Consider the following 62,980-nt stretch of genomic DNA (forward strand, 5'->3'; position numbering starts at 1 on the left):
TGGATCAAAGTGACCCTGCAGTGCTTGGATCCCTGCTTTCCTTTTGCTAAGGATTAGCAAGTGGAAGGGAAAGCAGGGATCAAAGCCCTGCAGGAACAATTTGATCCCTGCTTTCCCCTCCACTTGTTTTTCTCTCTCCTCAGCTTACTTCCATGTATAAGACAACCCTCAATTTTTAGTCTAAATATTTTAGAGAAAAGTATAGTCTTATACACGAAAAAACCCCAGTAAGTCACAACTAAAGTAGGCCAATTTGAATCATTAGAATTTACAGAGGAATTGATTCACTGAATTCCCACTGATTCATTGGGCCTACTCTAGTGTCACTTACTACGTTGAGCAACAGAATTTTAACTAACATCATCTTTTTTCTCAGTCAAAGGCTGGGAATGGGATGCAGTATTGTAGAATAGGCATGGAACACAGCGCAGTAGTAACCAGACAGTAGCAATATAGTTATCTGTAACAAATCATTTGTTGGTGATAGGGGCATAACTAAGTTACATTTCAAAGAATGGGAACCAAGTTACTCCACAGTTGTAATGGATGACAGAGTTACAGTTACAGTACTTTTTAAAATTACTTTCCGGATGCAGTTTTCATGGAATTATTTCACATTTTATCTGTTCTATTATCAATCCTAAGATGCTTTTGTTTGGCTACTGTGTAAAACAGCAAAATTGAATGAAAATGTCTGATTTTCACATTTTCAATAGCAAATCATCTTGCTTTGTTTTGTGATTGGTTATTAAAAGCAGCTAGCTACTCCCCTTTTTACATGGTAATGAGTGAATAACTTCAAACATTATAACAGATGAAGATAATGGGAACAAAAATCACTCCCTAAATGAATTCCAGCTCTCCCAATACAGAGTACTGTATGTGGTCTGCTGCCCAGTTACAGTCTCTACAACCACACAAATTATAGTTTAGGGCCAAACTATGTACTACAGATGGCTCACGATTTGCAGACAAGGTCCATTAGCACTCTGTGGATACAATTCAGAAAGATGTTCTTCACTGAATAATCCGATTTGCAAACCCAGCCTGTGCTTATCTCGCAAAGAACAATCACAAAACAATCTAATTTTCAGACTTTGGTTGGGGTGGGGGAAGACATGTTAAAAGTCCCTGCTGTGACAATCAGACATTTTCAGAACTCAAGGAGTGCCGCCTTCTAACCTATGATGTGGCATCTTGAAGCCACCTTTCCTTCAACTGGATGCCAGTAACACAGACACCTTGGCCAATAATCCCACAGTGTGGAGATTTCCTCTATACAATGGACCCTCAACTTACAGACGGCTTGACCTTCAGACTTTTCGAGTTACAGACTTCTCCGGCCGCAAAATTTAGGTTCGACTTGCAGCTGGAGAATCGACCTACAGACCAGAAAAAAACCAAAATGGAACAAAAATGGCTGGTTACGCCATTCATTGGTTTTCAATGCATTGTAGGTCAATGGAGACTCGACCTACAGACTTTTCAACCTGCAGCCACTGTTCCAATACGGATTAATTCCATAAGTCGAGGATCCACTGTACTCGCATTTTTCTTTTCCCGCTTCTCCATTTCTTGCCCATTTGTTCTTTGATTTATCTTTATTGCTTGTGGGAGCTTATCTCTTGCCAGAAGACACTAGAAAACCACACGTACCATAAGCCAATATCATAAACACGCCAACTGTAGCCAAGGGAGCAAAGAGCACCAACAGTTTCATTTTGCAATATAGCCAAATAAGGTCAAAGATGTGCCTTTGGCTACCTTCCAGCAAGAACAGGTTTCAGGCTTAGCAGAAGTGTAAGTAGGGAAAAGACAAACCACTAAACCTGTGATATTTGCATTTAAATCAAGACCCCAGTTGCCACAGGGGCGAGGGGAGTGTTGAATATATCTCCCATTCAACACCCCCCTCGTCCCTGGCTGAAGGATTCTGGGACTGATGGTTCCCCAAAGACAAATTTTTCCAAGGCTGGTAGGAAGACAACACTTTGGGATTGGGCAAATATCTGGAGTTAGCATGGAATCCAGTCAGCACCAATCCAAAGGCAGGAGTGGAGAACAAGCCAAGAAATCAGGACGAAGGACAATCGGGATGGGAGGGCAAAGTAGAACAGAGAACAAGACCAAATTTCGAAGCTATGCCAGCACTCCGGCACACTTCGTAGCTTCTGCAGGTAAGCCTTAACACAAGAAGCGCTCTTAAGTTCTTCCTGTTCAGCCATCAGCTCCAGTGGAGGAAGTCTGAAACATTCTTGTGGGAGGATCTTCAGGGGTACATTTCATCCCATGGGCATTGATGCACAGTTCCAGGTAGCCTGACATCACCTCCGCCCCCAGAAACCACATGGTGGAAAGGACACCTGGGGAAGCAGTAATTCTCAATTGGCAGTATGCACACCACTGGCAGGATGTAGATGGGACAGAAATGTTTTCACAGTTATTATTAAGACTTTAAAAGGTAAAGGTTCCCCTTGACAATTTTTGTCCAGTCGTGTTCGACTCTAGGGGGCGGTGCTCATCCCTGTTTCCAAGCCATAAAGCCAGCATTTTTGTCCGAAGACAATCTTCCGTGGTCACATGGCCAGTGCGACTTAGACACGGAACGCTGTTACCTTCCCACCGAAGTGGTCCCTATTTATCTACTTGCATTTGCATGCTTTCGAACCGCTAGGTTGGCGGGAGCTGGGACAAGCGCCGGGCGCTCACTCCATCGCGTGGATTCGATCTTACGACTGCTTGGTCTTCTGACCCTGCAGCATATAAAGGCTTCTGCAGTTTAGCCCGCAGTGCAACTACGTCCCCTTGTGCCACCACGTCCCCTTGCAGGTCCTTCTCATACGGGCTTGACCTGTCACATATTATCTATCTGCAGCTGGACTCCTTTTGGTGTTCACAGAAGATCTGCATAGCATGCCATGGCTAATTGCTGAGGTGCTCAGACACATCTCAGTAGCACAATTGGTATGCCTTGCATGACAAGGCATACCAGAGAGATGCATCCCAGCCCCTTAGCAATTAATATGGCAATTTAAGTAGGCCTTATGCAAACATCAGAAGGATTCTGGTCTCTGTCTTTTTGGTGTAGACTCCTATGGCTTGCTATCCCAGAAGAGCTCAGAACAATTAATCTTTTTGGCTGCAAATCCCAAGTATATCTGTTGCCCGTGCTGTATCAAGGAGGTGTGGCCCTAGCATGGAAGATCTCCCTGCTTTATATCTACGCCCCCAGCCCTGATCAACATGTTGATTGTCCTCAATCAAGTTCTTGTCTGGCAGTCAGTGATGTACTGGATCCTGAGTTTAAAGAGCTGAAGTGTCAGGACTTTTTTTTTATTAGGGAGAACAATTATGTCATCTTTCAAACCCTTCTGAGTTCTCAATCACTTTGAACCTAGCCACCATTTCCATAGTAGACAAAAGGATATGTACACTCTTTCACTCTCTCTCTCTCTCTCTCACACACACACACACACATCCGTGATCTCCCGTCGCTTGTCCGAGCTCCTGCCAACCTAGCAGTTCAAAAGTATGCAAAATGCGAGTAGATAAATAGGTACCACCTCGGTGGGAAGGTAACGGTGTTCCGCGTCTAGTCGCGATGGCCATGTGACCACAGAAACTGTCTTCAGACCAACTCTGGCTCTACAGATGAGCACTGCGCCCTAGAGTTGGACATGACTGGACTACATGTCAAGGGGAACCTTTACCTTTATAGATTTAGAAAGACCTGCTTGTGGTAGAGAGGAATATTGCTGGAGCTGATTTGTAGATCAACACGTCCTACATTCAATCAATGGAACCTATAGAGGAGTAGACTTGGGAAATCTCCACTGATCAAATGTGCCTACTCTGGTAGAATTTACTATGCTAAGTAACAGGATTTTGGTCACTGTCTGATGAGTTATCTCACTTAGACTACAGACAATGTTTCTTCCAACAGATGGACACCCCAGACATAGAAGAATAAATGAGCCATACTGACCACACTCTTCTAGCATATTGCTGGCTTTCAAATTTGCATAGCTTAACAGGGGTTAAATCTCACCACTTTACTACATTTAGAGTATTTCCAGGGAACTCAGCAGTAACTGGCTTGAAAGGGAATACTGACAAAACCTTTTCCCAGTAAAAATCGAATACAGGTGAATTAGTTTGTGACCGTTGTTGACCAAGGCATCAGAGTGGACTAACTTAGGTGTCATTTTAACTGTCTTCTGCAGTCAGCCCAACTATTTCCTAAATCAGTTGTTTGATACCTCTACACTATTTTATGTTCCCTCTAGGTTAAGTCAAAATGGCCGATGAAGAAATTGCTGCTCTGGTTGTGGACAATGGTTCCGGCATGTGCAAAGCTGGGTTTGCAGGAGACGATGCCCCCCGTGCAGTGTTCCCCTCCATCGTGGGGCGGCCCAGGCACCAGGGAGTCATGGTAGGGATGGGTCAGAAGGACAGCTACGTGGGAGATGAAGCTCAGAGCAAGAGAGGTATCCTCACCCTGAAGTATCCCATTGAACATGGCATTGTCAACAACTGGGATGACATGGAGAAGATCTGGCACCACACCTTCTATAATGAGTTGAGGGTGGCCCCTGAAGAGCACCCAGTCTTGCTCACCGAAGCTCCTCTGAACCCCAAATCCAACCGGGAGAAGATGACGCAGATCATGTTTGAGACCTTCAACACGCCAGCTATGTACGTGGCCATCCAGGCAGTGCTGTCCCTCTACGCCTCTGGCCGTACCACAGGGATCGTCTTGGACTCTGGAGATGGAGTCACTCACATGGTGCCCATTTATGAAGGTTATGCCTTGCCCCATGCCATCCTGCGCCTAGATTTGGCTGGCCGTGACCTGACTGATTACCTCATGAAGGTCCTGACTGAGAGAGGCTACAGCTTCCACACCACGGCTGAGAGGGAGATTGTGAGGGACATCAAGGAGAAGCTATGCTATGTTGCTTTGGATTTTGACCAAGAGATGGCCACGGCTGCATCCTCCTCCTCCCTGGAGAAGAGCTATGAGTTACCTGATGGGCAGGTGATCACCATTGGCAATGAACGCTTCAGGTGCCCAGAAGCCCTCTTCCAACCCTCCTTTCTGGGCATGGAACAGCCAGGGATCCATGAGGCCACTTACCATTCCATCATGAAGTGTGACGTGGACATCCGCAAGGACCTCTATGCCAACACAGTCCTATCAGGAGGGACCACCATGTACCCAGGCATTGCTGACAGAATGCAAAAGGAGATCACAGCCTTGGCCCCCACCACGATGAAAATCAAGATCATTGCTCCCCCGGAGCGCAAGTATTCTGTGTGGATTGGGGGCTCCATCCTGGCCTCTCTTTCCACCTTCCAGCAGATGTGGATCAGCAAGCAAGAGTACGATGAATCTGGTCCATCCATCGTCCACCGTAAATGCTTTTAATGATCTATAACCAACGTCTTTTGCTCATATTGATTTTAGTTCTGCCCTGGTGTAATATCCTCAACATTGATTCTATTATTTCTATAATCTGAGACATTAAGCAAAAGTTTTCCCAAGGATTTTTCAATGGTCATTCTGGAGATCAGGAATCAAGTGGATCTTCTGCACTATTGGTTCCTGATCATTTTTAATAAGCTTAATGTTGAATAGAAAATGTTTCCTTTGTAACCTGGGGAGGGGATTTCTATAGTTCTTTACAGATAATTTCTGGATGAATAAAGTGAATAAATGTGCTTATCATAAAGTAAGAGTTTGTAATATGTTTCTTGTAGTGCACCTTCTTTTTGCATTGTTTTCATGAAAGAAAGAGAAAATAACAGATTTATAATGGCACAGGATGAAACAACAAGCAACAGGAAATAAAAAGAGAACTGCCAGAATCAATAATAAGGGGGAAAAGAGAAGCCACAATAAATTGTTCCAGAGTTTTGAACGTCTGGCTAAATTCTTCTAGCAGCACAGCAGAAGTGCAGGGATTCACAAAGCAGAATAGCTTCAAGTTCCCCAAAGTACACATCCCATTTTCTCATCAACTGGCACTTGCAATCTCAATAATTCACTCTGAGACATTAGTAAGAGAAAGAATAAAAAGTTTCACTACTTACTATAGAACCAATCAAACAGTAAGTAGACAAGCATGATGTCTTTTAGCAACAGATTTCAACAGACTCGCTGCTTCCAACAGACAACAAAGAGGGGGAAAGAACACTGAGCAGAGATTTGATTTGAATTCAGAGTCTGGGAAGGAACCAATGGTTAGTGCTGGATAGACTGACAGTCACCTCAACCTAGAAAGGTCCCTCCCAGCCAATCCTGATAAAAGCAGCATGTGAGGTTGCAAAAACTCCAACACCCCTTCTCAAGCTTGCATGCAGTTTTGAAATGAAATATATTTATATTGATAAATATGTAAATATTTGTATTTATTTATATTATGTTACATTACATTGCAAGACATAGACTCTCCTTTCCGCAATATAACAGATGTAATAGCAAGACTTCCCTCCTTTTATATCGTGTGGATGAGATAGATACTTACACCCACATTCGATGTGTTCATACAGCATCAAGAAACATACTGTCCAAGTGAGGGGGTGTGGGATTTCCAATGCAATTCGAAGCGTAGCAATAGACATGTGCATGCATGACTTCCCTTCTTTCTTAGTTTCCATCCAGAGGGAGCAGTTTTGTATCCTGCTGTGTAACTGACAAAATTCCCTCCTTATTTTGTGGGTTCCCAATTTAAATTGTAGTCTCAGGACTAGAACTCAGAAAAAGTGACCTTTATTATTCTAAAGTATTTTAACTTGGAAGGACTGAATTTTCCTCTGAGCACACTCCTTTATACTTACATGCCTATTGTATTCTCTGGGCGTTCTCAGAACAGAAGAACAGCATATAAAAGAAAACAATAAATAAATACTAGTGTTTTGTGTTTCGTTTTTGTCAACATGATCACAACAAATATTATGCCATTGAGAACGTATGGATGAGTATATACATATACAACACTTAACCCAGAAAGAGAAGATACTGTAGGTCTGAATCTATATTCATGTCTAAGCCAGTCTATTTTTAATACACTTGAGAATCTGACCAATATCATCTCTTCCAAAGAATATTTGATGTCAGTTAAGTCCCACACTATGTTCACCACAACTTTTCAGCATCTGCTCACATCTGCTCAGGGGTGAGTCCCACTGAGTAGAGATAGGCTTACTCTGTAGTAAATGATAAAAGACAGCAGCTGTGGGCTGCAACCAGCTCCTATATACAAACATGATCTATGTCATATTTTACCAAAAAGCCCTTAAGTCTTTAAGATGACACAACATTTTTGCTCTTGCTGGTTTCTTTTTGTTGTGTTTCATTATTTTTTTGTCTGGTATATACACACCAGTAAGCCTCATGAAACAAATCAGGGCTTCTTTCTAGATAGAACTTCATAGGACTCCTTTGTGACATTGCGATCCCACCCATTGTAGGTCTAACGTCAAGGCTGACATAGCGCTCCCTGCTCCTTCGGAATAAACCTGCATTGGGGTGCTTAACATCTGGATTTTCCGGTTTCTTTCCCATCCCCAATGGTTTTGCACCACCCAACCTATTGAAGCCATGTTGTGAGTCCTTACTCTTCAGTAAGCCCCTTAGATTACAATGCAACTCATCCACAAATTTCTCTCTTCACTCCACACCTTTCACCATAGAGACATGAGAACTATACCAGCACGCCTCTTGGGTTTATGTAATCTATGATCACTTCCACATTCAAACCAGAAGTTCAGGCTGACTTTCTCTATTGGTTTATTCTTCTCATGATCCTGTTTTGGAAATTAAAAATAAATCTGGATATCTCTGAATGAGACAGTAAGTGAAGCATGGGACAGATAAGAAGAATAACGGCAAGGAAATAGAGAAACAAACAACCATTGAGTGGAGTGGAACAACCCTTGAGAAAGCCCTTAAAGAGCTACAGCAAGGGGAGGAATGCAAGCCATGTGTAGAGGGGGTGGGGCCAACATAATTTATTTGTGCCAAGAGTAGGGTGAGACTTCCGTAAGAGGCAACCAATGATGGTGAGCATTAGGCAGTTTGGGGAACTATAAAAACTGCTAGTAGACTACAGTGGGGTCTTGACTTGAGAACTTAATCCGTATTGGAAGGCAGTTCTCAAGTCAAAAAGTTCTCAGGTCAAATCTGCATTTCCCATAGGAATGCATTGACAACCATTTGATCCGTATCTGCTCTTTTCCATCCATAGAAACTAATGGGAAGCTGCTATTCCTCCTTCAACCACTAGAGGGGGATATTTTGTTTCTTTTTTTCTTAGGTCAAGGAAGGTTCAGGGAAGGCAGGGAAAATACAGTCCAGGCAGTACAGTGGACCCTTGACTTACAGAATTAATCCGTATTGGAACGGTGGCTGCAGGTCAAAAAGTCTGTAGGTCAAGTCTCCATTGACCTACAGTGCATTGAAAACCGATTAATCCCGTAACAGGCCATTTTTGTTCCATTTTGGTTTTTTTCTGGTCTGTAAGTCAAATCTCAGTCTGCAAGTCAAACCTAAATTTTGCGGCCAGAGAAGTCTGTAACTCAACAAGTCTGTAAGTCAAGCCGTCTGTAAGTCAAGGGTCCACTGTATTCAACTGCTGGACAGTTCAGTGGTTGGGAGTTCAGCTGCCCACTGTGTCTCCTTGACAGGAGCTGGACTCAATGATCCATAGGATCCCTTCCAGCTCTGCAGTTCTGAGATTCTAGGATAATTATAGTTCATGGAGTGGGGCACTAGTAGGTGTGAGAGTGTACATGCACACATGCACATAGTCATTATTACTGACCATTAAGTGCTGTCAACTTAATACAACGTTATGATGACCATCTCAGAGTTCTTTAGATTTTTTTTATTTCTTTGTGTAGACGTGTTGCAATGTACAAAAGGACTGTGTCAATATTCACTTATAAGGCATTTAAAATATTAAAAGAAAAGGCAGATAAAATACAGTAATACATGATTGGAATGGAATGGCATCCTTCAGTCTTGAGAGACTATGGTAACGTGCTCTGTATGGAGGACTTGGAGAGTGTTCTCTCCAGAGCACGAAGCCTGGTCAGAATAATATGGAGGATAGGCTGTTACCCAAACAGCAAATCCCCCCTCTCCATGTCACTGAAACAGTCCAGGGGAAAGGCAAGAGCCTATACAACTGGTTTCAGCAACATCACAAGAGTTGACAGAATGACACGAACTGCCTCCAGGACTCCGGCTCCCGATTTTGCCTGAAAGTTAACTCCTGAAGCCTTTTCCATCAGTGGATATAGCTACAAGGCAACGGAGGTTTGAAATCTGAATTTTCCTTCTCCTAGATGGGCTGCCTTCCAAGGCTGACGAGCCCCACCTACATTTCATGCTAGATGAGCTATTTCTCTGTCTAGAACAGGGGTCAGGGATGCTCATTACCCCCAGGATTTTCACTTTTACCCAGTTTGGGGTAATTTACCCCTGTTTCCCTTTGTTACTCAGGTGTTTTTGAACTGCAACTCTCAGAAACCTCAGCCAACAGAGCTGATGGTGAAGGCTTCTGGGAGTTGCAGTCCAAAAACATCTGAGTAACAAAGGTTAAGAACCAGTGATTGTTCGAATGTACTTATGTGCATGTGTATCTACTTCCTTGGCATTATATTTAACAACAATTTGTTTTCATATTTTGTAATGGCTGATGTATCTATCACCTAGATAGACTGGCAGCAGAGTGGATTTGATTTAAATTTTTTTAAAAAATCATTTGATTTTATCCATCCTGACTGGCGGATATATTGAAAATTCAGATGTGGAGCTGCTACCATGTTTCAAGTCTCTAATGCTAAAGAAACAATCCTTTGCAATCCTTGCAAAAATAATACCAAGTCACAGACAAAGTCACAGAAAGGATTTTTCTCTTAACCATTATAGCCATATTTTCTCAGGAGCGTTTATTTTCTTTTAAAAACAACAAAAACTCAAGTATCAATACCCACCACATTGCACAATCTAGGGCTGATGTGTACTTTAGAAAATCATCCATTTGTTTTCCTACCTTGTGAGGGCCTATGTAGAATTTTGAATGTTGTGAGTTCCATCAAAAATGGCTGCAGCGGAGATTGTGCCCATTCACAAAATGGTTGCTATGGCAGGCGTGGAGTTCAGACCATCAAAAAAACATCTGAGACAGAGAGGCACCTTGCCCAGAAACTGATTACAAGGGAGAAGTGGATTCTGAGCCTCAAAACACAAAACCATTAATTTGCAGCTCGCTTCTTACTCCAGCTAAATCCTCATATTATATTATTTCAAGCCAACTTTCTGTGTCTGCCAGCGAACATCCACAATCCGCATCTGTTTCCCAGGTCACATATGCACACTGTCAGAAAGAGGGGTGGAGGGCACCACTACCATGATAAACAATAACTGAGCACTGATGCTGATGAAAAACAGACAGAGGCGGGGGGATACAAGGCATATCCTGCTTTACCCCAAGCCCTATTGGCCTCACTACCTTTTCCTGCCTTTCTGTTCCACAGCTTTATCTGTTCTATGGCCCCCAACCCCATGTGTGCAAAGGCAAGCAGACAGCCTGCTGTGGATCGCTGCTGGCCTCTAAGAGCATACTGGTACCCAGAGCATCATCTTTAGGACATCTGGCTATGCCATTTGGCAGACTGATTCCTCCACCTGCCAATATGGAGTTAGTGGCTTTAGCCCATGCCCAGATTAGCATTTTCTGATGCAGCCCATGCTACTCTAAAAGCGCAAGGGAAAATGCTATATATATCACCTAGAGAATTTGTTCCTTTCCTATAGCTCTTATGAACCTTGTAGACCAAAGAGGAAGGCAAGAGACTGGAAGGTTGTATCTTCTGAACTATTCCAGGGCTGCAAAGAGAACGCCTGTCCTTTGATCTTGGACCTGATAGTGGAAGAATGAAATGTGCCCATAACTTCAAACTAGAAAAGGTACAGAAAAGTATGCAGGTCATATGCAGAAGGCATGTAGCCGCACCCGCGTCCTAAATGCAGACAATTTGGTCCCATTTGCTTTTTACAACCTAACTTCTCAGTTTTATATGCTTGTTCTTTTATGACCTCTGTGATGTGGTTACACATTTGTTCAAGGCAAAAAAAAATTTGTGTTTGTTAGCCGTAATCCACTGGCAGACTGATGCAGCTGTAGCAGAAATATTTAAAAAATAATCTTTATTTATTTAATAAATAATTCTTTATGATTTATTAAAAGGAAATTAAAAATGTTCAATAAAAATTATGCTTGTATCAATTGCATTCTCTCATCTCTTCACAAAATCTTCTTCCACATACAATGTAGTTTTTTTAAAAAAATTCTGACGTGGCTTACCAGTCTGTTCCTCTGGCAGTGCTTTGTAGCTGCGGCTTGCCCAATGTCACACAGAATGCAGGATCGGGAGCCCCATCAGATGCATACTCTTGGGTGATCTGGTGGAGATGAAATGTGCTTAAGTTTGTATTGTGGATGTAAACACATCTGGTGAGAACAGGTATGTGGGAAATGTTAGAAATATGAATTATTCTGCATCTTGCATCTGAAGAAGTGGGCTACAGTCCACAAAAGCTTATGCCAAAAAAAAAAAACCACAAAAAACGTGCCAGTTTTTAAGATGCTGCAAGACGTGTGGTTGTCTTTACTACTGCTGGCAAACTAACACTACCTCCCTTGAACCCACTGTTGCTAAATCCTGCTGGGCAGGGGCCAAGTCATGCTGGCAAGGGGCAATTGCCAGTACAATGAATTTTGCTAGAATGTACAACACAGCTTGGAAAAGTTACATTTTGGGACTGCAACCTCAAGAATGGTCATGGGCCAGGGGATTCTTAAAGTCAGATTATAAAGAAGTACAGTACTGTTTCTGTTTTCTGCCAATTAGACATTTATATGCCCTGCATACCGTCAGATTTCTGTATTCCTGAGTGAAACGAAAGACTTGACACTTGAGTCAGTAGGAGGGGTAATATTCTTTTTGAAATCTCCCCTGGAAAGTGGAACAGTGAAAAAGGTGCTACTCCAGCCATCATTATTTTTTCTACCTTTAGAAAAAATTGTACTTATTTGCTCTTTATACAAAGGAACATTTAAAATGTGTTTTGCTGCTTAGGGGCATGAAAGAGTACAACTCACAATCTGGAACTCTTTATCTTGCCCCCTGCCTCCTGGTATTACATCCATGAATCAGGACAAATTATGAGAAAGGGACCTCTTTTAACTGCTTTGTGGAAACAACGGCTGTGTGCAGGAATACTGGGAGACTCCAGGCGTTTCGGACCTCCTTTCACAGTGCTTTGCCACTGGTCATGATGGCCACGTCCTCTGAGAGTTGAAGTCTAGAATGTAGGAAGAGTCACCGGATTACAACAAGGACAGCCTTTTGCATCCTCGTGCTCCAGTCAGAGGAGGGGTTCCATTGCTAGACATTCTCTTCTCCTTAATTATGGGCCTTTGGTGGAAGCTTCAGTTGATATGAAAGACAGTGGCTAAGCTTCAACACAATGCATCATGTTGAGTGTTTATCCCTCTGATGCTGAAAAGCCTAATCAGTTGCTTTCTAGAACTACTAAATATATTTGTCTGGAGTTGTATTTTGAAATTCCTCTTCATGGCTGACCTTCCCCAAGATTTAGGTGGCAATTTTTGCTATGTAGAACCTTCCAGTTCAGTTTGTAGATTTATAAGGCTTCAGAATGTATCCTGAGCCATGTACACCCCATCCAATCAGATCTGTGCCCCAGATCCAAATTGATTTGCAAATTTGGCAAACCAATGCATTGGGAAAAAAATGGGCTACAACGTCTTCGGGTTTTCACTGATGTACATGAAATTTAGAGACATTGGGGTGTGGAACTTGGCATATTATAGATTGTGAAATGTGCAAGTTTAAAGTCTGTTTAAAAAGAAAATAAAACCTCCAGTAGCCTAAAGCAATTGGAAACCCAGTTTCAAATCAATCTATAAATTCATCCCATCTAATCCTATAACTCCTCCTTTGTTTCTTTGCTCATGTCAGAAGCACCAGAGTGTAATTAATAAACACAACAGATAATTTTTACCCAAAATCGGCAACATCAACAGCATTTGGGGCAGCTGGCATCACGTCTTCCATGGCACATGTTGAGGGGTACAGAGTACACTGACATAGGTATGAACATGCCTGCTCTTGCGAACATGTTCGTCAGTGTCAAAACCCCATGTTGTTAGGTTCACTTTGGTTCAGCCAAAGCTGGTTTGCAATCTATTCAGTGACTTCCATGTACCCCACTTCTCTGTGGGGCAGCGGCCTAGATTCTCCTGGGGTCTGATCTATTTTAAAAGGCCGATAGTTCCTTCCTTCCACATTACATTCACTGTGGTTCCTTCAAGATTTATAAATATTCTGAAAAACTCTTTCCTTGTTTTCACAAGGATGGGAGGAAAGTGTATGCCTATTCGATGCAGATGCTTTGAGTTGTTCCCTTTTAGGTGCTAAATCTCTCTGTGTGTGTTGCTGGGTGAAATACCTGCTGGATAATTGGCTTGATTATTAGGGCTCCAAACATTATGATGGGCCAACATGAGCTCATCAGAAGCACCAACCTGAACCAACATTTTGCCCTAGAATTAAATCTAGCCAGTCCATTGAAAGCCAGACTTCTGACAGATCAGTACAAATCATGCCGTAGTTCTAAACTTGGGATTTGCTTAAAACTGATCTGTAGTCCTAATGCTCACTAACCTGAGAGTGCATAATTCCACTGATCAGTTCAACAGGGCTGAAATAGATACGCAGAAAGCTGCACAGTGAACCCACTAGTTTAAAGGCACCATCTAGAGTCATTTAATTGAAGGACAAAATAGTCACCAGACCCCAGCAGGTGTACAGGTGGTCAAATAAATCACTAGTAAAGAAAAGGATAGAGAAGCCGGGTGGCATTGGGACAAGAATTTGAAATGCAAACATAGAAGAATCGATGGACTATGACCAAAGGAAAGGCGTTGACCATATAAGGCCAAAAGCACAGTAGGCCATGTGTGGCTGAATACATGTCATTTTTAACCATATATGGTTAACAACAGATTTACAGTCACTTTCAGGCTTCTTGTAAAGCTTCTGTCAACATACAAGCGGAAGAATGTGATTAAGGGGAAACAACAGGCAAACTGGGTGGCAGTGGATAAATAGGACCAGGTAGGAGTGAAACCATTTCTTACAGGGTCCACCTTGGGGTTGCCCACAAAGCCAACTCTGCCAGCGTCAGGTAAGTCTAAGAGCAGGGCTAAACACCCAGAGTGTTCTATCCTCAGTCTGTTGGACGCATCCGCTCCTCCTCTTTGGCTGGCTGCAAGATGTTAAGATCCAGGTGAGCTGGACAAAGGACCAGCTGGAGGGAGTTTAGGCTTAAAGGAATTAATTTGGCAATTGCAGGTTTTGGGACTGTGAGCTGGTCTTGCAGTTCATTCTGGTGGCCAGGTCATGCCTTGGCGTCTCATCCTGATTTGGTCTGGATCTATTTGTGCCCTGGATCCAAATCAATGTATACATTTGCTCTAGAACTGAATCTGTTTGTTCCACTTAGAGCCAGACCCATTACAAATCAGTTTGAATCAGGCTGATTCTACTGGCAATTTATGATTTGCCTAAATCTGGCAAGCAGCCCTAGTAGGAAACTTAGCATAGAGGAGAAAAGAACGTGTGCATTTGGAATATGGATCCAAGATCTCCATTCTTGATGGAAAAGAGAATCAGAAGAAGGGGCAGATGTCTGCTGCTGTTCTTTGGGGAAACAGGACTGCTAGGTCTCCAGACACCAGATGAACTCTGCTCTGGCTATCTGGATCTCTATACAGGGAGAGAAACCCCAAGAGGAATAGTGCTGGAGGATGTGAAGGTTTGGTCTCCGCATGTGAGATAGCTCTAAAGCCTGGATACACATCTTTGCTCTTTTCTAGCTGACAACAGCTGACTGACTCAGCATGAAGATATTTCCATGTGTGTTGCTCCAGATTGACTCTCTCCCTAAGTCTTCCCCCTCAACCCTGTTTTTTCAGAGCACTGATGTTGGGCCCATCATACTGTGTGGAGCAAGGAAAGGGAGCACCAGCATGGTTACTCCTGAGTCTCCTTGTTGCACAAAGCCCCTGGTAGCAACAGCAAAAAGCTAGAGTAAGCCTTCTGAGCCTCACCTAGCCTGCCTCTGTGACATCACAAAGTGTCTATTCTATGGCCTCAAAATTTGACTCTGAAATCTCAGGGCATGGGACGCTAATGACCAGCAATCCTACTGGGAAAATGTGTCCATCCCCTTGATATTGTTAAGATTCCAACTCCTTCCAGAATGGTCAGGAGTGATCAGAGCTGGAGTCCACTAACTTTTGGGGGTCCACAAGCTCTCCACACCTGGAGTAGTCAATAGAGCAAGCTACATTCCCATGCCCTTGATTTCTTCCCTTGTCATTGGGTTTGACTAGTTAAATCTTTAGGTCCCTTCCAGCTCTACAAGGCTATGCTTCTACGATGAGCTACCTTGTTTTAAAACCCTATTTGCATTTGGGTGAGTTTGCTGGACAGCTCACTGGTTTAAGTATCTGGGTGGGGAGTTCAAAACCTCACTGTGCACCCCCAAAAAAGCCAGGCTGTGTGGCCTTGGGCAAGATGCGCAGCCCCAGGATGCCCTCAAAAAGGGAGGAATGGTAAATAACCTCTGAGTATTCCATTTCTGGAAACTCCCAAAAAGGCTCATCATAACTCAGAACAGACTTGACGGCACTCAATTGTTATTTATTAGGCACCTAAAAGTCAAGTTTAAGTTTATTGTATTAGCTAAAAGCCATCGCAATTGTTTAAAATACAAATATAAGCAAATAAAATCAGAATAAAATCATGGAGATATAAAATAATGAGAGACCTAAAAGTCACTTGTATAGCATATATTTTGTGTGTAAGATGTCCCATGCTTAGTCCCCGGATGAATATTTAGACAATGGGAATAAGAAATTACAAAATTTGTTACAAAAGAACCTGTGTCTTGCCCTAAGGGTGGAGACACTTTTCGGGAATGTGTGCATTTTATATTTTCAAAACTGGGCGAAGAGCCGTGGTCGCTTGGGGAGCTAGGCAAAGTTAGCTTTTTCAAGAATCCCCAAGAGACCCCCCTGGTACTGAGAACTGTAGATTAAAAGCTCTAGTAGTGTGTTTCTTGTTGGCCTATCGTTTGTTTCTTGCTGCTGATGTAACCCTCGCTGCTCAGTACAAATCCTGGCTGAAGCATAGGTCGCTTTTGCTCCTTCATCCTCTCACTTTGCTGCCTCCAAGCCAAGAAAGGAAGCATGCAATGAGTTTGAAGGAAATGAAGCAGGTGTGTGAACCAGCTAGGCTCTATTTTATTGCCAAGAGACTGTGATCTGGCACCAGGTCTCCACCATGAAGGTGGAGGGGAAATGCTGCTATGGAGGAAAGTGCATGGATCAAGCTGAGCTATAAGCACGAGTACATCTTTACTCCGTTTCTGGCTGGTGAAACTGGTTGCTTGGAAAAGCAACCTCCTTCAACGAGATGCACTTTGAGAAACCCTGGTTGTGCCTTTTTTTGTTTGGGCTCTACATGTAAGCAGGTTTACCTGTTCTGGGGTGCTAGACAGCATTCTAGAGGTGTGCTGTAATATACTGTATCTCCCATTGCCCCACCACATGAGCAAAACTGGTCAGCGTAGTGGGAGTTGTAAATTGCTGCAAGCTGCTCAAGAGGGGACCACACAGTTGAGTCCCAGAGAGAGTAAAAGCCATGGGATTGGGCAGCTGCTTGAGAACAGAGAGAAACAGGAAAGAAATGGTTGGAATTTCCATTGTTATCACATCATGAATTCCCACCTCTGTACTGTAATATTTAGTTATAATTTCCCTCCAAAATTGCTCAGGGTGGCAAATGTGCTTCTTTCCTCCTTGCCCACATTATCCTCACAGCAGGACACAAGATGCCAGTAGAGTGAGAACATCTCCTTCCAGTGGGCTCTTTGTTTTTCAAGTGCTTGAAAAAGTTGCCTTTGGGGACCATCAGTCCCAGAATCCTTCAGCCAATCCTTCTCCCCTCTCCTGTGGCAATTAGGACCCTGATTTAAATGCAAATGTCACAGGCTTAGTGGTTTGACTTTTCCCTACTCACACTTCTGCTAAGTCTGAAACCTGTTCTTGCTGGAAGGTGGCCAAAGGCACATCTTTGACCTTATTTGGCTATATTGCAAAATGAAATTATTGGTGCTCTTTGCTCCCTTGGCTACAGTAGGCGTGTTTATGATATTGGCTTATGGTACACGTGGTTTCCTAGTGTCTTCTGGCAAGAGATAAGCTCCCACAGGGAATGAAGATAAGTAAAAGAACAAATGGACAGGAAATGGAGAAGCAGGAAAAGAAAGATGGGAGTATAACTCCACACTTAGTGGAATTTAGTGTCCACTTAGTGGACAGCATCTTCAAAAGCAGAGACATCACCTTGCCGACAAAGGTCCGCATAGTCAAAGCTATGGTTTTTCCAGTAGCGATGTATGGAAGTGAGAGCTGGACCATAAAGAAGGCTGACCACCGAAAAATTGATGCTTTTGAATTGTGGTGCTGGAGGAGGCTCTTGAGAGTCCTCTGGACTGCAAGGAGAAGAAACCTATCAATTCTAAAGGAAATCAACCCTGAGTGCTCACTGGATGGACAGATCCTGAAGCTGAGGCTACTACACTTTGGCCATCTCATGAGAAGAGAAGACTCCTTGGAAAAGACCTTGATTTTAGGAAAGTGTGAGGGCAAGAGGAGAAGGGGACGACAGAGGACGAGATGGTTGGACAGGGTCACCGAAGCGACCAAGATGAATTTGACCCAACTCCAGGAGGCAGTGGAAGACAGGAGGGCCTGGCGTGCTCTGGTCCATGGGGTCCCAAAAAGTCGGACACGACTTAACGACTAAACAACAACAACAACAGTGAAATTACTGTGGGATTATTGGCCAAGGTGTTATAATAACTGATCACAAAACAAAGTAAGGGAATTTGCTGTGTAAGATGTGAAAATTAGACATTTTCATTCAATATTGGTACTTTAGATAGGTTAATAGGGACGTGGTGGCACTGTGGGCTAAACCGCAGAAGCCTGTGCTGCAGGGTCAGAAGACCAAGCAGTTGTAAGATCGAATCCATGACGGAGTGAGCGCCTGTCGCTTGTCCCAGCTCCCGCCAACCTAGCGGTTCGAAAGCATGCAAATGCGAGTAGATAAATACAGTAGGTACCATCTTGGTGGGAAGGTAAACAGCGTTCCATGTCTAAATCACACTGGCCATGTGACCACGGAAAGATTGTCTTCGGACAAACGCTGGCTCTATGGCTTGAAGAGCGGGATGAGCGCCGCCCCCTAGGGTTGGACACGACTGGACAAAAATTGTCAAGGGGAACCTTTACCTTTACCTTTTAGATAGGTTAATATCTAAACCTATCTTTACTGAAGAGTCTTCACACCATTTCAAATTCAAATATAATTAACATACAGTAATAAAAAAATCAACAACAAACACTGAACTTGCAAAGGGTTAAAATTACAAAATACTAAACTTATATATACAATTTAATTAGACAATCGTAGTAAAATAAATTTTATTAGTCCAGTAAAACCCCACCAGAGATAAAATTATCACATGACTAATCTAAACAGTACAAACCAGCCAAACAAAAACATCTTAGGACTGATAAGAGAACAGACAAAATGTGGGAAAAAATCCCATGAAAAATGTCTCTGGAAAGTCATTTTCAAAAGTAAGTAAGAAATGTTACTCACAAATGTTATTCATGGCAACTTGGTTCCCATTCTTTAAAATGTAACTTTGGGGTCGGCTACATATTGTAATGTTTGTGGTTTTGTGTCAGGTTTAGTAAACTCCCACAAGAGATATCTATTGCTAGTCCAAGTGAGAGCAAGCTTGTTTTGCTGGCTCAATGTATATGGAGAAGTCTTCAGACTCATAGCTGAACGCCTTGCAGGACATGCAACAATAGGCTCAAGTTACAGGAAGGCAGATTTCAGTTGAAAATCAGGAAAAACTTCCTAATTGTTAGAGCAGTACAACAATGGAACCAATTACATTGGAAGATGGTGAATGTCCCAACACTGGAAGCATTCAAGAGAAACGTAGACAACCACCTGGCATATATCCTTTGATCTGTATTCCTGCATTGAGCACAGGATTGGACCTGATGGGCTCATAGATCCCTCCCAACTTCACTATTCTATGATTCTATGTTTGGAGAGGTACAACGGTGGATTGTGTAATGTTTGGAGTATTGGATTGACACTCGGAGGGAAGGTCCCATCTCTCCTGCACCATGGAACCCACTAGATGAGTTTAGGCAAGCCACTTTTTCTGAGAATAACCTCCCCAACTGGGTTGTTGTGATGAGTGGATGGCCATGTACACTGCACTGAATTTATTGGAGGAAATATATTTTAATCACTGTCAGCAGCATCAACTCATCATTATCAGAAAACTACCAGAATCAAGAACATCTCAACTTCCAGCATTGGTACTCTACTTGAAGGCAGACAGAAGAGGAAAAGGAGAAGATTGAGCTAGGAATTGAAATGTAACCTAGTTTATCCTAGTCCAGCATTGGGGGCTCCCTCCTGCAAGTAAGAATAGGAAGAATCTGGCCCATCCATTATTTGTTGTAAGTGCTTTTGAAGGTTCTTGCTGTACTCATGCTTAACTAGAAAAACTGTGCACATGTATTAGAAAATATGTCTATATTTTGCACATTTTCATGCTAACAATATGAGAAAGTTAATTCTTCATCGCACAGCCTCAGAAAGGAATACAAGTTTTAGTGCCACACTTTTGGCTGGTTTATTGGTAACACAACTGTAGCCATCTAAATATTCTCCACCCTTTGCTCTGATATTGTCAGCAAAAGATAAGATCATTGTCCTGATTCTCAGAGAAGTGAAGCTCAAGACCAAGTCACCCCAACCCTAGCAGAGCGCGAGGGTGTGGGTTGGAGGGTGTGTGATCAACAGTGCCATCTAAAGTGTTTTGGATTTAATACCCTTTCAGATGAAGCTGTCTGCTAGTTTTGTTTCCAGTTCAGTTTCTCAGATTCATCTCCTAATCTCTTTTAGACAATTCTTCAGGTATGCTCAACTGGGGACTTCTTTTATGTCAATGCAGATTCAATAAGGGTGTGGGCCTGGTTGCTGCATAAACGCTGATGGAAACAGATCATTTGAATCAGAAATAGATCTTCACTGACCATTTCTGCATGAAGAAGTAGACTTGTCCACAAAAGCTTACGTTAAAATATAGCGTTTAGTGTTTAAGGTGCCACTATGTTGTCTTCTTTATTTCAGCTTTGTGGTTGCCGTCTCTAACTGGTGTCTCAAACAGCAATTTTAAGATGCTGACTTTGTCTAGTGTCATACTTATATCAATACTTCACTTGCTTTTCCTCTTTGGATCTAATTTCATCAACAGTTCATATGTGCTCCGTAAGGCCTTGTATCCTCTCAAATGTTCTTTTCTGCAGAGAACCTAGCAACCTACTATTCTACCCAAGGAGCTACAATTTGTCTAGCTCTGTTAAGCTGTGTGTTTTTTTTTTAAAAAAAATTTTGTTTCTAAGTCTGTGTGTGCTAGCTCAGACCCCTTCTCTCCCATCTCCCATGAATATATTTTTTTAAATGATTTTAAATTTAACTCCTCTTGGTTTAAAACAAAATACTCCAAATTTTAAAAATATATTCTTGCCAACTTGCTCAAATTTTAAATTCACCCCATATTTTCTAAGCATCATACACGTGTGTGTTGTTTGGGGACTTTTGGACTATACTAGAGTCAAGACACGGATCTTTTTTTCCTCTGGCAGGGGTGGAAAACCTAGGCAGAGTCTGGTACAGTTGCTTTTTTTTTTTTGGAATACACCTTCATATATGTATAAAAAGGTAAAGGTTCCCTTTGACATTTAGTCCAGTCATGTCTGACTCTAGGGCGTGGTGCTCATTCCCGTTTCCAAGCCATAGAGCCAGCGTTTGCCCGAAGACAGTTTCCATGGTCACGTGGCCAGCGCGACTAGACACGGAACACCGTGACTTTCCCACCAAGGTGGTACCTATTTATCTACTCACATTTTTACATGCTTTCGAATGGCTAGGTTGGCAGGAGCTGGGACAAGCGATGGGAGCTCACTCTGTCACGTGGGTTTGATCTTATGATGGCTGGTCTTCTGACCTTGCAGCACAGAGGCTTCTGCGGTTTAACTCGCAGCGCCACCATGTCCCACCATATATGTATATACACACATATATGAATTGGCCAATATATAAGCATTCTCTCTCTCTCCCACCCACCCCTCTCTATATATATTGTGTGTGTGTGTGCTTATATACTGGCTAATTCAGTGAGATCACTACTCAGGACGATTTACATTACATGAAGCAAAACTCTATAAACCTAACCAGAATTAACCAAAAAAATACAGTACCCATTATCACCCCAATAAATTTTTAAAAATTACTACAAAAAAGCAGCCACCTGATGACACCTGAAATAAAAATAAAACTGTTAATCAAATTACAGTAAGCCAATAAACTACACAAAGTGGATATACATAGCATAAAAAAATGTAACAAATCATAACATAATGTAATGAAATATGGATTACAAGGTACGTAGATTGAAGCAGGATGTTGCTGAAGGCCTCCTTAAAAAGGTCGGTCTTGACTAACCTTCTGAAGGTTTGTAGGGAGGAGGTATATCTGACTTCCAAAGGAAGTTTGTCCCACTTACTCCTGAGTAGGCACATAGACATATGCACTGTGCATGAAATGACTATTATGGACATGTTTCAGCCCATGGCATCCAAAAGAACTTGTGAATTCCACACCTATGTTTATTTAAAATGAATCAGGCAACATGTTTGATTAATGAACTATCACTCTTAAATCAAACGGTTAGTCTTTGAAATGCTATGATTTTTCCTTCTCCCATCAGTCCCCTTTCCTTACCTTTCGCCAACCTGCTAAGACAGACTAGCTGGGCTACTTCGCTGGAAACAAGGCAACTAGGATTTTGTCCCTTGACAAATGGGGTATAATTGCTCAAAGGTACAGAAACCGGGAAGAGTCTTGTTCATCGTTGAAGGCTAAAAACTTTATGAACAGCATCCATTTTGATGTGTCTAATGAGAATTAATGGCCCAAATCTGGATGCTTAGTTTACTAAAGAGCCCTGGAGTAGGCCTCCTCAATCAATGGGAGTTTACTGAGTAAACAACTCCTTAAGTTCCATTGATTGAATTGGATCGACTCTAAACTTCTTAAAGTAAGTTGCAACTAGAGTAGGTGCACTTGAATCAATGGAATTTACAGACGAGTTGACTCAGGAAATCCAATCTAATTCAGTGGAGATGCTCTACTTAAACTCAGTGACAACTGTTAACCAACCCTTCACAGTGCACTAACTCAGGTGTAATTTTATCTGTCTTCTGCAGTCAAACCACTCTTGTTTAAATCAACTGTTTGATGGCTATATTTTGTGTTCCCTCTAGATTAAGTCAAAATGGCCGAGGATGAGGTTGCTGCTTTGGTTGTGGACAATGGTTCCGGCATGTGCAAGGCTGGGTTTGCAGGAGATGATGCCCCGCGTGCAGTGTTCCCCTCCATCGTGGGGCGGCCCAGGCACCAGGGAGTCATGGTAGGGATGGGTCAGAAGGACAGCTATGTGGGAGATGAAGCTCAGAGCAAGAGAGGTATTCTGACCCTGAAGTATCCCATTGAACATGGCATTGTTACCAACTGGGACGACATGGAGAAGATCTGGCACCACACCTTCTATAATGAGTTGAGGGTGGCCCCTGAAGAGCACCCGGTCTTGCTCACCGAAGCTCCTCTGAACCCCAAAGCCAACCGGGAGAAGATGACTCAGATCATGTTTGAGACCTTCAATATGCCAGCCATGTATGTGGCCATCCAGGCAGTGCTGTCGCTCTATGCCTCTGGCCGTACCACAGGGATCGTCATGGACTCTGGAGATGGAGTCACTCACATGGTGCCCATTTATGAAGGTTACGCCTTGCCACATGCCATTCCACGACAAGACCTGGCTGGCCGTGACCTGACTGATTACCTCATGAAGATCTTGACTGAGAGGGGGTATAACTTCACCACCACAGCTGAGAGAGAAATTGTGAGGGACATCAAGGAGAAACTCTGCTATGTTGCCCTGGACTTTGAACAAGAGATGGCCACGGCTGCATCCTCCTCCTCCCTGGAGAAGAGCTATGAGTTACCTGATGGGCAGGTGATCACCATTGGCAATGAACGCTTCAGGTGTCCAGAAGCCCTCTTCCAACCGTCCTTTCTGGGTATGGAATTGCGTGGCATCCATGAGGCCACTTACCATTCCATCATGATGTGTGATGTGGACATCCGCAAGGACCTCTATGCCAACACGGTCCTATCAGGAGGGACCACCATGTACCCAGGCATTGCTGACAGGATGCAGAAGGAGATCACAGCCCTGGCACCTGGCACAATGAAAATCAAGATCATTGCCCCCCCGGAGCGCAAGTATTCTGTGTGGATTGGGGGCTCCATCCTGGCCTCTCTCTCCACCTTCCAGCAGATGTGGATCAGCAAGCAAGAGTACGATGAATCTGGTCCATCCATAGTTCACCGTAAATGCTTTTAATGATCTAAATAACCATCGTCTTTTGCTCATTTTGATTTTAGTTCTGCCTTGTTACAACATCTTCAACATTGATTCAGTTATTCGAATAATTTTAGACTTTCTTTGAATCATCTTATTCTTTAAATAATATCTCTTTATTGTGTTCCTGAAGATTCTTGATTCTGTAAATAAAGAATCAGGTGGAGCTTTCCACTATTGGCTCCTGATTAATTATTCTTAGCTTCCTGTTGAATATAAAATATTGTCTTATGTAGCCCAAAGGGGGAGTTCTTAAGTTCTTTTTATTTGATTTCTAGATGAATAAAGTAAATAAATGAATTTCTCGTAAAGTAAGAACTCCTTGTGTGTTTCTTGTAGAGCACGATATTCTCTTCATGGAAGCAAGAGAAATAGTGATAATATTTATTATTTATTTATTGGATTTCTATCCTGCCCATCTAGACCAAAGGTCTACTCTATAATAAATGACAGAGGATGAAACAGGAAGCAACCACCAGGGGAAGGGCCCTAAAAGGAAACAAAAGAAGAACGACTAGAATCAATAAGTCGGGGCGGTGGGGGAGCCACAATTAATAACACTGTGTGATACATGAGAAATGTTTATCCATAGGCAATTGTAGTGAAAATTCTGAACAAGGAGGCAATCACCATAAGGTTACCAGCTCATTTTATGCCTTATCAGCTTCTCACTACTGTATCTGAGGAACAATGAGCTTGCCTTTAGAGTTTTGTGTTTTCTCTGTATTTGCATATCATATGTTATTTATTCTGGTTTCTCTTTCTCTCTCTTTTAAATTATAGAATGAAACAGACCATAGTTTTAGGGAATGACAGTGGCAAGACTACCTCTTCCATTGTTCCTGATCATAGCCATGATAGCATGGACTGGTCACAAACACAACTTTAGCAAAGCTGGTCTGCACTTACTAGATTCCACATAGTCAGAGAAAAATCACTCCCATTTGTATCTGGAAATGTTGGAGACCCACGTTGGGGCCTCTGACACCAGGGGTGGGCAACTGTGGCCTTCTAGATCATGCTGTACCTGCCTTATGCATATATAAAGCCAGTGTATAACCACTGAGCTAGGGACCCTTCCCATATGGTGCATCCCCAGACACATGCGTCACCCAGACAGAATCCCATTCAAGCAGTTATTTTTCCAGTGCCTCCAGTGGTTGCCATAGTCCACTTGTTGAAATCTGGATAGTCTACTTTGCATATAAGGTATCTTACCTTGCATTGTAATGCAAACTATGCATGCAAGTTTTTGCCTTGCTTTTCTATGTTCCAGCCCTGGCATCACATATCACTGGTGGGGCAGAAGGCTGAGCCAGCAGCTCTGAGGGCATGTTCCCCAGGAAAACTGTTGAAAAGCTTAAAGCTTTATTATTATTATTATTATTATTATTATTATTATTATTATTATTATTATTATTATTATTATTATTATTATTATTATTATTATTATTATTATTATTATTATTATTATTATTAACAAAATTGTAGAACACAGGCCACATGATGGTCTCAATAGGCACCATGGGGCATCCTTCAAATATTCGTAAAAGCCAGCCAGAGAGGTTATATATTTGCATAAGTAACGGAAATACACGTTTAGCAAAAAGAAGTTAGATCCCTGCTATCAATCAGAAGGTATACTGTATTTGAAAGATGAAAGAAACATTGAGCAGTTGGCTGAAGCAGTCGGTTTGATGATTAATTTGCCTGAAGTATACGATCCAAGCTGAAAGGAAAATTGTAACCACACAGGAGTATCTTTTGTGTAACCGATATGCTGTTAATAAAATGACAAATTGGTTCATATGAAAACTCCACTTGTTTTGGGGTAAAAATAAGAGAACTGGTGGAAAAGCTGAGAGATGAGACCTGGTAAAAAGTATAGAAATCTCCTGAGGTAAAAAAGTTGTTGGTATAGTAAAAGTTTAAAATCTAAAGCTTTCTCTGAGGTAATAAGCTTAGGTAAGATAGTACAGTAGTAGGAAAGTTGGAGAGAAAAAAATAGAAAGAAAAAGATTTGAGTTTAAAACACCACCAACAGTGAACTTCTGAGGTATTAAATCTGGGGTAATTTAAGAAGTCACTGGAAATAATAACCTGGTTACTGAAAATAAAGTGGCAGATTTTGAATTCCAGTATTTCCCTGAGGTAAATGTTTCAAGGTAATTGCAAAGAAATACATATAAATGCCTTCCAAAAGGTTAAAAGCCAGAAATGGAAACTCCGATTGGTGAAAAAAGGCAAGCTGTTGAGAGATTTAAGAGAATTATGCCCACAAACCCTACTATTGTTGATAATCCAGAGAATTTGGAAGTCTGGAAAGAAATGGAAAAGGAACAGATCAAATTGAGATTAAGGGAACTGGAATTAAGAAAAGCGGGAAAGGAAAAAGAAATTGAGAGAGAAACAAATGGAATTTTGGCTAAAGATGAATTAGAATTAGCAGCTCAGTCTTCAAATAATAACATCTCAAACAGGAATGATATAATGATCCCCAAACTGAGACCAAGATATTATAAAGGAGAAAATAATTGACTCATTTTTTACCTCCTTTGAGAGAACTTGCTAGGATTGTAACATCTCAGATCAGGACTGAATGTCATGTATTAGGTCTCAAATTTGTGGTGGTTTCATTGAAATTTTAGGGGGAAATGAGAATGAGGAAGCCCAGAATTATGATTTATATAAATACAGAGTGAAGCAAAGGTTTGGGCTGACAACAGAACATGACAGGAGAGTGTTAACAAATATATTTAAATGTAAATAAAACACTTACTGTATACTCAGATAGCTTGTAGATAGGATCATTTTCCGAATAGCTGGATTGAAAGGTTAGGTGTGGAAACTATGGAGCAGTTAAAAAATGTAATAGGCTTAGAACTGTTTTATTTGGTGTTACCAAATGAAATTAGATGGTTAGTTCAGGATAAAAATCCTCAATCCATGGAACAGGCAGGAGATACTGTATGTCAGATATATTGGTAAATTTAAGAGAAAATAAATACAATGAAATATTTCAAAACAAAGGGTGAGTAGACACAGCTAAACCTTATAAGAAAGTGGCCGCCAGAACAAGGGAAGACTTGCAAGCAAAATGAGGGAGAACAGAGATAAGCAGATTAAAGAGGGGGAAATCAGAAAATATGTCATAAATGTGGTAAAGGACATATTAAATAGCAATGCAAAGAAAGACAGGTGAAAGGAACATTCCCACAGAATGAAAAGTATGTTTGCAAGGTACTTGTTTGCAAGTTTGTATCTGAAAGAAAAAGCATTGTCAGGAAAATAAATCAGTTTTACTTAAAGGAATTAGAGCAGAAGCCGTGGACGTTCCTGTGGCTAGAGCGAGAATTACATGGCTGGCTGTCCTCCTAAAGATCTTATATCAGACTTTATAGGAGCTACCCTTTCCAAAGAAGTACCCTGTGGGGTGTAGTTGACAAGAGTAAGGTACGTGGCCTCAGAAGAACTGGGTTTAATTCGTCCTAGGCCATAGAAGCTCACTCTCTCTGTGTGTGTGTAACTACCCCTGCATTTCTTGCAGAAGAGTTCTGGGGTCTACAAGTCAGAAAAATAGCTTCTCCAATATATACCGTACAAGAGATTTAAGGGAGCTTTACTCCAGAAGTGCCTCCTTATGTTCTTGTGTCGTCACATTAGCTATGGGGAAAAGCTTTCCTACTGTGAGCTGGTTGGATAGCTCAGTGAGTTGTAGTACCTGGGGACAAGAGCCAGCCCATGTCACCTTGGGCAAGCTGTACAGTCCCAGAATGCCCCCAGGAGGGAATGCAATCCACGTCAGTATTCTCTACCCAGAAAACATTGAAAAATCAGAAAAGACTTGACAATGCATAATTATTATAAAACCTGGAAAAATAACATTGGCTGGCTACTAAAGCACCAGTTGTTAGCTTTTAAGGTATCTCAGGTCACTTCACTGGTTCTGTGGCACTTTATACACTACATTATACTGTAATATAAACATTTGATCAGTTTTCCTGAGATGCATGAAGCTCAAATTTCAATTGGGAAGTATGCATATACAGTACATTTGCATATAAATTACATGCTGACAGTGGTCGACTGTGGTGGCAGGTGGGCATGAAACACTGTTTTCCACTTTTTATGAAAGCCTGTGTAATTTACAATCTTCAATTTTGTCTTCGAAAGTCCTATTCAACACTGAATGACAGAAAAAAATCCACAATGGAAGGACATTCAGAATTAAGAACACAGGCTCCAGCAGAAAAGATAAGCACCAAAATGTATTTGGAAAAATACTATGAAATGGGCAGCATCAATGTAAGATAGAAAGCTGCCTGAAGCTCAGTGCAAACTGCTGGTGTTTCAGGGAGATAAGCTCCAGTGCCTACAGTTTAGGTTAGAAGGAACCAGTTCAGAGCAGTATGAAGATATGCATGTTATAAAGTGTGTTACATTCTGAACACATCATTTAGTTGAATAATATTGTCTTTTCCACACCACTGTTGTACAGTGGTGCCTCGCTTAACGGCGATAATCCATTCCAGGAAAATCACCATTAAGCAAAAACATCGTAAAGGGAAAATAAAAAGCCCATTGAAATGTGTTGAAAACCTTTCAATGCATTCTAATGGGCTTAAAACTCACCATACAGTGAAGATCCTCCATACGGCAGCCATTTTCGCTGCCTGTATAGTGAGGAATCCGTCCCTAAACACAGCGGGGAGCCATTTTATTTACCTGGCGGCCATTTTGAAATCGCCGATCAGCTGTTTAAAAAACATCATTTAGCGAAAAATCGATTCCCGAAGCAGGGAATCGATCATCGCAAAGCGAAATTCCCCCATTTAGACCATCGTTTTGTGATTGCAAAAAGATTGTTGTAAAGCAGATTCGTCGTAATGCGGGGCAATCCTAAAGCGAGGCACTACTGTATAATGAATTACTGTATCTGGGAAATGTAGTACATTGTAATATTTTAATACTGTTTTTGGAGTTTTTGTCAATGTTAATAACTTTTCCATGCTCCCTACTGGATGCAATTTAAAGTCTTCAACAGAGGCCCTTTTGTGTCTACTACAGAGGCCAAGACAAGACTGTGGTTGGCACAGTCCATAGCATAATATGGACCTCCAGGTGGTAAGAAACTATTCCTGCATTGATCTTATAATCTTGTCTGTTTTTCTCATTTCTTAATTTAGTACTGCTCTTCAGTTCTGATTTAGGTTCTTTACCTCCTTTCCTCAATTTGATTTTCTTATCTGCATCACCGCTGCGCTTGGAGTCTACCAAGATCTGGGCCTCTAAGACTGGCAACCACTGGTCTAACCAGACCCGTCTCTTCTGCCTCAAATGCAGAACTGGATTTGCTACCATGTTTCCCTGAAAAAAGGACAAGGTCTTATATTATATTTTGTTCCAAAAAACACATTAGGGCTTATTTTCAGGGGATTTTTTTTCATGTACAACAATCTACATTTATTCAAATACAATCATATCATCTTCTGGTTGCTGCACCATGGTGGAGGGCGGGGTTGTCACTTAGCTAGGGCTTATTTTTGGGGTAGGGCTTATATTACGAGCATCCTGAAAAACCATACTAGGGCTTATTTTCAGGTTAGGTCTTATTTTCAGGGAAACAGGGTATCAAATTTGAAACCAAGTGGGAATGTTTCTTACATTCTTGGATGGGCCACATACCACAGCATAACCTGCTTCCAACCAGGAGCATGGTCACTCCTACACCTATGCAGAATATTGAGAACTGATCTGGAATCTCATGATAAAATGCATCTGTACTGGTGTTGTCCAGTTTTACCTTGGGGAAGAGCACCTCATTTTGTTGCACCCACTTGTGAGTGCAATGACAAATAAACTTCTTATGTCTTATGTTTTTCAGTTGAACAAGCATCAACAAAGGAGCCACAAACATATGTTTATTATTCCATTCTGAAGATTTATTTTTCCCCCAAACACACAAAGGGGCACATTCACATCAAAATCTTGCTCTATCATGGAACATTAGGACAGCTTCAATTATACTAGAATGAAAGCAGGGCTATATCACCAGCAGCAAGGAAGAGAAGGAAAAATTTCGAGGAATACACAAGCACAGGCTTCCAGTGATAAGAATTGCCAAGCAACAGAAAACAAGAGAGCCGATTCAGGAGGACCACATCAAACATTTTTTAAAAATCTTATTTTGTTTGTCTAGAAACAAAAGACACTCAAAAGCATTTACGGTGGACAATGGACGGACCAGATTCATCATACTCTTGCTTGCTGATCCACATCTGCTGGAAGGTGGAGAGAGAGGCCAAAATAGAGCCCCCAATCCACACAGAATACTTGCGCTCCGGAGGAGCAATGATCTTGATCTTCATTGTACTGGGGGCCAAGGCTGTGATCTCCTTCTGCATCCTGTCAGCAATGCCTGGGTACATGGTGGTCCCTCCTGATAGGACCGTGTTGGCATAGAGGTCCTTGCGGATGTCCACGTCACACTTCATAATGGAGTTGAAGGTGGTCTCATGGATGCCACATGATTCCATGCCCAGAAAGGAGGGTTGGAAGAGGGCTTCTGGACACCTGAAGCGTTCATTGCCAATGGTGATCACCTGCCCATCAGGTAGCTCATAGCTCTTCTCCAGAGAGGAGGAGGATGCGGCCGTGGCCATCTCTTGGTCGAAATCCAAAGCAACATAGCAGAGCTTCTCCTTAATATCTCTCACAATCTCCCTCTCAGCTGTGGTGGTGAAGCTGTATCCCCTCTCCGTCAAGATCTTCATGAGGTAATCAGTCAGGTCACGGCCAGCCAGATCTAGACGCAGGATGGCATGGGGCAAGGCGTAACCTTCATAAATGGGCACCGTGTGGGTGACTCCATCTCCAGAGTCCATGACGATCCCTGTGGTACGGCCAGAGGCGTAGAGGGACAGCACTGCCTGGATGGCCACATACATGGCTGGCGTGTTGAAGGTCTCAAACATGATCTGAGTCATCTTCTCCCGATTGGCTTTGGGGTTCAGAGGGGCTTCGGTGAGCAAGACCGGGTGCTCTTCAGGGGCCACCCTCAACTCATTATAGAAGGTGTGGTGCCAGATCTTCTCCATGTCGTCCCAGTTGGTAACAATGCCATGTTCAATGGGATACTTCAGGGTCAGGATACCTCTCTTGCTCTGAGCTTCATCTCCCACGTAGCTGTCCTTCTGACCCATCCCTACCATGACTCCCTGGTGCCTGGGCCGCCCCACGATGGAGGGGAACACTGCACGGGGGGCATCGTCTCCTGCAAACCCAGCTTTGCACATGCCGGAACCATTGTCCACAACCAGAGCAGCAATTTCTTCGTCAGCCATTTTGACTTAACCTAGAGGGAACATAAAATAGTGTAGAGGTACTAAACAAGGACTGGAAGATATTTAACTTGGTGTGCCCCAAATGTCTGAGATTTCCTCATCAGGAATATACATCTGAGATAAATTAATACTTAAGACATGCATGCAATTAGTTGTATAAAGTGCAGAGCTGTGAAACAATATTAGATAAGGTGGATTTCCCATTATTTCAGCAACTTCCCTACACTTTCCAATTTCTTAAGCTTGAAAGTTAAGTTATTTAGTTAAATGAATAAAACAACATATATGTATCTTCAGCTATCTGGGATAACCGAGTGACATGCTTACATTGTTGTCATGAAGGGTACTTATGCTTATCCTTTCCACAAACTTTCCCAAGAAAAATCTAAAAAGGCACCAGGAACAACCCTAGACTGAATCAACAGGAAAAAAGAAGTCCCTCTTCACTTCTGCATCCAGAGATAGTGGGCTCTAGGTATAGAGCTGTTACAAAACTGAAAGTTTTTTGGATCACTTTGAATTTAGACTCCACCATATCAAACTTAGTTAAGGCAAAGGTGAGCAGCTTCTGACCTTCCAGTCCATTTTAGGTGATAACAATCAAAATTTTTTGCTGTCATTTATTTATACCTGGCACACACCCCCCTCCCCATAGCGTCCAGAAAATAAAGACTGGAAAGGGAGGGGGGGGAACAAAACCTCACAGTCCATTTCTTAGTAGCCAGTCACTAAGAAAACGCCTGGCCATGTTGCCAATGACTTGCAGGACACAACGTCGAAGACCAAACTTTCCCCTAACCCTGTCCTGAGGATGCAACGGGTGCATAGCGAACAAATCTGGAAAAAAAATTGCAATCCAGTTTCCAATTCCTAGAAAAGCAGCACGCATACTCTCCGTCCCTTTAAAATTAGAATATTATAATATTCACTAAGGTCCTTCCCCGCCAGCCAGCTAAAGTAAACGCTGCTTCCTTGAAATCTTGAGACAGTCACCTAAAAGTTACACCCCATGGGCTCAGAACCAGGACTCGAGGCATTAAGCCACCCGGATTCGACAAATAATAATATTCCTCCATCTCTTTTGAAACCCCTCCGGCTAAATTCGGCGATAAAGCAAACACTACTAACCGAATGTTAGCGCAGGTTTTGCGCCTAAAATGCTATTTTAGCACCGTTTTGGAAATGGACGATCTAAAATCAGTGAAAAACAGACATTAGGGAGTCTAGACTTTCAGAACGGGAGTGAAGCAACTCACCAGAAAACAACGCAACCGTACCTTAAAAAAACAAACAAACAAACCCAGCACCGCAATGAAAGAAGGAAAAACCCAAACTTACCCGCCTGATCTGTTTTAAATAAGCCGCACCCCGGCATCCCGCGCACCGATTGGTTGTATCCCATTCACGCCTCCTTCCTGATTGGCGAAGATACACCAGCTCTGTGACGTCACAACGCACCACCCTTTTCTGTTTTCGCCCGCCCTCAATTTTTTTTTTCACTGGGGGTTGAGGTGGAACCTCAGTTCCCAGAGTCCTTTGCGGCAGAGCGGTGGCTTCCGTTGGGCATTGATAGGTTCGCGCTCTTCTCCTCCGCGTGGGTCTTTTTTTTTTGCTCCGTGGAGAGAGGCAAGTGAACGTTCTTTCCTGCTCACTACAACTCCCGGCATGTCTCGCGCGGGTTCGGGGAAGCGTTTCCGGATAGACGAGGCCGTTGGTCGTAAACATCCAGGTACGTGGGAATGGAAAAAATAAAGGGGTTTTGTTTTTGTTTTATGGGGGAGTGGAGGCTTGTTGGGTGGATTATTTTGTCCCCCCTTTTATTATTCTTATATTTTCCCCGCTCTGTGACTGAGGAGGACCGGTTGAGGGGGCAGTGTGGTATAGTGGTTGCAGTAATGGATTCTGCGCCTTTATGTGTGTATGTGTGACTCACTGTGGCACTAGATCCCTTCCATTTATCACGTTTTATTCTTCCTCTTTCCCTGCCAAAGTTTTCGGCTGAGATGAGGGGTTGGGGGGGCAGACACGGCCCTTCAGGTGTCCTTGGACTACAACTCCCATGAGCCCCAGACACCATCGCCAACAATGGAGGAGTTGAGGGTCTTCGACGCCAGAGCAGGGTGGGAGATCCCGGGAGTTGGGAGTCCCAGAAAGTCACGTTTCCAAGTTCTGACTAAGAGGGCTGCGTTTTCAGTCTTAAGGCTGGAGCCACAATTAATTGCCTTAAGGGGTGAAGGATTCTGGGAGACTTATTGTTTCCTGGGCACAAAAGAGTTGATGGTGTGGCTTTTTACACCTAGGAATGACTATTACCGTGCCCTTCCCTTCCGGGGAAGTTTTGTTCAGTAAACAATGGCAGTGATGGGTGGCTTAATTAATCCCAGGCTATAGATTACAAAGGGGGACAACATGGTAATGACTGCAACATTTGATAATGTTATAAGAATCCTGATAATGTTATAAGAATATTGAGTCCATTGAGTCTTGGCTACATTATTAGTAGCCTATGTGCATGTAAACACACGTTAAGCATATGGAGTTCTTTGCACAGCCTAGATGGTGACAGATGACCCATTAGGAGGCCATCAGCCTGACTGGGAGTAATTCTCTAGGCATTTTACTTGCTTCTCTCTTTTGGGATCTTTTCCACAGTGCAGATGTTGGTAGATAAGGTTATTTATGAAGTGGAGGGCCCTCCTCCTGGAGGAGGCACTGAAATAGCGCCTGCCCGCTTCCCAGTTTCTCTCTATGTCAGAGATAGCAAATCCAGCATTCTCCAGCTATATCTGGGCTCCGGCTTCCACTGTCTCTAACCACCAATGTTTTTGATTGGGCCTTATGGAGGTAATAGTCTAAAATATCTGAAGGATGCCAACTCAGTTCAGTGCAGGTTCAGAGGCAGTGTTTGCTGAACATCAGTTTTGGGGGAATTGTTAATGGAGAACTGTAAACCTTCATGTCCTGTTTGTGCGATTGGCCCCTGGAGAAAATGGGTCTGGAAAAGATCCCATCTCTTTAAAATTCCCATTGGGTGTTTTCTAGATTCCGCTTGGAGTACAGACTGTAAACCTTCAAGTCCTGTTTGTGTGATTGGCCCCTGGAGAAAATGGGTCTGGAAAAGATCCCATCTCTTTAAAATTCCCATTGTGTGTGTTCTAGATTCCTCTTGGAGTACAGACTGGGACCTCACAACATCACGCTCTCCCCAGGAAATGAACACCATGTCCATCTCCGAGTGTTACATTGCTGTGAAGCTGGCTGACCAGCCCCTGGCTCCCAAATCCATTCTGAGGCTGCCAGAAACGGAACTGGGAGAATGCCCCTTGGGGAGCTGTAGCATCTCGTACCTGAAACAGCTCATCACGGGAAAGCTTCAGGAATCTGTCCCCGACCCAGAACTCATTGGTAAGCTGTTGGTCCACCATGACCTGGTGGTGCCACAAATAGTTGTAATGATGCTGAAATTTGTTGACAGGTATTGTCAGTATCTTAAATGTTTTTCTTGGAAACACTCAACTGTGTTCTCTTTCTCCCTTGGGCAAGGAGAGACAAACCAGACACCTGGGTTCAGGTATGATGATAATCGCACTGTGAATGGAAGATCCATGGTTAGTGCAGTCACTCATGATTGTATTAATTCTAAACCAGGATTCTGATCATGTGCTACCTGATCTTTTTAAATTCCAAGATGCCCCAATTCCCCCTTTTTATAGATCCCCCCAAACCCCTCCCCAGTTTTGGTCCAAATAAGTGAATTGCTGAAGTTTATTTATTTATTTATTGGACTTATATGCCACCCATCTAGACACAGTCTACTCTGGGTGGCTCACAACAGAGAATATAAAACGATTAACATATAAAACAGTTATACCACTATTTACAGAGAATTAACAATTATTCAAGATGGAAATGAAAAGATTTATGTGGTGCCTAGAGGGGAGGCCTGTCTGAATAGCCAGGTCTTCAGTTGGCTTTTGAAACTGCCCAGCGAGGGGACCAAATGGATCTCGAAGGAGAGGTTGTTCCACAGACAGGGAGTCACTGCCGAGAAGGCCCAGTTTCTTGTTTTTTCTTTCTGGACCTCCCCCTGCGTTAGGCTCCTCAGTCACCCCTCCTGGCTAGAACGAGTGATACGGGTAGATCTAGGTGCTCACTTTGCACTCAGCTGGAGATGACCAGGGTTAAAGTTGGGACATTCCACTTGCAAAAGTCATACCCTACCACTAAGCTATGATCCCTTCACTTAGTTTGGGAATTTTCAAGAAATCATCATCGTGGAGGATTAAACGAACTCCAGAGCATGTCCTTGATGGCTGTGTTGCTGAAGAAAGGGAGACTATCTCTGGTGTCTCCCCAGCCTGTAAAACAGGTATTCACTTGTGTGTTATCCACCCTTACAATTCTGAATTGTTTTTCCAGATTTGATTTACTGTGGCCGCAAGCTGCGGGATGACCAGACCCTGGAATTCTACGGTATCCAGTCTGGTTCCACAGTACACGTCCTCCGGAAATCGTGGCCTGAGCCAGAACAGAAACCGGGTAAGGTGGTTACTCTGGGCAGAATTGGTACTTTGCCATTCCTCTGGCTGGGAAAGGAGAGGAAAAGAGCATAGAATACAAACAGCCACGGCCTCTGCATGTTTCTTTCTCCTGAACAATGAGTGTTAGGGAGTGTTTGACTGGCCCAAGGTCTTCCAGTGAATTTTCATGACTCAATGGGGAGTAGATCCTGGATTTCCTGAATTCCAGTCCAGCACTCTCAGTGCTGTACCACATTGGTTTATAGGTGGTTCTCCAAAACTGTGATCTAATATCTGACACATTCCAGTTTAAAGTTGCCATTGTACTGTCAGATTTCTATTCTGTGTACCTTCCATGGCAGAAGTGCCTCTGGATTGGAATCAATAGTTACCTCTAGCCAGTGCTAAGCAGATCACCTGCGTGCTGCTTTTTGCTGAGCTGTCCTCTGATGGCTTATCTTTCCTGTCTCCAGAACCAGTAGATAAAGTGGCTGCGGTACGAGAATTCCGTGTCCTACACACTGCCTTGCAGAGCAGTCCCGTCTTCCGAGATTCGGTAAGTGTGACTAGTAGCACTTCTCCTCTGTCTGACTCCTTGCAATGTGGGAAGAATCAGGCAAAGCCGTGTTACTGTGGTAGAATAAATGGCAGATTTTGTGGCAGCACAATATCCACAAATAAGTTGCAGCTAGAGTTAAACCCATTGAATTCAGAGGGGGAAGGGACTCACGAGTCTACTCTAAGTTTCATTGATTCAGTGGGCCTACTCTTGTGACTGGATGTCAGTCATTGTCTTTTGCTTATTGAGTTGTGCAACTTAGTGTACAAGTAATATCTGCTAAGTTGGTAACTTGCAGCTGTTCTCCATGAAATATCATGGCATTTCAGTTCCTTCAGCAATAGGATATTGGCCAGTGAAGCCAACATCTGGAAAGGTTTCGGAGATATCCAGGCTTGCAGCTCCATGGCAGGGCAGGGCTGATCTCTCTGTGTTTCCCCTTGTAGGTTTTCAAGATGTTGGGAAACAAGGAGTCCCTGGATCAGATCATTGTTGCTACACCAGGATTGAGCAGTGACCCAATTGCTCTGGGTGAGTCCAGCAAAGAGAGTTTGGTGGGGAAACACGTAAGTCAGGGATTTGGCAGGATGATGCCATTCCTGTTTATCTGCTACTAAGCCCTTCTAAAAACCGATTCCCCCCCCACTTGAACCTTCATTTTCTGTTGCAGCTTTTCAGAGCTTGTTTATTTATGTTTATTTAAAATATTTACCCCAAGGAGGATTATATCATTAAAAGACAGTATTTAAAGTTATAAACGGTAAGCATACAAATAATAAAAAAGATCAAACAATACCACTCTAAGAAATGGTAAACTAAAGCAACAGCAACATCATATTGAAAGCAGTAAGGCAAAACAATCCATTTAAAAACTCCAGGAGGCAGTGGAAGACAGGAGGGCCTGGCGTGCTGTGGTCCATGGGGTTACAAAGAGTCAGACACGACTTAACAACTAAACAACAACAATAAACTGATCAGCAGCCAGTGGAGTTGCTGTAACAGAGGGGTTATGTGATCCCCATAACCAGCCCCAGTCAGCTCTCTAGCTATTGTATTTTGGACCCAATGAAGTTTTGTGACATTTTCCATAGGCAGCCCCACCTAAAGCACGTTACAGTAATTCAGCTGGGGTGATGTAACTAAGATCTCATTAGGGAAGAGGCTCCCAACTTTGGTTAGCCAGACATTTTTGGACTGCAACTCCCAGAAGTCTCCACCACTAGCCATGTTGGTAAGAGCTCCTGGGAGTTGCAGGCCAAGAACACCTGGGTTAGCCAGGGTTGGGAGCCACTGCCCTAGTGCTAGACCAGCACTCTTAAATACTACAGGATGCTGGTTCTCGTACTGACTACATCTCCTGTTATTCCTGATTGTCACTGACATGCTGATTTGGGTAATAGGAACTGTAGATCAGCAACAGCTGGGATTCAAACCTGTGGAAAGTTACTCTGATGTAATGAACCCGAGGGACCTTTATCGAATTTTTTTTTTTTTTTTGGCATATTCTAACTTGGTTGCCTCTGCTTCCATTTCCTATCTTTCCTGCTTTGTTTTCCCCTGGGTTGAATTTTAGATTCAGGCTGTTCCAAGCAGGAACCTGTGTTCTTCTAGTTTGGAAAACATCTTGCACGTGGCTACTAGAAATAGATGATAAAATCTAGCTTTCTGATTTTTTCCCACGTCTCCACCAAGGAAAAGCAGCCTTTTCAACTGAAGTCTGAAGTTTATCTGTGGGATAAATTATGTACGTCTTGGAACAACATTCCCTCTAATTTTTTGTCCTGCTGCGCAGGAGCCTCACTTTGTGTGCACAGGGATGCGATGGGCTTTATTCGCAGTGAATAAAACAACTGCCCGTGCGCAGTCCTAATGGAGCTCTGCGCAAGCGAGCACACAGTTTAGTTGGTCTTGAAGTAAGTTTTATAGCATGCTGTCAAGCCAATTCTGATTTCTGATGCCCCATCCTGGGGTTTTCTAGGTAGAGAATACTAAGAAGAGATTCACCATTCCCTTCTTCTGAGGAAAATTCAGGGAACAGGTAGCGTGCCCTGGGCTACACAGGTTAGCTCTTCTCATTGGAGGCACCGTGGGGAATCAAGCTCCCAGTCTCTGGTTCTGCAGCCAGATATTTGAACCATTGAGCTATCCTGCCAACCTAAAGCAACTTAATAACAATGTACACTTATATTAAGTTTTTACATTTTAAGACCACACAGTAATGAGAGTTTTGTGGTGCTATACAACTCAAAAACATTCAGTGCACGGTAATAATAAAGTAATAATAATGAGGTAAGTTCTAAAAAAGCAAAATAAAACGAGAGCTGGATGTCATAAAGGCAGAAGTAAAACTAGGAAAAGAAGACATACCGTATTTGCCGGCGTACAAGATGACTTTTTGGCCCTGAAAAACATGCCTCCAAGTGGGGGGGGTCATCTTGTACGCTGGGTGCATGTCTAGCAAACCCTCCCTCTCTCCCAGCGAAGTCACTTACCTGGTAGTAAGACCCAGTAGAGCCCGGCTCCTAGCCTGGGAACAGCCTGACTCTAGCGCTGAACAGCTGACTGTCGGAACAGCAGAGAGGCGGCAGCCATTTTGAGATGTGACCACATGGCTGCTGCCTCTCCAAAATGGCTGCCGCCTCCGAAAAGGAACCAAAAGGGTTAAAAGGAACTCTCCCCATGATGCAGCCAAAGCAGAATCACGCATGAGAAAGAGGGGGTAGTCTTATACAACAAGTATATAACAAACTCTACATTCTGAGTGGGAATGTGGGGGGGGCCATCTTATACTCCCAGTCGCCTTATACACTGGCAAATACGGTATAATTACAAACTTCCAGTTGCACATTGCCTTCTGACTAAGAGGAGCTGCTTGGTTTTCATGCATTCCTCCTTCATTGGTGGGTATCACATCACAGATTTCTGCCTGGTTTCTATATTGTGTCTGCCAAAACAAAAGTACAATGGAGCCATTAAAACAAGGAAATTTATTCCAGTGTAAACTTTCATAGATTACAATCCATTTCTTCAGACACATGATATAGTGGCCAAAATCCTGTTGCTTACCATAGTAAATTGCACTAGAATAGGTCCATTGAATCAGTGAGAATGTGGTGAATTAGCTTATTTTAGCATAGTGAGGAAGACCAAATACAAGATTGATTGACTTCCTAAAGAAGGCACAGGCTTGAATTTGCAAGAGGGCATTTTGGAGATGACTTGTTCATAGGGTTGCCATAAGCTGGAGGCAACTTGATGGCACGTATCAACAGGTTCCTGTTACAGTAGATCCATTTGAAGCAGTGGAGCTTACAGAGCAGTTCATTCCGCAAAACTTCATTGATTCAATGGGCCTGCCCTAGTGTACTTTACTACTACAAGCAACAGGATTTTGGCCATTTTGAACTTTTGTAATCAACAAACCCATATACTGAAATATATTTGTTTGTCTTAAAAGTATCACAATATTATTATTCTTGTTATATTTTGGCTCAAACAGACTCACAGTTATCTCAAAACGGTTTTGTTTCTCGTTGTGTCAGGTGTCTTGCAGGATAAGGATCTTTTCTCTGTCTTTGCTGACCCAACCATGCTGGACACGTGAGTTTGCTAAATAGCACAGACCCAGGTCTGGTATCGTCCATAATCAGATATTTCTGAACAAGGGGAAGGAGCTGTGTTTGTTCTCCTTGACCAATGCAGAGATACCCTTCTGGCTTGCATTCCAAACTTTTGTCCTGTATCTGGTAGATGTTGCAGCTGACAATTGCAGTTTTTATATGTACCCTGTTAGATCATGATGGTGTTGCTTCCCCGCCCTCTCCCCCACCCCAACAACACTGCTTTGAATTACAGTATTACTATAACAGATATTCTGGTTCTGTACCCCTGGAAGACTAGGAATAATATGCAAATTATCAAACCTTAGTGGTAATCAACATTATTTTCTATAAATCCCCAGCAAGAAACTGTTGTTACTCATTCTGTTTAATGTAATTTTTGGACTTAACCCCATTTGTAGCAGTTTAGCTAAACATAAGAACATTCTAACATTATGACGCATTTAGCAGCATAATAGCCAACCATGGGATGTGCTGGATTCTCCTTCAGATGAGGTTTTCATGCATTGGCTACCTTGCCGGCCACCTGTCAGGCATGCTGTATTAGTGGAGTTCTTGCATTAGCAGGATTACAGACTGGATTACCTTTGAGTTCCTTCCAGTTCTATCATGGGCTTAATTCTGTGACTCTGGCCTCCCTGACACTTATTTATTTACTAAAATATGTGTATCCCTTCCTCTGTCAAAAAAAGACTCGCAGCACAGTGCACACAACAGAGCAGTTCAAAGTATCAGAATATGTGGGATCAACACAATTTAATCTATCGGAACTCTACAACCTAGTCAGGTCAAGAAGGAACTGGCACCCACTGGCCTTCTAGGAGAGAAAATTCCACAATAAAAATATACCATATCGATTGTAAAGGGTCCACTTCTGTTTGACCTCTAGTCTTTCTCACTTGGTGAATTTTGCAAAAGGGCTATATCCCCTATTTTGGAAGGAGCAGCACTCTCTTTCTCCCATTTGGCAATTTCAAATTAGGCAGCTCACACCAAAAGACTGTTACATCTTTGTACAGAATATTCTTCGTAGGTTGGGGGCAATAGTATAATGGAACCTCTTGTCACAACCCTGTCTAGGCTCATTCCAACCCATCCTGCTTTGGTGAATGCCATCATCTTGGTTCTCCACTCTGTGGCTGGAAGCACCCCCTTGCCCACTGGAGAGACCTCCTCGCGTAGCATGCCTTCCAGCTCCTATCGGGACATGCCAGGTGAGTGACATGCTCCAGGATAGACGGTATATGAGCAGAGGAGGAGGAGGAGAGTGTTAAAGAGAAATGCCCAGCAAGCGAGTGGAGTGGAGAGCCCATGGAACCACATATCTAGAGAAGGTGGAGATTTGCAGGCAGCTACCTGTTGGAGATATTCTAGTTTTGGACTTCCTGCCTGGAGCAGAGGCTGAACTAGATTGGGGCTGGCAACGTGTGTCCCTCTAGACCAGTGTTTCCCAACCTTGGTTCCCCAGACGTTCTTGGACTGTACAGTAACTCCTAGAAATCCTGGCCAACGCAGCTAATGGTCAGGGGACCCAAGGTTGGTAAACACTGCTGTAGATGTCATTGAATTCTGCTGATCCCATCGGCCCTAGCTAGTGTAAAGTGTCATGAGGAACGCTGAGAGTTGCAGTCCAAAAGCATCAGGAGAGTTGTTCTCTCCTAGATGATCCACAAGACTCTTCTCAGCTCTTAGGGATGCTGGACAGGGAAAAGCAGCACACACTGCTATACGCTGAGATACTTTCATCTCTAAATCTTTGACCTTGCTTTGCTGCACGTACATAATGGAAGCTGGGTCAAAGTTAACCTGTGCTTCATTGTGTCTTCTTGGCAGGTGGCTTCCTTTTTGAAGGTCTCTCTGACGATGAAGATGATTTCCATCAGGTAAAGCGAAAAGGATCTAAAAGTTGGGTTCGTCTCTTGGTGAAGGAAATATAAAGCAAAAGTCTGGAAACAGGCAGTGCAGTGGCAAGTGGGTTGAATTGTTAGCACATACCCAATAATGCCTTTTGGAGCAAGATCATCCCAACTTCATGAATATGCTTTGAATTGAAGAACAAATTCTTCATGGGATCTAAGCTGGTGGCAACTTGAGGTTGGGGATGATAGCCTATGGTCAGCCCATAGTTTGTGGCTGCTGTGAAAAATGTGGCTTGTATGTTGATCTTAACCATATCTGGAATACTGGCTTATCTTTGTTAGTCCCAGCGGTAGTAGATCTGTTGAATCAATGTAACATACAGGTTTTCCTTGTTATGTGTGTAATTCACTTTCAGTTTGCCATGACCCTAGAAATTAATGGTTTCCAAAAGGTACTATCATTAACATCCCTGCTTAGATCTGGCAAAAACTTCCTTCACTGAGTCAATCTGTTTCATGTTAGATTTTTCTTTTTGCCTTTCGTTATCGTTGTTGTCTTTGCCAGTAATTCTTTCATGCTATCCTGCTTCATGCCTAACTTGCGGGCCAGATTTTCCACTGATGTTTGGTTCTGCTTTATTTCCTGCTTCTGTGTTCCGGTCACCTGTGGTTATTGGCACAATAATCACAATAACTGATTATTGGCACATCCTGTTTTGGTGTTTGGCTAATTCCCCTCTGGCTCACATAAATGCTTCCGATTCTTCTCCACAATTTGTGGGTTGATCACAGACTTCAGTGATTATGGTGGTCTTACTCTGAAATCTGACTGGTGTTTAATCACACTTTCTGTTAAATCACACTTCTTTTTAAAAAGTGTGTTTTTGTTAATAAAAGTAATATTACAAATAGCAGAAATAAAACTAAAATACAAACTCATTAGTGACTAGACACAATACACAATAAACATTTCCCACCCATGCCACCTTCACCCTTGGGACTAGGTAATCAATAATATCAGTTTATACTCCCCTTCACCCCATTCCTCTCCAAAAATGCATTGATTCTTCTGCTGGCACATAGCTTTTCCCCTTCAAAAATGCATGCTCCAAGTATAAATTCCATACATCTTTGAAATCATTAGATTTCATCATTCCTCTTCTTATTTTCATTTCACATGTTAACTTGTTATTAATTGCTATATTCCACATTTCTTTATACCAGACATTAAGATTAATTTGTTTGTTGCTTTTCCATTTCTTTGCAAACATTAATCTTGCTACTGTAACCATTGTAACAACTAACTCTTTCTGATTTTTTTTTCAAATGGTCATTAATTATGTCCAGGAGGGCAGTGATTGGTGATATCTGAATATCACACCCAATAATTTTTCTAACGTCTTAAACCAGTGCCCATTCTTTCTTGCTTATTTCACACGTCCACCACATATGCATAATATAGGCCCCTTTTTCCTTTTTGCCTCCCCAGCACTGAGATGCTATATTTTTATTTATTATATTCAGTCTTACTGGAGTTAAATACCATGTCCATGCATTAAATCACACTTCTCTGGTTGGTTTTCCATAGCCACCTAGTTGGCCTCTGTGTACAGAATGGTGCCCAAGACATACCCCTGGTCTAATCAGTCAGGACTCCCCCTATGTTCCTGCCTTCTTCAGCAAAAGTAGGATTTGGATTGTAGAGGAGTCTGTAAACCAGCCATTTTATGCACATGGTCATAAACAGGTTTTCTCTTTCCAAACAGAGCACAAGGACGACTCCGTCAAGCAGCACCTCTGGGTCCCGCCCAGCATCCCTTGGCTACACTGGGGCAGCAGGACCTCGACCCATCACACAGAGTGAGCTAGCAACGGCCTTGGCCCTGGCCAGCACCCCAGAGAGCAGCTCACACACCCCGACTCCAGGAACACAGGTAAAGGAGGAGCATCAGAAGCCAGGCTTCTTATTCCAACAGCCTCAGTAGAAAAGGGAAAGGTCTCTGGCAGGAGTTCCATACAAAATTCAGAGTTTGAAAAAGTCCCTGTAATCCCTCAGCATGGAGACTGAGATGATGGGTTGCTGTAGCCTCAAAAACGCACATGCAAACGTTATTGCAAAATATCTCGCTTCTATGATGAGCTAAATATTGCTGGTATTGTGCTTATGAAGTAGTTTGCAAATTACTCAGAAGAGAAACTCGAAGAAACCCAGAGGAGTTTGAAGGAGATCAGTCAAACCCACTTCCCAGTTAACTTCCATGGAATTGTACTGCATCTTTATGGTGAAAGCCCCATCAGAACTGGAATGTTCCAAGAAACTAAGCAAACGTTCTTTGCTTTGAGGACTGGCCAGGGGTGGCTAACTCTGGCCCTCCAGATGCTTATGGGTTGTAACTCCTGTCATATCCCTCACTGTTGTCTCATTAGCTAGAGCTGATGGAAGTTGTGGGCCAGGCAACATCTATAAGGAACATACGTCTTATCTATGGGCTGAACAGATCTTGTGGTCAAGGAGACCTTTCCCCCAGCAACTGAATGTGGCATGGTAGATCTGTCCGATTGGTTGTAAACACTGTATCTTGGCCATCTTTTACCCTCAGAAAGATCTTTTTAGCCGTTCAGTACACCTCCAATGGGTTTCCATGGCTGAGCTCAAGTTTTTGCTCTGTTTTTAAGATGGAAATGGTTTCTGGTGTGTTAACTTCCAGTAGATGGTGCTGATCTCCTTGTTCTGTTTGTTGGGGGGTGGCGGAAGAATGGCTTGTGTCTAGAAGAAATGCAGCCCTAAGCCTCTCTATAAACCAATGGACATAACAGCCATATGTAGGCTCCCCATTAAAATCTCAATTCAGGGAAATTGATTCCACTTTGGATATACTGCAGTGCAATTACTTCAGTAGGCGGCAGTCAAGAATCACATCTGAACAACACCAAACTTCCATCTCCTGCCTGAACACTACAAACAAGAATGTTAAACACATACAAATCCCTGCCTCTTGTAGACATAAACCTTGCAAACTTATTTAAGAAATTAACATACTGTGACTCTCTGGTCTAAAGGGGTGGAGTTGATGCAATGAGTTGATGGCTCATTGCTTGGGAAGATTTATTGGATAATCATTCTGGGGTTTCATTCCTGAATCAAGGTGCAAACTCTACTTAAGAATACAGTAGGACTGTGGTATCCGTGTGAGATCAATTCCACTCCCCCCTCTCTGGTCTCTGGCTCCTTGTAGTGGCCAGTTCTGGTAAACACATCCTGGCAATACATATAAATAGTTATTTCTTAGTATTTTCAGGCAGCGGATAAGTGAATCGGTGGATATTGATCCTGTGGATAGGGGGGAGTCCTACTATGCTCTCATTGATCTCACGGGAGTCCTACCTGTTCCATCTGAGCTGTGAGAGGGAAGGTCCTCTGACCCAGTTTCAAGCTTCCATTTGCTGTACTCAACTGGTTGTTGGTGTTCAGTTCATTTGGGCCCCTCTGGGTGTGAGGCTTTTGTGCAGATGACCTGTTTTCTCTTGGCAGCAACTGTGTTCTCTTCTCTCCCCCCTCCCCCAGGGACACTCTTCAGGCACGTCTCCGATGTCCTCTGGGGTCCAGTCAGGAACTCCCATCACAAATGACCTCTTCAGCCAGGCTCTACAACACGCCCTGCAGGCGTCTGGACAGCCAAACTTGCAGGTCAGTTGCCTTTTCCCATCTGTTTATCCCGCTGGGGGCCAAAAGGCCTGGGCCTTGCCTGACGGGCAGCGGTTCTCGGGGCAATACATGGTGCCAAAGTGCATGGACGAAGGACTGAGTGGGTAGATAAAAGGCTGGAGACATGCAGTTCCTTTATTTAATGGTTTTGTGAACATCCATCCATCTTTCCTTCAGTAAGCTCAAGGCAGCATATGGAGCTTTCCTTCTGTCTATTCTCTCCTCACAACAGCCCTGTGAGGCAGACCAAGGAGGAAAAGCTGAGCAAGTATGGCCTGAGTTCTTCCTGTGAGGTTTGTGGCTCGGGGGAAAGAGATCCTGGATCTTCCAAATCCAGCATGCTCAGGGCGGCACTTCGCTGTCTCTGTACCTGGAGCCTTAGTCAGGGTTGGAAATGCTGCTATTTTTGGACCACGGCGCCCAGAATCCCCCACCAGCATGGACAGTGGCTATACCAGCTGTGGGAATCTCTGGTTTGTGATCCCAAAAAGGCAGGTTTTTCAAGCTCTGGCCTAAGCAGGCTGGATCAGGGCAGCAAGCTGTGCAAGAAAGACCACACAGGGCATGCTGAGTGGCGAGGAGATCGTGTTATGTCCACAGCGTGGCTATGCTGCCTGGAGGATTCTGGGAGTTGGAGTCCAAAAGCCCCAGAGCTGCTTTCCAGTCTACCGAGTGAGCCGGGGCTCTGCCAGAGCTTGGCTTAGCTGCACACCTGGTCTTTTTTCTTCTTTGCCTGCAGAGCCAGTGGCAGCCTCAGCTGCAGCAGCTGCGCGACATGGGCATTCACGACGACGAGCTCAGCCTCCGAGCCTTGCAAGCAACCGGCGGGGACATCCAGGCTGCTCTGGAGCTCATCTTTGCAGGAGGAGCCCCCTAACGTCTCTCTGTGAGGACTTTGACCCCAGGAGGCTTTCTGGCGCCCCTGATCCCTCTGTTACTGAACCGGTCCTTGAATGTTCACCACTCGTCACTGTATTGGGCTCCATCATCTTCATGCTCAGCCGTCCAGAATCTTTCCCAAGCTTTCCTCACCAGATTGGAACCTGGGGCTGAGTCCCTGGAGATGAACAGTAGTGGCAAGACGTAAGAACTTGATCTTCAAGGGACAGTTTGTGGAACACCCACACAGCAGCATCCAGGCTAAGCAAAAAGACTCCAGGCCAGAGAGCCTGGAGGCCTACGTTTCCTCTAGGGAGTATCGGGCCACATTTCGCCCAGCACAGTTGCAGGGAAACAAGCGTCCCTTCATTGCCAGAAAGAACTTGCATGTTCTCCCTTCCTTATGTCAGGGGTTTTGCAACTCTTGGTTTCTGTGTATCTGTTAAGGTTGCCTAGATTCATACATCACTAGATTAAAGCTCCCCTTCCGTGATGGCCTTGCCTTTTCTTTCTTTGTTTCTGTGAAAACTTAGGACAGAGAAGGATGAATATATTTGGTATTAAAGAATGTAAGAGCTTTGTGACACAGTGGTCAAAGTGCGGTACTGCAGCCAAAACTCTGCTCACAACCTGGATTCGATCCCAGGTAGCCAGTTCAAGGTTCACTCAGCCTTCCATCCTTCCAACATCAGTAAATTGAGTACCCAGCTCGTGGGGCAGGGGTGTGCAAGGTGTAGCTTGCAGAATTAAATTGTAAACCACCCAGAAAGTGCTTCAAGTGCTTTGGGGCAGTAGATACCGTATTTTTTCAAGTATAAAATGACACTTTTTCCTTAATTAGTTAGACAAAAAAAATTTGAGGTTCATTTTATACACAGAAGGCAGCAACTTTTCCCTGCCTTTTGTGAAGCCACGGGGCTTAGCAAAAAGGAAGGGGAGGCTCCCTTACCTAATCGCAGCCCTTTGCTCCTGAAGCCCTTTCATGGCTGCTTCAGGATCAAAGGGCTGCGATCGTGCAGCCCTATCACGGCTGCATTACTGGGCTTAGGAAGTGGATGAAGCAGCCAAGAAAGGGCATCAGGATCAAAGGACTGTTATTGTGCAGCCTTCACCCAAAGGGTGCCTTCCATTCCATGGCTTTGCAAAAGGCAAGGAAAAGCAGCGGTCAAAGGGAGCCCTTTAATCCCTGCTTTTCCTTTCCTTTTGCTAAGCTCCATGGCTTAGCAAAAGGAAGGAAAAAGCAGGGATCAAATTTTCTAATTTGGAGTTAGAAAAGCGTGGGTCATCTTATACATTGGGTCATCTTATAAATGGAAAAATACGGTAAGCTGAAAGCTTTGGAGTTTTTTGTTTATTTCTCTCTCTCTCTCTCTCTGATTTTGAGTTTGCTGCTAGAAGCCCTATCAGTTAGAGACAGTTGGGATTCAATTCCCCCGCTGTGCCTGCTGGGAGAAAAGCCAGCCTTTGTAGCCTTGAGCAAGCTGCACAGTCCCAGAGCATTCCCCAAAAGACTTCTGAATATTTTGTATCTTACAAATTCTGACAAGGATCTCTAAGTCAGAATGAATCTAAAGGATGCCATATGGTCATTATACTGTATAATGCAAATGGAGAATGTGACAGCTTTGTCAGATAGCTAAAAATCAAACAATTAATGCAAGCTTTTATAGATTAGAAACCCCTTTATCAGGCATGTGCCAATAGTTTGTGAGTAGTGTAGAAAAATTATAAATGAATGTCCCAAAAGCTCATGGTAAAATGAGTCAACGAGATGGCACATAGTTACTATTACCAGTGTGCATGTTCTGAGCCGTCAAGTCAGAACCCAACTTATAGCAACCCTAATAAGGTTGTGAGGTTCAAGGTAAGTGAGATACCCCAGGAGTGATCTTATCAGTTCCACTCCCCTAGTGAGTTACCATGACCAAGTGAGGCTTTGAAACTTGTCCACAGTCCTAGTCCATCACTCTATCCACTAATTGGGAATCCATTATTGCTAGTAGCTGTAGGCTTTTTTAGACAGCAGGGGGAGGACTTCTTACATAGCATAAGCAGCACTGCATAAAGTTTGTGGCTGGGAGAAAAGGTGAAATCAACCCCATAGATAGAGTACTTTCTACCGCAAAGTAGAACCTTCAGTAACCTTCTGAACTACCAAAACTGTAAACACCCCTTAAACAGCAAAACTGGAAGTGGCTGAAAGTCCACTTCTAGTTTTGAAAAAATGACACACACACACCCACCTCCTTAAGCAGTACAGGAAGGCCCTGTGATCACTTTTAAAGGTGAGTGAAATCTCCCGGAGGCCTCAAGGAGCAGCAGTTCCCCCGACAGATTCCTGGTGTATGTGGAAGGACAATCACACAAGTGGGTTTCAGCCATTTGTTGTGCAACTCGTCTGTATAACTGGGTCACGTTTTAGTACCGCTCACACAAGTGCTTTTTCACCAGTGTAGTTTTCTGCCCCCCATTTTTTTCTTGGGGAAATCTTTTCCACCAAGGGCTAGGAAAGTGCAGTGTGTGCACCGAAACAGTCTGGAGGGGCTTGCATGTGGCTAAAGGGTAGCAATGAGCCCAACTAAAACATCCTTTCAAGTAGGATAATCTCTTGATTCTAGACCTTGTGTAACCCAGTTGTTCTTAGAGTGCAGATCCCCTCCCTCCCTCCCTTTCCACCCACCCACCTATTGCTGCCCCTCAAGGTCTCTTGTGCCTTCTGGAAGAGGATAAGGTGTATGTTTTGAGTGAACAATGGGCCCTCCCACAATTATTATTTTGTTAAATGTAGGAAAATATATTTGGCCACTTGAGGGTGGAGTGGAGCCTTTTATTTTAAAAACCTATTTTTTTTTAAAAAAAAAGATTTCTTTTCCAAGGTGGGGAGGTTGACCCTTCAAAGGCCACAGATCTCCAGAGATTGCCGATTCTTGCCGAAATGCAGCAGAGCTAATTGCAAAGCAAGACACGTTAATGGTCTCCGGAGTCCCACATGGGTGCAGAACCATTAAGGCTAGAATTTAAAAGGACTGCAGTGCAATGCAAAAGAGATGGAGATGGCTGAGCCAAGGACCCTTTGCAATGGGTTCAGCCACAACAGCTACAGCATGTCTTGAGATGGAACGGCTTGATCCGTCTCAGCCACACACACCCTGCCAGGATTCCATTTCTTATCCCACTGGTTCTACAGCCCTCCTCTTTCACAATCATAGGCACATATTGTAAAAATTTCCATCATGTGCCTTACTGAGTGTGTTTGCTCCACAGCTTCTGAGCCATCTCGCCCCTTCTGAACTGAGATGGGCATACAGTAAGCCTAAGGCGATCTTGTCCTTCTGGCTTTGCCTTGTAGCTTTCCCGGGGTGACATTCCATTGCTCCAGGCAAAGAACCGGGGATAATTTTTTCCGTCTCTTTTGTTTCGCACCTGCAACCAACTAGCCTGCAAGCCTTCGGCTGTTCAGCTCTCATCCAGATCTTGGAAAAGTTCCTTCTTTGAGATCAGAACTCATAGAATTTCCCAAGCAGCATAGCCACGGGGCATGCTGAAGCTATTGGTCCCCTCCCCCAAGAAAAATAATGTTCAAGACATCATCATCAGAGTTGCCCTGCAGATGATGAGGCACAGCAGGGAATCAAATTCCCAGCCTCTGGTTCTGCAACCAGATGCCTAAACCACTGAGCTATCAAGCAGCTCATGATTGTTTCATGATCTCCATCATTCCTAAGAGTTGAAAAAGAGCCATACTAGCCTAGTGCAAAAACCTGTCTAATATTTTATTCACAAAAGGCCAACCATGGTAGGGAAAGGGGACAATTTTTGGTCTCGGGACTGGTTTCTGATTTGGAGAGGCCGTGAAAATTGCCTAGGCCAGAAATGCGTCTGAGCACAGGATGGAGATGGAGAAAAATGCGGGTGGGGTGGTTTGAAATCAATTATTATTGATTGTGTACCAACTGTAGGGACGTGGTAGCGCTGTGGGCTAAACCGCAGAAGCCTGTGCTGCAGGGTCAGAAGATCGGGCAGTCGTAAGATCGAATCCACGCAACGGAATGAGCACCGTCGCTTGTCCCAGCTCCCGCCAACCTAGCGGTTCGAAAGCATGCAAATGCGAGTAGATAAATAGGGACCACCTCGGTGGGAAGGTAAACAGCGTTCCGTGTCTAAATCACACTGGCCATGTGACCACGGAAAGATTGTCTTCGGACAAAACGCTGGCTCTATGGCTTGAAGAGCAGGATGAGCGCCGCCCCCTAGAGTCGGACACGACTGGACAAAAATGGTCAAGGGGAACCTTTGCCTTTACCTTTACCAACTGTACAAAACAGCATTAGTTTTTGTGGGAGGAAGGCCAACTGCAACAGCTTCCCAGGCTATGAAGGACGGAAGGTTCCCCATCCCTGGCCGACAGGAAGTCCCAAACCGAGCATGAGCCCCATTTTTCCAAGGGTCAGGCCTATTTTCATGCAATGCTGTGCCACCTGGTGGCTGATCCTCCTGGCAACTCCTATTGGGGAAAGTGTTACTATGAGTATATAAGGTTTACTAGAGCAACTAGTGTTTTCCAAACACTAAACAATTAGGAAAAGGCCATTCTGGCCAGTAGGTTTCCAACCTGATAGACGTGATAGAAAAGGAGAAGAGTGAGGAGGGGAGAGGAAAGTGAGCAGTGGTGCATTGCGTGTTTGCCAGCCAATTTGGTCTCCTCCCTGCAACCCCACCCCATTGTACACACTGGTTTGGGACTACACTGCCCAGATTCCCCATCCCATCTGGCCCCATCCATATACTCTAAGCTTTGGTCCCAGAGCTTCTACTTCAGTTTTTAGAAGTTCAGCTGCCCTTCCCTCATGTCTGACAGTCTGATCCTCTTCTGGCTTTCTGCTGTTTAGACAAGAGCGAGTGCCTCCCCCCCCCAAAAAAAATGGATTATGGTCACCTTTTCTGCCAGTGTAGCCGGGCAGCACGTTAATCACCCCTGGGTTTTGATAGCCACAGAGAATGCCGCCAGGCGAGTTTGGGGAACAAAAAGTTACGACTCACCAACTTGTTGGGTTTTTTTGGGTGGCCTTGTTTTTTCCCCCTCATCCTCTGGAATAACAATATGCTTAAGAATCAACAGGATCTACCTCACAGGCTGGTTATGAAACAGAAATTTGCTGCAAAGCGTTATTCAAATAAAAGGGGCATATGCAGATAAAGCTTCTCAAAGCCAAACATCTACTCAAGTTTTGAACATTCCCAGAATATTATTGTTTGTAGCAACAAGATTCTGCACACAAGAGTTTTGGACTTGGGGCGCAATGTTGTAGGGGAATACTGCCATGGTGAATTTTTATCTAGAGGCACTTCTCATGATAATTCCCATGGCCAGGGTCCCAAGGAGGACCCCAGACCACAGGCAAACACACCAATCTTTACCAGCTTATTTGAATTTCTATTATTTTCCAGCTACTGGAAATGCAGCTGTATGAGGAGCAACTGATGTGTAAAGTTTATTTGCCTATTCAAGGACATTTTTAAAAAAAAAATCCATGTGGTCCATTCACAGCGGCAGAGTTCTGTGCAACAGCATCTCTGTTGGACAGCCCCAAAACTGAGCTTTCCAGAATGCTTCACAAGGCAAGGATGGTACAAAATTTGGGGTTCCAGGAGAAATTTCAAATGTGAGCCAGATATGATGCCCATATTGCTGACGTTAAGATAAGCACAAGGCTTATTTTTTTTCTACTACAGAGGTCTGTGATTCTGTCCAGAGACCACATTCTCACATCTGGAGCAGGGGGCACACCAGACTTTTGTCTTCAGTGAAACGGACAGCTGATAAATTAACACATGTCTCATATAGCTTCTAAATCTCGTTCCCCTTTTTTAATCCCTGGTAGTTGCTGCCTGAGACAATTTTTTTTAACTTTTACTTGAATTTTTTTGACTTTTACTTGAATTCTCAGTTTTATACCATTTTTGTCCAATCAAGCGTTCTGGATCTCACCTGAGATGCTTTCTTTACAACTTTTTAGTGATCCATCCAAGACCAAGCCACTGCAAAAGTTTGTTTTATGAGAGAGGGGTGAAATCCATTTCTCTCCAGTTACTGTGAGGCTTACACCTGAGCTGAAAGGGAAGAAGGAAGTCTAATTGAATGGGCAGATGTTAATCATTGTTGGTGCTAAAGAAAAACTGTGGTGGTTTGATCCTGTGAACCGTGGCTTCATTGTAGTACTGGCAGAACACTAACCCCCTGATTCTGCCTCCTGAGTTAATTGCCTCACTCTGTCTGATGGCAGGCCCAGGCCCATGCGCTTAATAGGAGCTGATGGGTGAGGAGCACTGGATCATGTACATCAAAGGAGAGACCTAATGTCTTTCCATACCAGATCAGTCTCACCCATGCATGGCTGTTTCTGTTGGGAATCAGCGCATTAAACACAGTCACACATTAAACATGATGTGCCGTTTTGTCCCTTGCATTCATTTAGAATGAAATATTTCATTGTAAGGCTATGGAGAAAGACTTGATCAGAGACGACAAGCAGCTGAGGGCCTTAATATGTGAAACCAGATCCTGTCATCCCTCATGGAGATCTTGGGGAAAGATATTATCTTGGTAATACATAATGAAGCAATACGGTCTCCATGCAGCAGAACTGCCTGAATCAATAATAATTCATACACATTTCAACTGAAATTTCTAAGAACATGAGACGGAAAGATCTACGAGCACAGTGTTGCTGGTGTATATCTTTGTGACATTTACTATACACAGGAAATCTTAATAGGCTTATATTTGGAGACTCTTGAGTTTATTATTATACGTAATTATATATTTAAGCATTTTAAAAACTTCAGGGAATACAAGGAACTACTAGCTTTGGAAATGACTATGACACATTCTAGAAAAAAAGAGCATGTCCGAAGAATGTTAGGCATCTGTCACTGAATCTTAAAGGGAAAAAAGATTTGAGTGTTGTTTTTGTCACAGTAAAAATAGGGCTGGCACTGCAGCCGGTAGCCAAACCGACGGGTTTAGAAATGGGACTGGAAACATCATCTTGAACATGTGCTCAAGTGCAGGCTGAGGCAAAAAAGGGAACAGCCTTCCCTTTTCATATAAAAGCCGACTGAACTGACAGCCATTTTAAAACTCGGTACTGGTGGTGGAAGAGCTTCCTTGACCACACAGGTGGAGGCTGGCAGGCAGGTCTGGTGGAACACACAGCTTTCTTCTCCCACAGCTTGCTGATGCTTTGCAGAATCTGCCACCTGAGGCAACTGCTCTACTCTGCCCACTGCCAAACTGTTCCTGAGGGAGAAGATTGTTTACGGGCCACCTTGTATGTCTCCTAGGCTTCTGGTGGAAGTCCCACTTCTCCTCCCTTTGCATTTCGTTGTAGGTAAGGTACATAAATGGGTCCTATGTGGCTGATAGGACAAGGATGAGGAACCCGAATTGCCACAAAAATACAACTCCCACCACATGACTACAAATCCCACCAACCACCCTGCTGACCCACACCGAGAGAAACCAGAGTCTAAAAGGGCCTTGTAGGTTCTTCTCCTTGCCTTCGAAATCCTGGCCTCCACAGTTGGGGGTGAAGGTTTATGGGAGTTTTAGTCCAAGAACATCTGGAGACCCAAGGTTGGGAGCCACTGCTTTAGAAGGATCACAAGAAATCCCACATATGTGACAAGGGCAGAGTTGGCTTGTCGCAACTCCATTGCCTAATCCCACCTCTCTTACCTCATGCCCTAGCCTCTCTCCCTTATGGCCACATGTTTGATGGGCCAAAAGTTCAGTTAGAATTGGGAACGTTCAACCAATTATGATACTCTTTCATCTAGAGGAGCCCTACATTCACATACATTAGGGTAAACATGGGGTTCCTTCACATGCCCTCTAAATGCACAAGGAGCTATCCAATATGTTTTCCCCCAGGTTTGAGACATATGGACGGGTTTATATGAACACCCCCTTTTGAGGAGTCAGTCTAGCTAACTCTGCTGTCTCCTTCCTGTTTTTCTAGAAGTCTTTTGTAGGCCTTGGAGAAATATGTGTTGCATTTTCCCTTGATGTTCTGCGATTCTGCTCGCCTCCTCACATTTTCCAACTCGATTTTTTCTTTAAATTGCTTTGGATTCTAGCTGATGGTTTTGATGGATCTTTTCACACTTTCTAAGCCATTTTGGATATTTGTTTTTTAACACCAAAAACCTAGGTCAAGAAATTAAGAAAATGGATCATTGTTCAGCACATGGTTAGTGGAAGTTTTCATCACTTGAAGTAAAAACAATGCACAACCATCTGTACTGAGAACAAGTTAAGTAACAACTGACACTGAATTTTGACAACTAGAAACTACCTTTTTTTCACTGCTGAGATACTACCACCAAAATTAAGACACGCAGGACTGGAAGAAAGAGTTTTGAAAAAGGCAGGACATTAATAGGGTGCTTTCATTTTCCAGTCTTACACTGCATGAATGTCATTGTTTACCTGCACTTCTCCTGTGCAACAGCCAAGGCTTCAGCTGGGTTCAAGGACAACTGGGACTTGCTAATGAAATGGCAAGCTATTACAGTGGTGCCTCGCTAGACGATGATAATCCGTTCCACTGAAATCGCTGTCTAGCAAAATCATTTTCTAGCAAAAAGCAAATCGTCGTCTAGCGGAAATCGGTTTGTGAAGCAGGGACCAAACATTGTCCAGCGAAATTCCCCCATAAGAATCACTGTTTTGCAAATCGCTATAGCGATCGCAAAAAGTCAATGTCTAGCGAAAAAACTGTCATGCGGGTTAACTGTCTAGCGAGGCACCACTGTATTAGGCAAAAACCCTCCCCCAAGGTGGGTGTGTTTGAAGAATCCCAAAACACAGAGGGCTCAGTTTCAGAGAACCGTCACTAGGAAAAGGTATTCCTTATGTACCAGCAGTGTAATCGCGATTCCTATAACTTGCAAATTATGTTGTTTTGTTTTGTGATTGGCCTTCAGGTCCTAAGCGTGTCCTTATGTTGTGAGTCGGATTGACTCCCTTTGTCATGTCTTTCGAAGACTAAGGTGATTTCTGCTCTCATGATATGAGGCACTACTGTCTTTCAGTGGCCATGGAGTGCTGTCCTGGGAGAGAACAGGAAGTGTGAGGGAAAGTAAATGGGATAGAGAGTTCGTAAGTCAAAACTCAAACAGGGAACACCCCATTCGGCAACATTTTGTTGCAGATCCCGCAGATAACTTCTATGGCAGGAATGGCCAATGTGGGCTAGATGACAGGAACTGGAGTCCAACAATATCTAGTATTGTGAAAAGAAAACTTTTATTTTCTTTCCAGATACCTCTTATTTCTTTGAATGTCATCAAACCTCAGAAAGGAATTTCAAGTCCCAGCTGCCCCGCCCCGCTGGCGGCTCTCCCGACTTTTTGTCTCTTGAAATGCCAGAGGTGGGAAAGATAAACACATTTTACAACTTTAGAGAAACCTTGGATTTGATTGAGCAGGTTTCCATTGCACATGATTACCATACATTTTTCCAAACTGTTATGCTCCAGCCGAGCTTCGGGGCCTTTCTATCCTCTCATTAAGGTACTGCCAAAACTGTTTCTATCTCAGCTGGTATCGAAGCTGAGGTTGCATTTCGGCATATCCTCTGTGGCTGGAACAGGTAACCTGAGGTTTTGTGGGGAGTCAAGTTACAGGATACGTCTGTTAACGGACTTGGGGGGGGGCACTGAAAAAGTTTCCAGCTGATTTCCCACACATCAGTGCCAGTACATATTAAAAGAGTTCTACTTTGCCTTCAGGACTATTTAATTGGGGGGGGGGGGAACCAAAGATTTTTGCAGCTGTCTCTTTCACTCCGGGGCAACGACATGGTCAAATACTCTGAGATTTGCTTTGCAATTAGAACAGATGAGGTCAAAGAATTTTTGAATTACCGTATGATGAAAGGCCAATAGGGCAGGGGAACATGACTCTGACTGGTGTTACGGTGACATATTAATCTGGAATGTGATGTTTTAGGACAGCTGGAACTAGCGCCACTGCAATGTTACTCCTTAAGCGCCCTGAAGTATTTTTTAGGATTACATAGCCAGCCAGCCAGCCAGGGATTTCCCGGTGGGTGGTACCATATGAAGGGGGGCTGTGGACACATATTAAGAAGGAGCAACAATAGATGGATAGTGCAAAAAAAAAACCCAGACCAAAACAATGTTTGACTAAACATTAGTAAATAACAAAAATTTTAAAAAGAAGAGCCATTTGGGAGTAAAAACCCACAGCCCCTAGAAGTGCTCGGTCCTCCTTCCATGAAGGGGTTTAAGCAGAATCTTGCTGCTGTTTGCAAAGCCTGCTCTACAGCATTCCATTTTGCAACACCTATCACGAATAAAGGGCTGGGTTAGAGAAGTGGGTTTTTAACCTTTGAGCCTTCAGATGTTGTAGACTTCAAATCTCCCAAGCCCCCATCATTTAGCCACACTGGCTGGAGCATCACGGAGCGGATGCCCAAACTGTTTCAAGATGGCAAAAATAAACATTGACATCCTAGGCATCAGTGAACGAACTAAAATGGACGGGAATGGGTGAATTTAATTCAGATGATTATCATATCTACTATTGTGGGCAAGAATCCCATAGAAGAAATGGAGTAGCCCTCATAGTCAACAAAAGAGTGGGAAAAGCTGTACTGGGATATAATCTCAAAAATGATAGAATGATGTCAATACAAATCCAAGGCAGACCTTTCAACATCACAGTAATCCATGTTTATGCACCAACCACCAATGCTGAAGAGGCTGAAATTGACCAATTCTATGAAAACTTACAACACCTTCTAGAACTCACACAAAAGAAAGATGTTCTTCTCATTTTAGGGGATGGGAATGCTAAAGTCGGGAGTCAAGAGATAAAAAGAACAACAGGAAAGTTTGGCCTGGGAGTTCAAAACGAAGCAGGGCAAAGGCTAATAGAGTTTTGTCAAGAGAACAAGCTGGTCATCACAAACTCTCTTTTCCAACAGCACAAGAGGCGACTCTACACATGGACATCAACAGAGAGGCAATACCGAAATCAGATTGATTATGTTCTCTGCAGCCAAAGATGGAGAAGCTCTAGACAGTCAGCAAAAACAAGACCTGGAGCTGATTGTGGCTCTGGTCATCAGCTTCTCATAGCAAAATTCAAGCTTAAACTGAAGAGAGTAGGAAAAACCACGGGGCTAGTCAGGTATAATGTAAACCAAATACCTTATGAATACACAGTGGAAGTGAAGAACAGGTTTAAGCAGCTAGATTTGATGGACAGAGTGCCTGAATAACTATGGATGGAGGCCCGTAATATTGTACAGGAGGCAGCAACAAAAACCATCCCAAAGAAAAGGAAATGCAAGAAAGTAAAGTGGCTGTCCAACGAGGCCTTAGAAATAACAGAGAAGAGAAGGAAAACAAAATGCAAGGGAGATAGGGAAAGTTACAAAAAAATTGAATGAAGACTTCCAAAGAATAGCAAGAAGAGACAAGAGGGGCTTCTTAAATGAACAGTGCAAAGATATGGAGGAAAATAATAGAAAGGGAAAAACCAGAGATCTGTTCAAGAAAATTGGAGATATTAAAGGAACATTTTGTGCAAAGATGGACATGATAAAGGACAAAAATGGGAGGGACCTCACAGGAGCAGAAGACATCTAGAAGAGGTGGAAAGAATACACAGAGGAATTATACCAGAAAGATCTGGATGTCCTGGACAACCCAGATAGTGTGGTTGCTGACCTTGAGCCAAACATCCTGGAGAGCGAAGTCAAGTGGGCCTTAGAAAGCATGGCTAACAACAAGGCCAGTGGAGGTGATGACATTCCAGTTGAACTATTTAAAATCTTGGAAGATGACACTGTTAAGGTGCTACACTCAATATGCCAGCAGGTTTGGAAAACTCAGCAGTGGCCAGAGGATTGGCTACATCCCAGTCCCAAAGAAGGGCAATGCCAAAGAATGCTCCAACTACAGTACAATTGCACTCATTTCACATGCTAGCATGCTCAAAATCCTCCAAGGTAGGCTTCCGCAGTATGTGGACCAAGAACTCCCAGAAGTAGAAGCTGGATCTCGAATGGGCAGAGGAACTAGAGACCAAATTGCTAACCTGCGCTGGATTATGGAGAAAGCCAAAGAGTTCCAGAAAAACATCTATTTCTGCTTCAGTGACTATGCAAAAGCCTTTGATTGTGTGGGCCACAGCAAACTATGGCCAGTTCTTTTTAAAAAATGGGAGTGCCTGACCACCTTATCTATCTCCTGGGAAACCTATATGTGGGACAAGAAGCAACAGTTAGAACTGGATATGGAACAACTGATTGGTTCGAAATTGGGAAAGGAGTATGACAAGGATGTATATTGTCTCCCTGCTTATTTAACTTATATGCAGAATACATCATGCAAAAGGCAGGACTGGATGATTCCCAAGCCGGAATTAAGATTGCCAGAATAAAAATCAACAACCTCAGATATGCAGATGATACCACTCTGATGGCAGAAAGTGAGGAATTAAAGAACCTCTTAATGAGGGTGAAAGAGGAGAGCGCAAAAAATGGTCTGAAGCTCAACATAAAAAAAAAAAAACTAAGATCATGGCCACCGGTCCCATCATCTCCTTGCAAATAGGTGGGGAAGAAATGGAGGCAGTGAGAGATTTTATTTTCTTGGGCTCCCTGATCACTGCAGATGGTGACAGCAGCCACGAAATTAAAAGACGCCTGCTTCTTGGGAGGAAAGTGATGACAAACCTCGAAAGCATCTTAAAAAGCATAGACATCACCTTGCCAACAAAGGTTCGCATAGTCAAAGTTATGGTTTTTCCAGTAGCAATGTATGGAAGTGAGAGCTGGACCATAAAGAAGGCTGACCGCTGAAGAATTGATGCTTTTGAATTGTGGTGCTGGAGGAGACTCTTGAGAGTCCCCTGGACTGCAAGGAGAACAAATCTATCCATTCTGAATGAAATCAACCCCGAGTGCTCATTGGAAGGACAGATCCTGATGCTGAGGCTCCAATACTTTGGCCATCTCATGAGAAGAGAAGATTCCGTGGAAAAGACCCTGATGTTGGGAAAGTGTGAAGGCAAGAGGAGAAGGGGACGACAGAGGACGAGATGGATGGACAGTGTTATCAACGCCACCAACATAAATCTGACCCAACTCCAGGAGGCCATGGAAGACAGGAGGGCCTCGCGTTCTCTGATCCATGGGGTCATGAAGCATCGGACACGACTTAACGACTAAACAACAACAAAATCCTTACTCAGACCTGGTATCGTGTCAGCTGTGAGACTGTGTCCTTCCATCAAAAGACGTTTGGCACCTTCCTCTCCTTGCTTCTGTTATGTCCCTTTAAACATTTTTTCTGCCTGCAGATCTTATCCACCAGATTAGTTCTGTTCACAGATCACTCCATTAGCAGACCTCTATGAGAAACTAGCAGAAGAGGGATGTGCCAGAGGTATTTCTCCTGGCAGAAAAAGCTGTGCCTAATCTTAGCAATACAGCTGGACCCTGTACTCTCTCCCTCTCTCTCTCTTAACCACCCTACCCCATCCTCTTGGCTCTTCTTAATTTATGTCTCTCCTTGCATGCGTTTTATCAATGCTCTGAATCATAGAGATGACCAGTGCCCTTTTAGGACATCAACTCTAACCCCCTATTTCATTGATCTTGGACAACAGTTTCCAGAAACGTTAGCCAACATCTCCAGTGGGCAGGGATTCTGGGTGTTGCTGTCCAAGAAGAAGCGCTCCCAGGTGCAATTTGGGGCCCCCGGCTCCAGATGTTTTAGAATTCAATTCCAAGAAGCTCCAGTCAACCTGGGCAATAGTCTGGCATTCTGAAACCTAACGCCCAAACAATTAGTTTATCACTCCCTCATCTGACGCAGGGCATCCACTGCCAGCAGAATGCTGACCTAACAGGAGAAAAGCCCATTAGATCCCGAAAGGGAGAAAGCCCAGCTGTTTTTTGTCTAATGGATCCCATAGTTGCTATTAAGAGCATGAAGCTAATGTTCATCCAAAATCTAGCCTATATGATTTATGCCCACTGAATATCATCTTACCACCTGGGGCAGCGAAGCAGAAGGACAACGTTTTGCCACAGCCATCGCTAATGGCAAGACTTAGCGCTAAGAAATTGCCAAAGAATTTCTCCTTCTCCATTTCAGACACTTCCGTGATTTTGCCTTCTCCCCTTGCTTCTATTTCTGTGTGCACCAATTTCAAAATTGATGGACCATTTCAAAAGGCCGTTGGTGCACGGCTGCGGTTTTCCACACCACCCTCCCTCCCTCTTCATTGGCCCTCCCATGAAACTATTTGGTATAAGTTTTAGACTACAGCTCCGGAGACTCGGGTTCAAATGCCTGCTTGACTAGGAAACTCACTGGATTATCTTGGGCCTGTCACAGTCTCCTACCTGACCTACCTCAAAGGGTTAAAGGACAAACGGGAGACCCGAGTCTCAAGATGTATAAAAACATGTTGAGCCTGAGCTTTTTAGATAAGAATAGACTCTGCATTGCCAACATTTTTATACATCTTGAGACTCAGTCTCCCCTTTGTACTTTTTCCCGCAGTGGATGTACCAGTTCCCTCTGCTTTGCTACCTCAAAGGGTTGTTGTGAGGGGTAAAGTGGGGAGAGCCCTTTTTACTATGCAGCAGTCCACATTCAGATGTCAGGGAATAAGCCGCCTGGTCTAATCCAAAGGTTGTTGTACTTGATCTCTCATTGTCCCCAACAACTGGAATCTGAAGCAAGTGGAGGGGACTGAGATTCCTTACTGGGGTGATAGAGCTTATCCAGTGTACAGTGGTGCCTCGCTAGACGATGATAATCCATTCCACTGAAATAGCTGTTTAGCGAAATCATTGTCTAGTGAAAAGCACTTCTCCATTGGAATGCATTGAAACCTGTTTAATGTGTTCCAATGGAGAAGAATCGTCGTTGTCTAGCAAAGATCGGCCATAGGAAAGCCACTTTGCAAACTGCCGATCAGCTGTTTAAATCGCTGTCTTGCGAAGCTTAGGTCCCGAAAACACCTGTTTTGCGAGCGCAGAGGGAGCTGTCAAAATTGTCATCTAGCGAAAATCAGTTTGCAAAGCAGGGGCCAAACATTGTCCAGCGAAATTCCCCCATAGGAATCACTGTTTTGCGAATCGCTATAGTGATTGCAAAAAGTCAATGTCTAGCGAAAAACTGTCATGCGGGGTAACTGTCTAGCGAGGCACCACTGTAATAGTTTATTTCAGCCTTGTTGTAGTCATGTGAGGCTCAAAAACAGGAGAATCTGTTGTCCTTAGGGCTGGCTCCAGCAATGGGGTGTAACTGCCCCAGAAAGATTTCATACAATTTCGGGAAAGGAGCTGAGCTAAACAGTGCCATTCTGAGCAACACTCCCATCACTGTGTCAGGAAAGATCTGAGAAACAGGAGGTCAGTTCCTGTCTTCTGCTTGGAGACCTGTGTCCCATCCCCTGGATTCTCATCCAGAGCCAAGGTCACAGGGAAGTTCTGAGAAATTTAGAGCGGCCCACCCTTTCATGGATCACAGCGAGTACCCATCATTCAGTGGAAGGTCACCGAGTGTAGGACAGAAGGATGGGCATGGAAAACACATGTTTCCTGTTGGAGACACAGGCACTGTCAGAAGCATAAATACAGAGGAAATGTTATCACATTTGCTCATGGCTGATGATGTATGTCATCTTCCAAGTAACACACCTAATGCTTGGGATAGGCCAGCCAGCTGTATTCTTGTCAAAGTTGGATCATCAAACAGTGAAGCCTCTTCATTTTCGCGATCAAAATGGAAGTACCCAATGATTTCAGAAGCTCAAAGCCCTTGATGCAGTGTAACTGCATGTGATCTATGCATGCACATAAAACTACCATCTTTCTCTAAGAGAGGAAAGGACAATATGGAATTACGAGGAGCAACAGAAGCACAATGGCGAGACTCTTACTGGTGCTTATGCACATTCTTTGTAACTCGCCACTGCTAATTGATTAGGAGCCAGAGTGTGTCTTGCTTGCATGCCCGGTGCACAAGTGAGAAACACCTCTGCACCTTGTCAATTAGCTGCAATTGGCCCTGGCTAATTGCAGCACTGGAATTCCGTCTGATGGAATACGAATTAGGGTCCTGGAAGGGGAAAATATGCTTACACTGTATACTCAGCATGGTGGGATGATGAACTAGGACTTAGAGGATATCTGGGATCGCATCCCCACTTGGTCATGAAACTCACTGGAGGTGTGTGGGACCAGTAAAACCACTCACTTGCCTTGCTTGGTTAGATATGCCACCATAAGTGCAGTGGCATAAGTTGCAATGAATAGCTACTAATTAAGAAGTTGTCACGGGTACCCCTTCCTTTATGCACCAGTTACTATGAGTTAGTAGGTAATGAGGGACACAAGCGGCAACTCATTAACTAGTGCTAATTTTCTGCCATTGTTTGCACCGTAGCACTTAATGCCAATATAATTAACCAAAAGGATCTTGGTCAATTAACTTCTTGGTTAGGATTGTTTATTCCTACCTGCAGATCCTGCTGGTGACTCATAGTAAGCTCTTGCAAGAAACGTAGGCAAAGTGTAACCCCTAAATTCATGTGGCCACCAAGCAACCTCAGGGCCATTCCTATTTTTAAAAAAGGAAATAGTGTTATATGTCCCTACGTTGCATACTTGAGCATGCACACCTAC

The 62,980-nt window shown here is 43.5% G+C and overlaps 4 protein-coding genes across 6 annotated transcripts in view; 3 read left to right on the forward strand and 1 right to left on the reverse strand.

Annotated features, from left to right (window-relative positions):
* The window catches only part of LOC110084467 (actin, cytoplasmic type 5), a 20,729-nt gene extending 14,993 nt beyond the window's left edge, over positions 1-5,736 (forward strand). For both annotated transcript variants that reach the window (XM_072982141.2, XM_020803844.3), the window contains exon 2: positions 4,287-5,736. In XM_072982141.2, coding sequence (XP_072838242.1) covers positions 4,298-5,428 — 1,131 coding nt within the window. In that variant the 5' untranslated portion in view covers positions 4,287-4,297 and the 3' untranslated portion in view covers positions 5,429-5,736. The remainder of the gene's footprint in view (positions 1-4,286) is intronic.
* An 8,408-nt stretch (positions 5,737-14,144) lies between these two features.
* LOC110084468 (actin, cytoplasmic 3) lies at positions 14,145-24,070 on the forward strand. Its single transcript, XM_072981777.2, has 2 exons — positions 14,145-14,284; positions 22,593-24,070. Exon 2 carries the CDS (start codon positions 22,604-22,606, stop codon positions 23,732-23,734), a length of 1,131 nt encoding a protein of 376 aa, XP_072837878.1. The 5' UTR covers positions 14,145-14,284; positions 22,593-22,603; the 3' UTR covers positions 23,735-24,070.
* Positions 24,071-29,672: 5,602 nt separating this feature from the next.
* On the reverse strand, positions 29,673-32,536 carry LOC110084444 (actin, cytoplasmic type 5). 2 transcript variants are annotated; one of them, XM_072982289.2, is made up of 2 exons: positions 32,434-32,536; positions 29,673-31,106 (listed from the first exon to the last, which is right to left on the reverse strand). In XM_072982289.2, the coding sequence occupies exon 2, from the start codon at positions 31,093-31,095 to the stop codon at positions 29,965-29,967; it is 1,131 nt and encodes a 376-aa protein (XP_072838390.1). In that variant the 5' UTR covers positions 31,096-31,106; positions 32,434-32,536; the 3' UTR covers positions 29,673-29,964. The 2 variants fall into 2 exon arrangements, with proteins under 2 accessions (XP_072838390.1, XP_072838388.1); XM_072982287.2 differs by lacking the exon at positions 32,434-32,536 and adding an exon at positions 32,352-32,426.
* An 86-nt stretch (positions 32,537-32,622) lies between these two features.
* Positions 32,623-46,731, forward strand: UBL7 (ubiquitin like 7). Its single transcript, XM_078381085.1, has 11 exons — positions 32,623-32,824; positions 34,255-34,500; positions 35,515-35,634; positions 36,089-36,171; positions 36,621-36,705; positions 39,717-39,774; positions 40,875-41,008; positions 41,628-41,677; positions 43,420-43,587; positions 45,219-45,341; positions 46,099-46,731. The coding sequence occupies exons 1-11, from the start codon at positions 32,761-32,763 to the stop codon at positions 46,234-46,236; spliced, it is 1,269 nt and encodes a 422-aa protein (XP_078237211.1). The 5' UTR covers positions 32,623-32,760; the 3' UTR covers positions 46,237-46,731.
* The last annotated feature ends 16,249 nt before the right edge of the window (positions 46,732-62,980 follow it).

Source organism: Pogona vitticeps, chromosome 12, assembly GCF_051106095.1.
Source record: "Pogona vitticeps strain Pit_001003342236 chromosome 12, PviZW2.1, whole genome shotgun sequence".
NCBI lineage: Eukaryota > Metazoa > Chordata > Lepidosauria > Squamata > Agamidae > Pogona > Pogona vitticeps.

What these genes read in the sequence shown, in the direction of transcription:
- LOC110084468 (XM_072981777.2), top strand. Translation starts at nt 22,604, where the DNA reads ATGGCCGAGGATGAGGTTGCTGCTTTGGTTGTGGACAATGGTTCCGGC.
- LOC110084444 (XM_072982289.2), bottom strand. Translation starts at nt 31,095, where the DNA reads ATGGCTGACGAAGAAATTGCTGCTCTGGTTGTGGACAATGGTTCCGGC.
- UBL7 (XM_078381085.1), top strand. Translation starts at nt 32,761, where the DNA reads ATGTCTCGCGCGGGTTCGGGGAAGCGTTTCCGGATAGACGAGGCCGTT. An exon ending in CTCCTATCGGGACATGCCAG is followed by an intron (nt 41,009 to 41,627) that starts GTGAGTGACATG and finishes TCTTCTTGGCAG; the next exon opens with GTGGCTTCCTTTTTGAAGGT. An exon ending in CTGGACAGCCAAACTTGCAG is followed by an intron (nt 45,342 to 46,098) that starts GTCAGTTGCCTT and finishes CTTTGCCTGCAG; the next exon opens with AGCCAGTGGCAGCCTCAGCT.